This window comes from Ursus maritimus, unplaced genomic scaffold (genome assembly GCF_017311325.1).
Source record: "Ursus maritimus isolate PB19 unplaced genomic scaffold, ASM1731132v1 scaffold_33, whole genome shotgun sequence".
NCBI lineage: Eukaryota > Metazoa > Chordata > Mammalia > Carnivora > Ursidae > Ursus > Ursus maritimus.
In genome coordinates, this window is record NW_024425897.1 from 3,664,618 (window position 1) to 3,733,512 (window position 68,895).

At 55.3% G+C, this 68,895-nt stretch overlaps 2 protein-coding genes across 7 annotated transcripts; one reads left to right on the forward strand and one right to left on the reverse strand.

The window, feature by feature from the left end:
- Positions 1 to 26,134: 26,134 nt before the first annotated feature.
- Positions 26,135 to 48,631, forward strand: LOC103669266 (proline dehydrogenase 1, mitochondrial). 3 transcript variants are annotated; one of them, XM_040619606.1, is made up of 14 exons: positions 26,135 to 26,388; positions 30,822 to 31,030; positions 36,466 to 36,500; positions 36,997 to 37,146; positions 38,645 to 38,709; positions 38,914 to 39,030; positions 39,487 to 39,566; positions 40,328 to 40,409; positions 41,828 to 41,920; positions 42,010 to 42,156; positions 42,997 to 43,172; positions 44,297 to 44,395; positions 47,854 to 47,942; positions 48,017 to 48,631. In XM_040619606.1, the coding sequence occupies exons 2-14, from the start codon at positions 30,873 to 30,875 to the stop codon at positions 48,202 to 48,204; spliced, it is 1,479 nt and encodes a 492-aa protein (XP_040475540.1). In that variant the 5' UTR covers positions 26,135 to 26,388; positions 30,822 to 30,872; the 3' UTR covers positions 48,205 to 48,631. The 3 variants fall into 3 exon arrangements, with proteins under 3 accessions (XP_040475540.1, XP_040475541.1, XP_008695815.1); XM_040619607.1 differs by lacking the exons at positions 26,135 to 26,388; positions 48,017 to 48,631 and having other exon boundaries at positions 30,789 to 31,030; positions 44,933 to 47,997; XM_008697593.2 differs by lacking the exons at positions 26,135 to 26,388; positions 48,017 to 48,631 and having other exon boundaries at positions 30,789 to 31,030; positions 45,226 to 47,997.
- A 656-nt stretch (positions 48,632 to 49,287) lies between these two features.
- Positions 49,288 to 55,864, reverse strand: DGCR6L (DiGeorge syndrome critical region gene 6 like). 4 transcript variants are annotated; one of them, XM_008697596.2, is made up of 5 exons: positions 55,688 to 55,862; positions 55,449 to 55,609; positions 51,282 to 51,382; positions 50,335 to 50,475; positions 49,288 to 49,862 (listed from the first exon to the last, which is right to left on the reverse strand). In XM_008697596.2, the coding sequence occupies exons 1-5, from the start codon at positions 55,795 to 55,797 to the stop codon at positions 49,716 to 49,718; spliced, it is 660 nt and encodes a 219-aa protein (XP_008695818.1). In that variant the 5' UTR covers positions 55,798 to 55,862; the 3' UTR covers positions 49,288 to 49,715. The 4 variants fall into 4 exon arrangements, with proteins under 4 accessions (XP_008695818.1, XP_008695819.1, XP_040475542.1 ...); XM_008697597.2 differs by having other exon boundaries at positions 49,288 to 49,843; positions 55,688 to 55,860; XM_040619608.1 differs by having other exon boundaries at positions 55,449 to 55,864.
- Positions 55,865 to 68,895: the final 13,031 nt, after the last annotated feature.

Here is a 68,895-nt window from a genome sequence, read left to right on the forward strand (position 1 = left end):
CTGGAAGCCCCTTCCAGGTCCACCTTTGCCCAAAGCCACTGCTTCCCCCACAAGCCCCTCATCACCCCCAACCTCAGGGCTTCAGGAGGTATCTTGGTCTTCTGTTATCAGCCCTGCACCCCTGAGGAGTCCCTCTGCCCAACTTATGGTGCATTTTCCACCATAATTAATCTTCTTCATCTCTTTTTCATTAAAGTCACACACAGCAGCAATCGGAACCATTATAGGGAAGGGGCTAACAGCCTGACCCCTGGCAGCATCCCGAGGTATCCCACTGGTCTGCTGGCTTCCAAATACCTCCAACCTCTGCACTGAACAGGGGCCTCGTCCTACTGGACAGAGCACCAGATTCTGTCATGCTAAGTGTGCCCCTCAGGCCATGTGCACCTTCCACCTCCGAGAGGCTGCTGGTGGTCGTGGATGAAGCATGTACATTGCACAATGGTGGCTCTCACCACACCTACCTTGCCCTTCCCCCCAACCCCCTTGCTGCTGACCTGGAGCCCCTGTGGCCCGACTCCAGGATGGGAGCCTGAGCCTGGAGAGGGGAGGAGACTCAGGCAGAGTGGGGCATGCGTTGGTGGGACCTGGCCCCCAAGGCTAGATTTTCCCATTCTCCTGGCTTCCAAGGGGAGGCATGAGACCCCAGGGTTCCCTGGTGGTCACTGAAGGGTGAGCTCAGGGCCTTCTCCTAGCAGGTGCAGCAGGTTGGTGGTTTCTCGGCTAGGGATGAGCAGGAGACTTCTGGTTGATCCCTGAGGGCCCGAAGTCTGGTGGAAGGGCAGAGCTCTGGAAGGTGGGGTCCCCAGGCTGTGTTTGATTCATGCCCCTCCTCCACCCCTGCAGGGAATATGGATCCTTCCAGAGCCACCCACCCAGCAGTGACAGCTAAATTGGGATGCTCTGTTCACACTAGGAGCCCAGCAGACGGTCAAAACTGGGTTTGGGGGGGAGCACCTGGTGAGGGGACCTGGGAGCACCCAGTGAGCTGGGGAAGGCAGGACTAGGCATGGCACCAGCTTCCAGCTGGAATGGAAAGAAGTGGAGGGGAGGGCAGGCATCAGAGAACCATTCTGGGGCCACAGTGAGGGGCCTTCAGCTGGGCTCAGACTCAGTGCCCGGTCTTGCTCTACCTAGGGCTCCCTGGGCCCCTGAGCCCCTCCTCTGGGCTGCCATAATCCACAGGCATGCAGATGTGCTCCATTTCCCAGATGGAGAGTTTGAGGGCAAAGAAGGGCCAGCACCCCCCACCCTTAGAGTTCAGAGCTCCCACCCAGAGGGCCCTAAGGAGGACCCCTTCACCTTGTTCCCTTCAGTGCTCTCTTGCTCAGTGATTTAGTCACTCAACAGACACACTGGGAGGCCAATTCCAGATACCTTCCTAGCTCAGTTAGAGTCCCATTCCCTTCACCCTCACAGGATACAGGTAGGGAAACTGAGCCCCAGGGAGGACGCCTTTGTCCTGGATCACTCAACTTGTAAGCCCAAAACAAAGGGTGTGTCTATGCCACTTGGTCACCCACAGAGTCTGATGCATCGATGGAGCAGGCGATTGGGACAGAGTGCAATTGGGACAGAGGCAATTGGCACTCATGGCCCCCCACATTCTGCCAGGGTGACTCAGCTCTCTGGACTTTGGCCCCCATCAAGTGGCTCTGCACTCCAAGAGCCACAGGACAGAGAGCTGTGCAGGGTGAGGATGGCAGAATTTTCAACCCCTGCCCTAACTTATTCTTCACTGAGTTTTGCCCTGACCTCCACCCAGGGTCACAGGCAAGGAAAAGGGCAGGGGCCAGACGGGGCCTTGAGGCGAGACAAAGTTGTCTATGGCTGGTCTTGGAGACTGGGGCCTGGGCTGGGACTCACTGGGCACACGGCCCAAGTTTTCTTGTCTGTTCAATGGGCCCTGTTGCCAGGGTCTTGCACAGGGGTTGAAGGGCATGTTTTTGGTGCCTGGTGCAAGGAGGGGCTCTGAGGCAGTGGCAGCAGGTAGGTCTCTGAGACTGGGGTCTTTTTAGCCAGGATTCCTGCTGACAGTCAAGGCTGGCCAAGGTTTGTTGTCAGCCACAGAGGCGCTTCTCCCAGCCTGCATCAGAATATCTGGGGTCTGCCCACCCCAGGCTAGCTCCTGCTGAGTGCCCTTGCCTCACCAGCCCATCCAAATGGCTGGTTTCTCCCAGGTCAGCCACTGTGAAAACTGAGCCCGGGCCCCAGGGGTGCAGGTGAGGAACAGGCAAGGTAGATCTGGGCGTAGAACCATGGGCTACCCATGTCCTGGATGCAAGCTTCCTAGTCACCACTCTTGATCAGCCTGGGGGTCAGGTTCCTGGAAGGCTCCAATCAATGCCCAGGCTCCAGGCTCCAGGGTTTGGGCTGAGCATGCACAAGTTCAGCCTGAGGGTCTACTGGCTGCTGCCTCCCACCTGCCTGCAGGCCTTTTCTGGAATGAGTGTTCAGCAGAGTGACCATAACCACCTTCCAAGGGCCTGGATCCTTTTCCCTGACATCTATGCCCAGTGCTGCCCACCTGCTCTGGCCACGGGGCCAGGCTGGCTCGGCTCAGGTGCATGTGAAAGAACGATCCACATTTGGACCCAAAGAACCCCACGGCTACCTCCCTTTCCATAGGCAAGTGAGGACACCCAGATTGTAGGTCCTGGGCCTCCGCCACTCCCTTGAGATACTCTCCTTCCAAGGCCAGGGGCCGAACCACAGCCCAGCACCCTGGACAGCACTGCGCCTGCGCACTCCACCCACGGGGGGGGGCGCGGTCGGCCTGGAGAGCAGGGGCGGGGGCGGGGCGGCGCGCACAGGTCAACTAGAAGGACCCAACGCTGGGCCCTGGGTGCTGCGTTTTCTCTGGCCTTGCTGAAGTCCTAACTGCTTGTTCTTTGAATAAATCAAGAGGCCCTGCCAAAGCAATTCTGAAGTTCACATGAAAGAATATGTGAGCAAAGAAACCCAGGAAAAATTTTAAAAATAAGCTAACCGAGGTAGACCAGCCATGTGGGATCCTAAAATATGTTCTAGAACCACAATAATTAACACAGCCCATGGACAGTCAGATGACAGGAAAGAAAATCCAGCAAGAGACTCTGGTGCAAATACGAGAAGGGAGCAGGTGAAATCCAGGAGAAAAAAAATGGATTATTCAATAAATAATTCAAAATATATAATAAATATACAGTCTTGGGACAGCTAAACAGACATTTGGGGGAAATGTTTGGATACTTACCTCACTCCTTGACACTAAAATAAGTTCCAAATGGATCAAAGCTTTAAAAAGGAAAAACAAAACTGTAAAACTACTAGAAGGATAAAAAAAAAAGTCTGTAATTTTGTATCATTCTAAGAATTACACAAAACCTAGAAGCCATAAAATAAAAAATGAATATATTCACTCTCATGAAAATAAAAGGCAGATGCATGGCGGGGGGGGGCACAGAATAAAAAGATAAACGAGAAACCAGGAATAGAGGCAACTCATTTCACAAAGGGCCACTGTTTGCTATAACAATTTTTCACAAATCGGTAAGAAAACCAATGACCCAAGAAAAAAATGGACCAAGACCTGAAATGAACCCATAAAGACAGGCTCAACTTTACTTGAGATGAGAAAGATGCGAATTTAAATTACAGTGAGATGCAGTTCCCCTGCCCCCTGACAGGGCAGCAGAGTTCATCGAGGTGGGGTACTCGCTTTGGTGAGGGAGGGGGCACCTGCAGCTGCTGGTAGGAGCGGGGAGACAACTGTATGTATGGCTGGGGGGTGAGGGGAGGGGACATCCCTAGGTATGGGTCTGGGGAGTGAGGGTGGGGACACCTATATGTATGGCTGGAGGTAGTGAGGGAGAGGACATCTGCAGGTAGGGCCTTGGAAGTGATGAGGACACCCACTTGTATTGCTGGTGGGGGGAAGTGAGGGGACACCTGAAGGTAGGGCTGAGGATATCAGGTGACTGGAGATGAGGACGGAGGGAGATGCTCCTTTGTGCTCCTTTTATTCCATATTACAGGCCGGGGGATCCAAAATAGGAAAGAAAGCATTATTTTAAAATAAAACAAATGACACCATGTCCTCCTGCGACCACTACGGACAAGGCAGCAGGTGGAGGCTGTCTTGGCTGTTACCCCTGTGTGGAGTGGCTGAAGAGCACCTGTAAGCACCTGCTCCCCCTTTTTTGTCTTCGTGTGGTGCTGTGCTGGCAGAGGCCTGCTTTAGTCTCTTGTCTTGCTTCTGGGGAGCAGTGCCAGATTCAACTGGGGTTGCCCTGGTTGGCCTCCAGCCCTCGTTGCTCCTCCTCACCGGGTCTAGTCAGCTTTGCCCACATCCCATTATCAGCCCAGCTGTCCCCACGTGCCACAGGTGGCCAGCAAATCCCAGGCTTCCCACAGACTGGCCACATGTCCCTGAGCAGTCCCTGTCCCTCCCAGCCTCAGTTTCTCTGATGGCAAAATAGGGTGAGACCTACTTCGTAGGAGGGAGAATTTAAGGAACAGGAAGGACAAGAGGAGTGGAACGTGGAGGGAACAGCACTCCTGAGGGGGGCCCCAGAACAGGTCAAGTGTCCCTGAGTTTGCAGGGCCTAGCTAGGGATGTCCATCGGGGAGGTGCAGAGATACAGATCAGTTGGGAGAAGGGGACAGTGATCTAGGGAGGGCTGCCTGGAAGAGCCAGATTGCTAGTCCCTAAGTGCCGAGCCAGGTAGGGCTGAGTGTCCATTCTGTAGGGACCCATGTGCCCACCTCTGCCTGCCCACCCCTTATCTACTCATGTCCAAGGGGGTGGATACCTGACAAGCTGGAGCTCTGGACAGCCTTAGGGCTGAGCTTCAGGGACCAGAGTGATGGGAGAGTGGCTCTCACCGAAGCAGAGCATGTGGCTCCCCCCCCCCCAATAACTCACCAGCTTGTCTTGTCCTGGCAGAACTTTCTGGGGAAAAGGTCACCTTTTCAGCTGAGGCTGAGCTGGAAGTGGGAGGATGGCAGCACCAGTTGTGGGGGAGTGAGAACTGAGGGAGGCACCTCCAGGAGTGACTCCACCTGCCAGGTCAAGAAACACCTCCTGTGTGCCCCTCAAGGAGCAGGCTGTGCTCCCCCGTCCCCTAGGCCTCAGGACAGGGACACCCTATCTGGGGGACCCAGACTCCTGGGAGTGGGGAGTCTGGCCCCAAAAGCATCTGGTCCCAACTAAAATCAGGAGCAAGGCTCTGCTGCATGCCAGAGTAGGGTGTGGATGTGACAGCAGCCTGGGCCCATGTCACAGATGAAAAAACTGAGGCCCAGGAAGGTCTCCCTGGGAGTAAGGAGTGAGGAAGGGCAACACACCAGCTATGTGGTGAGTCCCTTTCTCTCCTTTGTCCAGGCCTGCCTCCTGGGGAAGCCGCTGAGATGCCTGGGGCCCTGGGGGTGGGAGTGGGGTGCTGGGGGAGGTAGCAGCTGGAGGCCCAGCCAGCCAACTGCACTTCAATGTTCCGTTGCTCTTGGGGAGTTTCAGTGACTAAGAATCAGGCAGATCCTGGAACAGAGAAAGGACATCAAGTAAAAGCTAGAGAAATAGGGATAAAGTATGGGCTTTGGCTGATAATCATGTATCAACATTGGTTCATCAATTACAAATACTAATGTAAGATATTAACAATAGATAAAACTGGGTGTGTGATATATGGGAACTCCCTGTACTATCTTCTCAATTTCTCTATAAATATAAAACTGTTCTAAAATAAAGTTTATATATATATATATATATATTAGCAAAAATCTGGGATATACAGAATTGAGCAGTGGGATCACACTCCCTCAAGTGGTGACCCAGACTGTGGCTCAGATGGCTTGTATGTGCCCATTTTTCACCCTATGGGGCTAGTCCCATAGCACCCTCCTCTGTCCCCCTCTCACCGACACCTGCCCTGCCTGGAACATCCTCTGGATTGTGCTTCCTGGCAGTGGGAGGCCCCATGGGTATAATCCATCCACCTGTCCATCCCACACTGTTGGACGTGGTAGTGAGTTCCTTGTTCATCTGGTTCTTACTCTGCAGAGGTACCCTGCTCAGGCCCCTTTCCTGGTGGGCTGAGGTCAGCCCCTCCTCCATGGGTGACCCCATGTGGAGATGGCAGAAGGAAGGGGTGGCCCCCTCTGAGCTCCCAGGAGGTGGGGGCAGTGGACTCAGACCCAGCTGGCTCTCTCCTGCAAGGCTGTGATGGTGTCTCCCAGACTCTCTGGCCTCCTTCCATTTCTTCTGTGGAAAGTGGAGTGTGCTGGGGGACCCCCAGGCCTGAGGGTCAGACAGGCTGGGTTCAAACCCCCACACTCTAGCCAGCTGAGTGATGTTGGTAGAACAGACACCATTTATCTCCCTTGAAGCAGTAGGGGAGGTGGCTGCTGGATGGTGGTGCTCAGCCAACTGTGCCTTCTCAAGGAGGGGCGGAGAGGGGTTCTGCTCATTGGGCTGGGGGGCCCAAATTTGCCCCGGTGATACCTGTGAGCTCATGTCTGAGAGTGGTGGAGCAAGAGGGGGTGGGGTTGGGGGAAGGCCTAGTTCTTTGAATGATCTGCTATGTTCCAGGCCCTAGGACGGACCACACCGGAGGCCCCTAGAGTCAGACCCAGCCTCCTGCCTTCCAGGTATATCCTGGGCCCGGGTCAGGCCCACTGGAGGCTCATGCAGTGGAGAACAGGCACTGAGTCTGTTTCGGTTTGTCCAGGCTCCTATAACAAAATACACTGGTTTAGGAACAGCATACATTTATTGATCACAGTTCTGGAGGCTGAAGTCTGAAATTTAGGAGTCAGCACTGTCGGGTGAGGGCCCTCTTCTGGGTCATAGGCTTCCTGTGTCCTCCTGTGGCAGAAGGGGCAAGGGACCTCTTTGGAGCTTCTTTCATAAGGTCACTAATCCCATCCATGAGGGCTCCACCGTCTTTGCCTAAGCACCTCCCAAAGGTGCCACCCTAGTACCATCATCTTTGGGGTTAAGAGTTCAACATATGAATTTGGGGGACATATATTTCGATTGCAGCAGAGCCTCATGGGCAGAGGCTCCAAGCAACAGAGCCCAGGACTCAGCCTCAGGTTGAGAAGTGCGGCAGCTGACATTCCCTCTTTCTCTTTACGAAGTCTGGAGGCTTCACCTGGGGCCCGCCTGGGAGCCTGGAGCCCTGACCCAGCCCTGAGACACCCGTGTCCACTTAAACACCCATTTTTGGAGCCAAGACACTAGTGGGCAGTGCCTGGAAGTGGCTGTGGTCTCCTGTCTGCTAGGATTGGGCCCAGTGGTGTCACTGGACACCCTGAGCTTGCGTTTTGGATACTGGTCATGAGGGAACTCTGTACCGCAAAGGGACGTCCCACCATCCCCAGTTCCTTCCAGAAGTGAGAGCCTGCTCCCAGGTTAAGGTAAAACATGGAGCGTCATCTAGCTGCTGAGCTGGGACAACCTCTAGAAAAGCTGCCCAGCTCCTGCTGTCCCCTGTCACACAGCCCTGGCCTGCACAATGAGGTTTGTTCATGTCCATACCCCTTGCCAAGGAAGGTGGGTGCAAAGCCCAGGCCTAGGGGAGCTAGCCCAGGGTACAGCCAGCTCTCCCACCTTTCTCTGGCTTCCTTCTCTCCATCTGTAAACTCCTGGGGAAGTGCCTGGTTGGGCCAGCCTGCCTGGGGTTGGGGGCAAGAGGAAGGTCTATGACTAGTCACCCTCACCAGAGTTCCAGGATTAGAGCAAAGGGCCAGAGTCTCCCCAAATAAATGGGGCATCCTGCTCCTGGGCCCACACATCTGTGGACATTTGTTAAAGGGTGGACGGCCACTTCCATATGCAGGAGAGGCTTGAATTCCTCCCAGATGTGCCTGAATGCTGCACTGAGTGGCAGTGAATCCCAAATGGCCGCCTCTCCCTCTGCCACGCCAGAGTGGGTGGGAGGGAGTGGCTGCAACCAGCAAATTCTGCTGTAGATTTTTCTAGTTGTAGGAGTCAGAGAAGATGATTAGAGGTGGATTGCGGGGAGATAAAAAGTATGAATGATGCACAGGACGTAGAGAAAGTGAGAGAGCCTCAAAGACCCCGCTATGCTCTCGATGGGGTGACTCAGAGACAGGCTTCACACAGGGAACTTGGAGGAGCGGAGGGACGGGCTTGGTCCCGGATCAGAGGCCCCCCCGAGCCCAGTCCCCTGACAGCCCCAGGTCGTCCAGTGCTGTGGGCATGGAGGAGGGGGCAGCATCTCCTCAGGCCTGTGTCCCAGAGCCTCGGGGACCCTTCGGGACCAGGCAGACAACAGCGCACCGTACAGATGGTAAATTGGGCTGGGGGATGGGGAGGGCACATCCAGAGTTACACAGTCACCATCATGTGGCAGGCTGCATCCTCCATGTGCCAAGCAGCAGGCCAAGCTGCAGATAGACCAAGGGGAGCAAGGTCTCACCAGGGCTCAGCATGTTTCAGGATCCCCATGAGAACCAACTTTGAAGAAGGTCCCTGTAAGAGCATGCCTGTTCCCGGGTGGGCCAGTCCGCCACCCACACTAGAGCAAGAGGTAGCAGGTGCCCTCCCCCTGTCAGCGCCGGGCCTCTAGCTGGACAGAGAGAGGGGACAGCGCCTGCAACCATTCCAGCTACCCCTGCCCCAGGCCGGCCCACCAGGAGAGGAGGGAAGCCTTGAAGTGCCAGGCCTTTGAATCGCTGTCTCCATGGCAACGTGTGGGCACAAAGGGCCGGGCCAACAAGCAGGCCGCGGCTGCGCAAAGCTAGAAGGAGGAAGGGAATCTTTTATTTATGGGGAGGGTGCGTCGGGGAGCTGGGCTGTGCCCACACCCATAGCGAGGCCAACGTCTCGAGGTTGTGCTTTCTGCCCCATAGCAGGCCCCTGACCTAGCACCCTCCAGCACCGCTGAGATACTCTGCCTGGTTAGGAGGATAGAATGTGGGCAAATGGAGGGCAAAGCCAGGGGCAAGAGTCCAGCATGCACCCAGCCCCAGAGGTCCCCCGGGGGCAAGGGAACCCTTTTCTCCACTGTACCCCAATCTCTATAGGGCACACGTGTTAGGGCAGGTGCATGCCAGGTGTTAGGGCAGGCACAGGCAGTGAGGAAATACAACCGAGTGGGATGCTGCAGAGACGGAGCTTGGGGGGTGGGGGGGCTGTTTTACTAGGCTTTCTCAGAAGAGACCAGAAAGAGGCAGCCAAGAGCAGAAGTAGTAGTGCAAGGGCCCTGCGTCAGGACAGAGCTGCCAGTGAGAGGGGGCAGGCCCACCCACTGCAGCTTTTCCTTCCCCCACACCTGGCCACGGGCTCCATGCCTCGGGCACCAGAGGCCTTGGGCACCAGGTGCCTTCGGTCCGGACGACTTCAGGTGCAGCTGTCACCCACTCTTGGGGTCTAGGGGCCAGCCCCACCTTCTCCTCAGTTTCTCTGAGCCCCCAAGTTGCAGGAAACTGCACACGGGGTGCTGTGAGAGGGAGTTCTGACCCCAGAGACCCGGGCCGCAGAGCAGAAACCACTATCATGCCGCAGAGATGTTCATTTAAAAAAATATGTGAGCCAGATTGAAGAGAGAAAGAGAAAGAAGGGGGGGGGGAGAGAAAGTGAGCAAGAGAGAGAGAGAGAGAGAGGAAGGGAGATGAGTGTCATAGCCCCATAGTTGCTCCTCCCAGACCCACCCACAACAGTCCCACTTCCTTTCCTTGTAAATGTCTCGACTGGGGCATTATCTTGTGAAATTGAAGGAACCACACTGGAAATTCAAAACCAATCATACCGTGAGCCACACACACATTTTCTGGTTTGAGCTGAGGGAGGGATGTGGGAGGGGGGCCACCCCCGTGGTCTTCAGAGTTTATTGGGAAGCCAAATCATGGAGCTTGAGAGAGGCTTGTGGGAAATGCTGTGTCCCCTCCACCTGAGACCTGGCTTCAGGATTCTGAGAAGTTGCAAGTCTTTGGGGAGCCTGGAGCCCGGAGTCCGAGAGCTGTGTGGCCGGCCTAAGTTTCTGGGACCTTCTACAGTGTTCCCCCAACTCCTGACTCCTCTGGAGACAACACTTGGCCACTCCCACCGCTGCCCTGTGCTAGGCTGCCTCCCTTCTTGGGGGTCAGTTTGGTCTCTCATGCGTTTGACTTTGGAGTCTGAACCATGCGGCGGGGGAGGGAGAGCTCCAGGGGACCAGGCAGGACCAAGGGGAAAGGGAGAGGAGAAGCTAGCAGACAGGCCAGGGGACACGGGCTCAGTGAGCACAGATCTGCACACAGTGGGAGGAAGGTGGCCAAGGTGGCGTGGGCAGCTAGCCCAGAGCCCATTCTACCCATGGGCACTGTGTCTGGAAGAGCCCCTGGCCCCTTCATTCCAAAGATGGTACCCTCCAGCCCAGGGAACCTAGAGGATGTTCCCCAAATCACACTTCCAGTGGCAACAAATGGTGTGTCCCGGCTGTAGCCACTGCCCACCACTGCAGGGCTCCAGCCCAGACAAGCCCAACTCCTCCTGATGCTCAGAAAAAAAGGCTTGTGGCTGCCAAGGCTCCCAAAAGGCTTGGGGCTTCCCCCCCTCCCAGTTCCCACCCACCCTTCTCCCATCCCCACTGGAGGCTTTCTCTTGCCAGACCACAGATATGGTGGGGGGACTGTCACTGTCAATGCCACCCAGGGCTCACCACACCCCTGTTGGCCTTTGGGTGGCCAGACTCTCCCTTGGACAGCCGCAGGCCCCCCACACCTCCTCTTGCAGAGGTGCTGCTGACGGGCTGCCAGGGTGGGCGGTCTTGCCTCCTCTCCACCCTCCCAGAAGCCACCCTGCCTGGAGATGCTCTCAGCTGCTGGGAGACTGTGGCCACTGCCCTGCACCAGCCAGAGTCCCCTGTTGCCAGGGGCGGTGGAGGACGACCCACTGCCCGGGACAGTGGAGATGAGGGGGGCCAGGAAACCCAGTGACAGGATAAGAGGCCCAAGGCTGGCACCAGGGGCAGAGGGGGACAACAGGGTTACCTTACCTCCTCCAGAGAGCAGAGCCAGGTAGGAGGCCTCTGTCTGCATGCAGAGCCTGTAGTGGGGACTCTATTCAATTTTTTGTATGTGAGAAGTTGTTTCTGTTACTCATCGAACCCTTTCATTACAAAATGCTCTTGTCCTTGAAAACACTGTGCTTTGGAAGGAGCAAGGTGAAGCTGGGTTAGATTCCTACTCCCTGTGGAGAAGGCTTGAGGTGACCACCCTGCCGAGCCCTCACTCTACGGGGCTGGCGTCACCAGGATCAGGGGCCTGGACTGGGCCCCAAGGTGCACCTCAAGGCTCATTTACCACCATGGGCTGTTACTTACTCTGCAAATGTTTGCCGAGGGGCCCCATGTGGGGTGGGGGTATCAATCCCAACACCCCAAGGAGGGGGGCAGGCTTCAGAATTTGTACCCATTCTTAGAGGGAGCTCATAGGTTTTTCAAATTCATCAGAGACCCAGCCAAGGCCATTGCTCCATTGACCTGCCCGGCCACCAAGTGCCGCACACAGGGCACACCAGGCCTGGCCTGTCTTCCTGGTGCTTCCCATGTGGGGTAGGGGGGCTGCAGACTCTTGGTGTGGGCCCAGGAGGGTAGACAAAGGGTGCTGTGGGGCTGTGGGCCCTTGAGGACAAGGGTGTGGACCCAGGTGGGGCAGTGGGAACGGCCAGGGGATGTGGAGGGGCGGCCTTCCCTGGGCAAGGGAGCAGGATGGGGGGGACAGTAAGGGTCCCTCCAGAGTCTGGACCCGAGGATCTGGATTGAGGGCATTCTCCTCTTCTATGCAGTGACTTCCAGATGGATATCCCTGTTGGTTGGCACTGGGCCCTTAGGGGCCAATGGGCACTTCTGGGGCTCGTTGTGGGCCAATGTGATTGTCTTGGGGTGGGCACCACCCAGCCCGTCCCTCGCCTGCTTCCTCCGGAGGCAGAGGACCTCACAAAGAGCTGCAGGGAGCCAATTATCTCCAAGGCAAGCTGGCTGCAGATAATTGGGAAGACAGGCTTTTAACGAGGCAGGCCCATGGAACCGAGCACTGGCGTGCGTCCTCCCAAACTGGGACTCGGGGATTCAGTGGCTCACTGTGCCCCACGGCTAATTGGGAGCCCTGGTGTACCACTGTCAGCCTAGGGAGGTGTCATTTTCTTGGCAACTGAGGTGTGGAGGAGCAGATTGCCCGGGGACCCTGGGAGTGAAGTCGGTACCCCCATACTCTCCTTTCTTCCCTCCAGAAGCCTCCACTCTGTTCTTTGTCAGAGAACTACAGTGATCCTTAAACCAGAGCTCACCATGGCCTAGAACAGCCCCTTTTCTGTGCAGGGGATGTTTGCATTTCACCCTGCAGACCATGGGGCCAGCCGCCACACTCCCTGCTAGGCCTCCTTACTCCTAATTGGGAAACAGAAAAGGAAAAACCAAAACACAAGTTTCCTATTCAAACAGATGGAACCCTCATCCCCTGCCCTAACATGATTCCCCTGAACTGTCACAACACCCCCATGCCCCCAAGAAGAGAGAAGACCAGCACGGTGAATCCCAGGATGGTTGGGGGAACAGTACATTGGGAACCTCTGACTGCAAAACCCGGGGCTCCAGGGTGGGGTGCAGTGCCCCAGCTCCCTCTACCTCTTGGGGGGCATGGCTCTCCCAGGGCAAATCCAGTCACCTCTGACTTGAGAGGGATGTGAGAGATAAATAATGAGTGACCAGCACTCAGCAAAGACCCTGGCCAGAGTGGGGGGAGAGTGGACATGGAGCCAGTTGGGTCTTTGGGCATACTCCAGACAGGGACAATAAGGGCAGGTATTGCAGTTGGAGCTCACTTGCCATGCTGCTGAGGGAAGAAGCTTTGGCCTGCGGTAGGGGTGAGGTGGGGGTGGATGGTGATGATACAACCACAGTGAGCCTTTGGCTCCAAGGAACAGAAAACTCACTGCAAACTGAGTGGGATGGTGAAAGAAACTTGTGGGCTTATGTAACTGGGAGGATTTGCAGAGGGTGGGCTTCAGGTGTTGCTTGATCAGGGCTTAGTTCTGCTCTTTGGGTTCCCCTCTGCTGTGTTGTCCAACTCATCCCAGTAGCCCACAGTCTAGCCATCCAGTAGCCACCTTGGGCTCCATTCTCATTGCACCAACCTGGACCATCACCGTACCCAGGGCAGGACACAGTGGCTTGGCTACCCTGATTTCTCCTGATCTGGACCAACTGCTGTGACCAGGACAAGTCTGTGCTGATGAGCTGAGCCAGCCAGGCCCTGGTCCTCATAACAGGAAAGGGTCAGGCCCAGCTATGTCACAACTGCTGTAGGAAGGGTAGTGGTGGTGCTGATGTGGCTGGGAAGGGGGCAGCTGGGGGCAGGTGGCCCTGGGAGGTTTATCAGGCATAGGTGGGGGCAGGAGGACAGTTAGAAGCTTCTGTCCAGAACAGAGGCCAACCAAGTGTGGAGGGGGGGAGGGAGGAGAAGAGGGGTTGATTGAAGGAGAATGGGGGGGGGCAATGTCTCTAGGGCCAGTAGTGCTGTTTAGTGGCTGGGGAGGACAGGGCCAGGGCTAGTTTTAGAAGAGTCAGGTGTGGGGCCAACTGAGCCCAGAGGTGGGTCTTTCAAGGAGCCAGACTAGAGACAGGACTGTGGACCTCACTAGTAATGGTGGTGGCTCCTAGTTAAGGCCAAGACACTGGATGTATTCACCACCGAAAGAAGGTGGACATTGAAGGGCAGGGCCTAGGACCGAGGCAGGGCCAGCAGTGGAAGCAGGGAGGAGAAGGAGAAGGACTTGAGGGTATTAACAGCAAATTCTGGAACACCATCCCTGAGGCTGAGGGATCTGACAGAGCAGATCCTGGGTTGATGGGAAGGAGCTATGGAAGGTCCTGGAACCAGGAGCCTCAAAAGGGTGAGCTCCCCATCACTGGAGGGTGAGAAGGGACCAATCATCAGCTGAGGCAGCTAAGTTCTGCCTCCCTCAAGATGTTGGGCAGGAGGGAGACTCACGTGGGCCCAGCCCGTGCTTACCTCTGTTGGGACGCCCCCTGGCAGAAGTTGGACCCGTGGAGGCTGTCTTGCTACGTAAAGTTGCACCCCTGCCTATGGAGGAGAACCTATGTCTCTCTACAAATACCACTGTTGGTGCCACCGGCTCACCTGCCAAGCAGAGGTCTCTGTGCTGTGGAAACTACGTGCTTTGGGACGTGTGGTGCAGCGGCAATGCAGATGTGCTGTATGGCCCCAGAGACGTGTCCGTCATGAGCACCACCTGAAACATGCTGGAGCCTTACCCCATCCTCTGGGACTTAGGAGTGCAGGAGGGAAATCCTGAGTGGGGCTCCAGGCTTGGCCAGGACAGGGTCCAGGAAGGTGATCCGCGAGCACGTGTGTGTGTGTGTGTGTGTGTGTGTGTGTGTGTGTGGTGTGATGGAGGAAAGAGGCAGAAGAGGAAAGATACCAAGAGCCTTGTGTGGGGGGCAGGCAGCAGAATGACCTAAAGGGGAGGTAGTCCCCAGCCTAGCAGCTTGCCTGGGAGCGGAAAGGGAAAGGTGAGGCTTGACATCCCCTCGGCAGCTCTGGGTCAGGGTCTAGGTGTCCTGGAGGAAGGACAAAGTCCCAGGGGGCAGAGGGGGCCTGTCAGGGTGGCTCCATAACCCTCTGCTGCCCTCTGCCGGCCGGCTCTGTCATTGTGGGCCTGGACTCTGCCCACTGTGGGCCTGGATCCTTGGAGCTGGAGCCCAGGCCATGCTAGGGGCCAGTTGGGGTTGAACTGCTGAGGTCTGAGGGGGTTGGGAACCTGTGCTAACTCTGTACCCAGCCTCACTCCCACCAGGAGCTCCTGATGGATTCTCTCTGGCAGACAACAGGGGCCGACCTGGCATGTGCAGCAGGAGGACCTCTTTGTGGCCAGAGCCCCGGGACAGGAAACATCACCTTGTGTGCCCTGCACTACGGCTTCTCATTCTTGGTCCTTGAGCGGGGGTCTAAGGGAGGCTGAGGTCATGGCCTCCTGCCTTCTGCCCTCTACTGCACCCTGAACTTGGGCCAAGATCCTCCAGCCTCTTCCCACCACAAGGCTCGCCACCCAGACCCACTGTGTGAAGGGCAGCATATTGAGGGGAATATGTTTGTGTGCCCAGAGCTCTACGCATGAAAAAATGAAATCCATCAATCTTAATGGTGCTTGGTTCATAATTTTAAAAGGCCCGTGGGCTGTTCCAGATGTCCGGTGACTTCGATGCTGACCCTGGTGCCCCGTTGTTGTGCACACTCAGTGGGTGGCAGCTGTGGTCCCAAGGTAGTTACTACTGGTCTCCATCTGTGTCTGTGAGGCTTGGAGGCTCTCGGCAGCCAGATGCTGAGCCAAGGCTGGGTCTCTACCTGTGGGCATGGCGGTGGGGTCTTGAAGGGCTCAGGGGAAAAGCACTGGAACTCAGACAGAACCCATTTGCTGAGATGCTCTTGGTGCCCCAGGACCTCCCTTGCTTTTCATATATTTATCAGCCCCAAGGCTCCTGCTCTTCTAGGACACTACCCAGCGTGTGCCCTGCTCTTTGAGGGGTGGCATGTCATAGGTCCCCCATTGTTACTGTTCCTGATCCCACCCACCCTTGCTGGGTGAAGGCCAGTCCGATGGCAGAGCACATCCCCAGAAGGCTGCTGGGTGGGAGGCAGTGCTGAAAGTGTCTCTCAGCTTTCCTGGGGCCTCTGCACCCACCGAGCTACTACGAGCTGGCACAGGGCTGTCTGGTCCCTTGAGAATTCATCCCAAAGCAGCCCCCCCATGGTGGCTTGTCCTGGGCAGCAGGCAGGCCCCTGTGAGGACAAGGATGCTGTGAAAGCAGCAGGAGCCCAGGAGCTGGGAGCTGGGAGCCGGGAGGCGTGGGAAGTTCCAGAAAGGACGGTGCGTGTGCACACACGAGCACATGCATGATGCGGGGTGAGTGTGCTGAGTGGGCGCGTGCAGGTGTGCGTGCATCTGTGCGTGCAGATGGACGATGTGTATGCACACATGTATGCCATGACTGCAAGGAAAGAGATTGGCGAGAGATACACCCGAATTTCAACTCTGGCTTCTCACCCTGGGTGCTGGGGGCTCAGAGGATGCTGTTGTGTCCGTTGCCTTTCCGTGTATTTATCAAGATGTCTACAAAAAGCTACCTGCTAGCTCTATAATCAGAAAGGAAATGAGCTTTTTCAAAACATCAGGTGGTGTTCAAAGCAAGCCAAGGCCTCTGAGAGGCTGACGGTGAGGCCTGGGTGATCCAGAGCCATGTTCCTGGAAACTGGGGTGGAGATTAAGGCAGAAGTGGGGTGACACTGAGGGTGGGGGGACCCTGCAGAGCTCTGTTTTAGAACCATGTGTTTGGGTATTACATTTCTCCACCAGCTACCCCTCAATCTCTGGGCTGTCAGTCTCTGCCAGGGCTCCTCCTGGATGACCTCCTCATGGCCTGGAGGTGGGACCTCCCCACCGTACCTCACAGCCCCACTCTGCCCTAAGGCACCCACCCCAGTCCTCCAGACCCACCCCTGGCCCCTGGGGCTTGCCTGGGCTGGGCACCGTCACTCCCCAGGCTCGGTCCCCCGAGAGGACATGGGACCACGGTTTCCTACTTCCCCTTTAGCCTCACCAGCTGGCAGCCTCTGGGCTGGCAGGGCACACAATTCTCCTCCCCCCTGCCTCCCCCTGACCCCCTGCTTTCCCCCCGCCCCATGTGTGTTTAAACATTAATCAGAGGAAGGGGAGGCCTAACTGCACTGCTTTTTATGATAACAGAGTCTGACCCAGACTGCCAGGGGGCTGGGTCGTTTATGCTTTCGTGCTGTTTGCAGCCCCTTCAGGAGAGTGGAAGTATGCACAGGTAGACGTCAGCCGTGTGCTGTGCCGGGGACAAGGAGGCCAAGGTCAGCATGGCTCAGACCTGGAGGTACAGTGTGTACCAAACATCAAAGCGTGGCTGGAGCGAGGAATGAAAATCAATGTTGGGCTGAGAGACTAACCGGGGCTCCAGAGGCACTCGTGCAGGGATAGGAGCAGGGATGGGGGTGCGGATGCTCAGGGGGTGCCAGACCAGCCAGGGCTGCACATGCCCTGAGGACCTTTCCACTTACTCTGGGCACCTGCACAAGGGGCAGCCAGTGAGCAACCCTGGGGGAGCCCATCCTCCTGCTGGGAGTGGCCGGCCCCTGGCCACACGGAGCAGGAGTGCTGACTGGGCACTGGGGCGCTTCCCAGAGAGCAGCCAGAGGCCTTGAACAGCATCCAGAGACATCCTGGACAGAGCCAGCCAATCAATCTTGGATGAGGTATGGAGAGCTTGGGTTGAAGGGCACTGGCTAGGGGTCTGCCTGGTGGCCCACATCTCCAACTGGCCCAAATGATCCCACATTAAAAACCAAGCTGTAGGGTTATTTTGTGGTGTCATTACTTTTGTAAAACAAGGGTCATCCCTAGTCTTGCCTTCCTTAGTTTGTGTGTTCTTGCCCCCTTCCCACCGCCCTTGTGGGCACACAACTTCACCTGCAAGGGTGCTCCCTCCCTGTGTATCAGTGGCACGTGCCCAGGTGGCTAACACCCAAACAGATGCTCACGTTATTATCATGAGGATGTCCCATGGTGTTCCCAGCTCTTCAACCCCAGTGGTGACATTTATTTTATTTGTTTAAAAGATTTTATTTATCCCTTTGAGGGAGAAAGAGAGAGAGAGAGCACAAGTGGGGGAGCAGAGGCAGAGGCCAAGGGAGAAGCAGACTCCCCACCGAGCAGGGAGCCCAACGCAGGGCTCTATCCCAGGACCCCGAGATCATGACCCAAGCTGAAGGCAGACACTTAACTGACTGAGCCACCCAGATACCTCCAGTGGTGACATTTAGCGATGTCCTGAACCATCTTTATCATGGGGTGCAGGGAGAGGCCCTGGTGCCCCCCCCCCCGCCAGGACCCAGTGGGCCAGGCCTGTTCTGCCCCTGCCTCTGAGTGACCTTCAGCAGGACGTGGGCTGAAATGCCCCCCATGCAGCCCGTGGAGCCGGCCCTACAGGAGGCCTGAAGCCCCTGGGAGGCACTGGGGCAGCAGGCGGGACCAGAGCCCTCAGCCATGCTGTGTGCAACTCCCTTCCATCCCTACTCTATCCAGGGGACCCATGTCAGGGACCGTGGTGAAAGCTCTGATGCACCTACTGGGGAGGCAGAGCAGGGAGCCACTTACCTGCCCCTATGCTCAGAGCACCATGAGAGGCTGTGGTTTGGCACCCTTAGTTTCGGAGCTGGGACCAATGGTGACTGCTGGGGGTGAGTTCATCCGTGCATGGCTGGAGGGAGATGAAGGGCATGGCAAAGGGTCAGAAATCAAAAGCAGAGACTGTGAGCCATCCCCCAGGGCACTCGACTGTCCAGAAGGGCAGCTCGGGTTGAGTTTGGCTGGTAGCGGAGAGGTACCAGTTTCTCCATCTTCAAGTTTTACTGTGACCCTCTGAGGCCCCAGCTCTCCCTCACCAAGAGAGTCCTCCTTGTCTCAACTCAGCTGTCGCCTCCTCTGGGAAGCCCTCCAGTCCCTGTACGGGTACCCAGGAAACACAGCCAGCACCGAGGCCCTGGCTACCAGCCAGTTTGGCCGACACAGCCAGACTGGGCCCTGGGGACCCTGGACAAGCTTATCCCTGTACACCAGGAGCCACCCACCTTGGGAGGACAGACTGCCACAGACAGGGAGCAGGACATTCTACCTATGAAGGCAGCTGGCTGGGCGAGAGCCATTTCCACCAGTGTCCGAAGCTATGAAAGGCTGGTCACGTGATCCAGACTCAGGCCAGCCCCTCATGAGTGGCTAGGACTTCAGCCAGAAGCCACAGCTTTGCCTTTTCTTTCTATGGCTGTTATTTAAGCACATTATATATATTTTATCACAGAAGTCATGCATGCCTATGGGGATAAAAAAGCTCAAAGCAGACAGAGGTACGTGAAGTAATAAGTGGCCGTTTCTGTCCCACCACACTTCCCAGGAGACCCTATTGGGTCTGCGGCCCATGCTGAGGCCCACCAGAGAAGCTCGTTGCAGGTGTCTTTTTGTGTCCTGCCCCATGGCTTTGGGGAGAGGCCACGCGGGTCCCCTGGGCTCTACTCCCGGGGGAAGTCTCCACCTGAGCTGGGGTCACCATCACCAGGCTGTAGCAGAGAGGGGGTGGCTGGCCCAGTATTACCAAGCATCCTGGCTCCTGGTCAACCCCACAGGACCCAGGTGGCAAGTCTGTGACATCCTGCCCAGATCTGAGGTCTCTCTCTGTGTGTGGGGCCCCTCAGAAAGGTCTGCAGGGAGGCCAAAGTCAAGCTTCTCAGGATGGCTTTGTCTCCAAGACTTGGCCCAGAACCTGTCAGCCCCTCCAAAGGTCCAGGTCCTTGGTGACCTGCCACCATCCCTCAGGCAAACAGCCACCACACAGGAAAGCTGTGGTGGGGTTCTGCCACATTCATGTCCTCAGGACTAGTGCCAGCAGTAAGTATCTTCTTCCATGTGGGGCCCCCGACCTGTAACCTGCTCATCTTCAAGCCCTGTGTTGACCTCTCCAAGGCAGCAGCCAGCTTTCCCCTGAAGCTCCGGCCAGCTTGTAGGGGACCCGGTCTCCTGAGGCTTCCCTGCACCTCTCAGGTGCCCCACACAGGTGGCAAGGGCACAGCTCTGGTTTCAGGTGCTTAGAGGGTGCCAGGCCTGTGCTAAACACCTGTGGGGCCCATTGAATCTTGGCAATGACCCCAAGGGTTGGGTACTGTTACTATTCTCATTTCCCCATAGAAGTCCCAGACTCTCTCTGGTCCTGGATGTCATCTGTGGCCCGGCTCTGCCATCCATGTGCTCCTGGTGCAGGGCTGTGCCCAGGACCTAATGGGAGCTGGGGTGGCCACTGCTGTAATCGTGTTATCCCGGTCTCCATGTGGCACATCCCTATCTGGTCCTGTTACAGGCATCATGAGCCCTGAGCCCGCCACCTTCCTCATGTGCAGAACTCGATTTCATTCACCACAAAGATGCACGTGTTTATCCAGCCTCAACCCTGTCATTTGTGCTTCCCTTCTGTTACCAGGGGCTGAGGGTCCCTCCAACTTGGCCCCCTTTCCAGGCCTGTGCCCATGCAGGGCTCCCACATTCCTGCTTCCCCAGTCACTGCTCGCCAGGGATCCAGTGGGAGGTGGCAGGCTCTGTGGACCTAGCACGCACCTGACAATTGGAAAAGGTGGAAGAAGGCTCTGGGGACAGCCACCTTGGCTTCAAAGCCTGCTGTGGGCCCTTGGGAAGGTGGTTCCTCCTCTCTGAGCCTCAGTCTCCCCTGCATAAAATGGGGCAGTAATTGTAGCTCCTATAGGGGCAGGTTGTGATTGCCACACTTGTCAGCATATGGAGTACACACTGGTTTTACAAGGAATCTCGTGGGGGAGAGATCTAAGTGCCTTTTCTCCCACGTGCATTGAAAGTGACCATACAAAGTGGCTGGTGTGGCAAAGTGTGACTGCATTCATATAAACATGGTACAAAGGATCTAGCAGGCAATCTTAACTTCAGGAAATACAATCATGTTTTACTAGCTCTGAAAACAATGCATAACATCCCTTAGCTAAATAAAGCTCGAGCAGAATCTGTGAATGCTGGCGTGGAGTGGATAAGGGGATAATGTGCCGATGAGGGAATTTACACAACAGGGGAGCAAATACTGGCCCGTGTTTGGTGTAGGCCGATAACGGGAAAACAAGCCCCAAATTAAACAAATGTGAATGAATTCCTCTGCGAGGAGACAGAGCAAATGTATCAGTAAAAATGGCTACAGAGCAAGTGGCATAATGTAATAAATCAGAATGAATTCTGACGCGGGGCCACGATTCGGGTAGACAGATATTTCAGGAAATATGGGTAAGAGGCACACGGCAAAATAATATCTTTGACAGAGTTCCAATGTCAAGTTCATGGCTGAAGTGAAAACAAATATTTCACCAAGTATCCATATGAGACAGGACACAGGAGGAATTCAGAGGGAGGGCTGTCTGGGAAGAGCGATGGCACATGACTACAGTAAAAGGGGGTCTGAGATGTCTGGGCAGGCTGCCTGTTAAGGTCTGTCCACTGGCTGCTTCCTCCCCGGGAACCCCTGGCCCTGCTGACTGACCCAGCCTTGGGGAGGGCGGTGACCAGCCTGTGACTGCCACATGACCAAATCCACTGAAGTCTGGCCCTCTTGGATCCACCACAGTCTTCCGAGCTGGAGGACAGGAGCCCAGCCCTCTTCCCCCACACAAACTCCCACCAGGATCTCTGGACCAGGGGCCATCCTTCTTTCAAAATGTGCCAGCAGCTATTTCCAGCAGAATCGGCATCTTAGCATTGACTGAGCACCTGTGCAAGACTCAGTTGTTTTATTTATGTTTGTACCTGGCTAGCATCTCGCAGGCCAGCCTTGTCTCTGCAGGCACAGCACAGGTGGATCATCCTCCCTGGGGACCTGGTGCACCTGATGTTCATCCACATCATGCCTCAGTCTGGAGGGGAGAGGACCATCTCAGTGAACACTGTGTGCCCTGCTTCTGTGTCCTCTCCCCAGGTCATAGGTTCCTTAAAGCAAATGCCCTAACTGTGAATCCTTGGCCTTTTATAACAATTCACATACTATACAACTCACCCATTTCAAGGGTACAACTGAATGGTTTTTTTTTTTTAAAGATTTTATTTATTTATTCGACAGAGATAGAGACAGCCAGCGAGAGAGGGAACACAAGCAGGGGGAGTGGGAGAGGAAGAAGCAGGCTCATAGCGGAGGAGCCTGATGTGGGGCTCGATCCCAGAACGCTGGGATCACGCCCTGAGCCGAAGGCAGACGCTTAACCGCTGTGCCACCAGTCGCCCCAACTGAATGGTTTTTAATAGAAATTGGCAAGGTTGAGCAAACATCACCACTATCTAGTTCTGGAACATTTCATACCCAAAGTCCATACCTGTTAGTAGCAACCACTAATTTGCTTGCTGTCTCTATAGATTTGCTTATTCTGGACACTTCATATATATAGAATCACACAACATGGCCAGGCCCTTGTGTCTGGCTCCTTCCACCTAGCATAGTGTTTTCTAAGTTCATCCACATTGAAACATGCATCAGCACTTCATTCCCTTTTTATGGCCGGATAACATCCCACCGTGTGAGTATGCCACACTTTGTTTCCCCACTCGCTCATCAGTGGACACTTGGGTTGCTTCCACATTTTGGTTATTGTGAATAGTGCTTCTGGGAGCTGGGATTACTTGTTACTGTCCCCAAGGCTGCTTGCCCCTGGGTGAAGGGTTGGTAGGTGCTGTGAAGAAGGTGAACATTGACTAAAATGGAGTGAAATTTACCAGCTCCTTCATCCAGCTGTCCCCTGGAAACTGCAAGTGGTTTACTAGGCTCCAGAGTCCCAAAATAGTTGCCTAAGACAGTTCAATTGTTCATTCAGTGGAGAGATGTCTTCCTGGAGCTTCCTACTCCACTGTTTCACTGCCACCATCTTCACATCCTTTGCTTTTGAGTCACAGGCTACAGAATGAATGTTTTACTGTAAGACATGAGGTGATAAACCCAATGGGAACTTCCACCTGCATGAGGCTGGACTGAGTAGCCTTAGAGACTGTCCCGGGTGGCTGGGGTCCTGGTGCCAGGACGGGCCCCATCAATGACCACGGCATGACAATGGCCACCTCATCTGTGAGTTTTGCCTGGACCTAACCTTGTCAGCTTTGTTTTGGCTTAGACTCCACTCTGGTATTTCTTGAGTTAGAGCAGGAATGGAGACGCCTGGCATGTCAGGGGAGAAATGCATGGGACCGTTAGACTGTGGGATGACCTGGCATTTCATGTGCTCAATCATTTTGCCAAAAGTATATGTGATATGGATAGTTATGAGCCTTCTCCATTATCAGGGCAGTGACAGGTGGCACGGCCGGTGGTGCCAAGGTGCTCCCTTCTCCCTGCCCCTAATACGAGTGTATCAGAGGGAGATCACTGGGCAGGAGCAGATAAAGTCAACAGCACTATCCCCAAAATGGGCTGAGCACAGTACTGGCTCCTTGGAGGGGGGGAGGGTTAGGTCCGCTCTTCTCACCTCCTCCAGCCCTGTGTTTGCTGGCAGCATGTCACCAGTGTTGACTGGTGTGTGCACCTGTCCACAAGGCAGGACTGTGCCTCCTGCTTAGTTGCACTGTTTCTCCTGATGTACAATGCCTGAGGGGGAGGCTGAGTGCTGAGAACCAATTGTGGTACCTGGATACAGATGTTCTTGGGGGAACACTGCAGCCTGGGCAGTTGGTGTGCACAACAGAGGAGAGAATGTGGCATCAAAAGAATGTCTGCATGGAAAGCAGGAGCCAGGATGCTGGGCAAGGTCTGGGGTTGGTCCAAGGTGATTCAGGGGTCAGGGCAGGGCCCAGAAGGCAAACCTCAAACCAACAGCCAGCATGGAGTCAGGAAGCCAGCAGGGGGAGCTCTCACGCTCAACAGGAAGAGCTGCTTGCTTCAAGCCCAGGCTACTCTAGCTACTTTAGTGCCCTAGCAGGAGAAAGGTTTTTCTCCTCCTCCAGCAACGGCCAGCTAATGAGACTGTCACAACTCAGCCAATGAACAGCCACTATACTCCAGACTCCCTGTTTACTCCAAAAGACTTTTTTGTTTACAACCATTCCTTCCAAGTTCCCCCCTCTGCTCTATAAAAGAGCATTCCATTCCTTTGTTGTCCAGACTTGCCTACGGTTTTGCCACGTCTTCCCTGTCCTGAATTGCAATTCTCTGCTATTCCCGAATAAACCCATTTTTGTTGGTAAAATAACAGAGCTTTATTTTTAAGGTTTAAAGCCAGCAACTAATGCAAGAAGAGGAAGTTGTAGCAAGGTCGATGCCCAGACAGGGACAGGCCTGCCAAATTGATCCTGAGGAGTAGAAGGAAGGAGTCTGGGGTTCAGGGGAAAGGACAGGTACCCGAGAGCAACATGCAAACTGTGGCCTGGAGCTCAGAGGGGGGGGCTGGCAAAATGACCAGCATGGGTGAGAGAGGCATGGTGGGTGTGGGCAGGGGCCTGCCTACTGATGGTGGATGAGCCAGACTGAGCCATGCAGCTTTGTCATGATGGCAGCAGGGAGCCCCTGAAGGGTTTTCAGGAGGAGGGAAGATCATCCATGAAAGGAAAAAGGGGGAGTCTGGTGGCCACGGCCAGCTGCCAAGGCTGACCTGCTCTTGGTGAGCTAAGTTTCTAAGCTGCTGAAGGGACCCCTGAGTTCCTGCCTCTAGGCCTTGACTCAGCTGTCTCTTTTGTCTCTCCTTTTTTTCTCTGCAACCCCAACAAAAGCAAGAGTGGGCAGAAAAACCACGACTGCATCGGGAAGCCTCCCTCGACCTAGAGCAGTGGTGATGGTGTCCCACAGGGAACATTAGTAAGGTCTGGGGGAAGGATGCTACAGGCATCGGGTGGGTAGAGGTCAAGGAGGCTGATAAATATCTTGCAATGCACAGATCCGCCCCACAACAAAGAATTATTCAGCCCCAAACGTCAACAGTGCCCAATGGGTACGTCCCGAACGGGACATCCAATGCACCAAAATGCATGAAGCACATAGTGAGCCAGGCAAACCAGGTGAGTGAGGCCGAGCGAGGCTGCCACCCACAGTCAGACCCAGCACCTGTTGGAGTGCCAGAACGTCCTGATGAGATGTAGGAGGGGCCGAGGGGTGAGTGATGGGGAAGAGGGTGCTATGGTTGGCAGTCAAGGCAGGTCCCTCCCAGGAGACGATATCTGGAGTTCCGTTGCCAGGTCACCCACGGTGCTGGAAGGAAGGGCGTCGGAGGCAGAGGGGGAGAGAGTGGGAAGGCTTTTAGGAGTGAAGGGAGGCCTGAGGGAGGTGGCAAAGCAACGGCTTTGCCGTCAGCTCCAAGGGCAGCAGCACCGAGGGCCTGAAGGGGAGGCTGGGGGTAGGAACCGTGGGGGTTGCAGGGGTTCCAAGGGGAACTTGGAAGTCCGTGCCTGTGCGTTGGGTGGGCGGTGGGACTGGGAAGACGGAGAGAACAGAACGGGGCAAGCCCCTAAGGAGCCTCCTTTCCAGGCTCGCGCCGTAGGCCTAGGAATGAGGAAGGGCGGCTTCCCAGGAGAAGCGGCACCGCCTTCCGGCCTTGCTGGCTTCTACACCCTCCCCGCCTCAGCGGAGGAGCCCGGGAATACAGGTGTGCGGTGGCGCTGACTCGCGGGCTCCGGACCCACAGGGCCCGCATAGAGACCTGGGAAACCCAGGGGGAAATCGCACGCCTGGTTGCGTATCCGGTCGCGGGAGGCGCGGGGTCTCCTAGGGGAGAGATGGAGCCGGGGATAAGCAGCCAGGGGGACAAGGTCTCTTTCGGGGATGCGGCCACAGGCTGAGAAGCAGGGTTTCAGGCGCGCTTAGCGCCGCTCGGTGGCCGAGGCTGCCGCAGAACACACTCCATTCAAGAACTCGCAGGGGTCTGGCCTCCTTGGGAGAGGGCGCGGCTTGAAGCGCGGGGCGGGGCCTCCTCCGCGGAGGTCCGCGGTCCTAAGGCGGGGCGGGGCGGTGCTCCTGAGGAGACGGAGCCGCTGGGGGCGCGGGGCGCGGTTTTCCTAGCAAGGGGTCTGGGGGCCTGGGGTAGGGCGGGGCCTCACTAGGAGTGGGAATGACTCGGAGCGTGGGGCGGGCTTTTCCTAGGGCTTGGCGGGGCCTCCCAAGGAGAGGTCGCGCGCGGCTCAGGGCCTCCCGACGTGAAGGTCTTGGCTCAAGGGCGCGGGGCGGGGTCTCCCAAGGAGAGGGCGCGGCTCAGGGTGCGGAGCGCGGTTTCTCGGACCGAAGGCGCGGGCCCGGGGACGAGGCGGGACTTCACTGGAAGACGCGGCGGGAGGCGCGGGGCGGGGCCTCCCTAGGAGAGGTCGCGGCTCGGGGCCTCCCGAAGTGAGGGTCTGGCTCAAGGCGAGGGGCGGGGGTCGGCCGGAGAGGGCGTGGCTCAAGATGGGGGCGCGCGCCCTAGGGCGGGGCGGGGTCTCCGGAGGAGAGGGCGCGGCTGAGCGCGGGGCGGAGCCGGTGGGGCGGGGCCGGAGGGGAGTACTTAAGCAGCCTCGAAGCGCGCGCACGCCCCGCCATGGCTCTGAGGCGCATCGTTTCTGTGTTGTGCACCGGCACTCCCCGCCTCGCCCGGCTGTCTACCGCGCCGGCGGCTCGCGAGCCGACTGCTGCAGGCCGGGAGACTGCGCCAGGATGCGGGGCGGCCGAGGCCGCGCGGCCACCGGTGCCCATCATAGACTTCGGCAACACTCAAGAGGCGTACCGCAGCCGGCGCAGCTGGGAGCTGGTGCGCAGCTTGCTGGTGCTGCGCCTGTGCGCTTCGCCCGTGCTGCTGGCGCACCACGAGCAGGTGCGCGGATGGGCAGGTGGGTGGGCGGGCAGGTGGGTAGGTGCGCATCGCGGCGCGCAAGCAGGGGCACGCGCTGGATCCTCTGTGTGTTTCCGGAACCTTCACGAAGTTTTACTGTAAATCGGGGTCCCTTGAGCATCGCTTGTAGCCGGGAAGTCCGGAAGGGAGGTGTTTCCTGCATTCCCTTTTGGGCCTCGTGAATTTTCCTATATGCCAGTTACTACTAACTAAAAACAAAGACCAGTTTCTGAATTTTTAAGCTATAAGCTGCTTGCAGTAATGCAAAGTTGCCACCTGAAAATTAAATTGAGTGTCTTCCATGTTGCCCAAAGGGAAGTCTTGGTCGTTTTGAAGGACTTATGGCCTGGGAACCCAGAGTTCTCAGAAGATGTGACTCTGGAGCTCACTAGACACAGCCATTCGGAACGTGTTGGGGAAAATGGGAAGCCACTTGAACTACAACTTTTATTACTTCAACATAGTAACTGTGAAAAGTGTGAGGGCTTCGGGGAAGTAAAAAGCAGAACACCGTCTTAGCCACTGTCAGTCTGGACTTGTGGAAAAGACAGTTATTTCAAGGTGATCCTGGGAACAGTTTGCAAGGGTGCAGTTGTTGGTGCTAAGGGTCTGGAAGGCTCTTCATGGGGGCGGTGTTGATTTCTCAAGTGAGGCGGTGCTGAGCGTATGGTACTGCCTCCCTTGGCCCCTGGAGGAGGCTGGGGAGGCGGAACCAAAGAAGAGCACCAAGCCACACTTTAGGCTTAGGTGAAGGTGAAAACACGGTGGCTGGGAGGTGAGGGTACAGGCCACAAAGTCAGAGTCAGGTGGGTCTGAGGGGACGGTGAGGCCAGTGGAGTGTTGGACTGGGTCTCTCCAGAAGTTTTACTCAGATGCAGCCTAGGACTGTTGGTGGCAGGAGTGGAAGGGGAATGCGGAGGAGGAAGGGGTGGAACTGGAGATGTGGAGGCTACTGGGAAGCTATCTGTGTTTGTGGTAGATGTGGATGCTCTGCGGCAAATTTGTGGCTGTGGAGCGCCCAGGCCAACTGGAGAGGAGGGTGGAATGGGACACTCAGGGGTCAAGGAACCTGGTGGGGGTTGAAGGTGATGAGAACCCTTTGGGGAGCACCAGAGTCTGGGGCACAGCCTGAAAGGAGCAGCAAGTTCTGGAGGTGCAGCAGTCAGGAGGGAGAAGGCAGCTGGGGGGCAGGAACGACTAGAGGGTAATGGCTGGCCATGAGGTCTCTGTGGAGGGCAAGGACAGGGACCTGGCTCCTGCAGTTGGGGCATCATGGGACTGCTGGGTGGAACTGGGATGTGTGGGGCAGGAGTGGTGCAGGAGCCCTGCCTGCTGCCATGTGGCCGGAAGGGAGGGAGTGAAGGCTTAGAGCCATCCAGGGCATATTTCTGCCATCTCAGCACTGAGCTTTCTTCCTTGGGATCAAAGCCAGAGGAGAAGCCAGCAGAGCTGAAGACCGTCGGGTACTGTGGGTGACCATTGTCCACATGCCAGAAAGTGCCGGAGTGCAGGGACCACTGAGGGTGCCTGGAGGCATGGGGAGGCTTCTCCCAGGCTTCCCTCCTGTCCCATCTGTGCCCCGAGGACACCTTCAGGGAGCCCACTAATGGTGCTCTGTGTGCCCCCTGTGGCATCTGTTCCATCACAACATTGCTAGTGGTCACACTGGTGTCAGTGGCCTTGGTGCGTGGCACTGGAGGAAATGGGGAAATGGGGCAGAGGCCAGGCTGCAGGGCTGTGGACTGCTCACCAGAACCAGTATATACTTAACTTGTCCTCTGGCCTGGGGTGGAAATTCCTTCTACTGAGCAGTGTGGATCTGCAGCACCTGTGGGGGCAGTTGGGGATCCTCAAATCTGTTCCCAGGGAGTGTCAGCCTGAAGGAGCCCCAGTTGAGCTGCTGCATTGGTTTGGGACCCAGTAGGGTTCCTCCCTTGCCAGAAGATAAGGGTTTAGAAAATTCAGGTCTTCCATGACAAAGCCAGTGCAGAAGGCGGTAACAGAAGAGGCAGGGTACAGGATAGATGGTGATGGTGGCCTTGGGGGACAGGGAGGAGAGAGAACTGGCTTTACCCCTCCTTGCTCTGCACACATCTGTTTGAGTCTTTTACAGTGAAAACAAGTATATGTGTTCCTGGGGCAGGTTGCTAAACCCACGAAGGATGCCCCCACTTGGAGAAGAGTAGGGGCTGCCTTCATGTCAGGCTGGGCCACCCAGGGATACACCTGATGCCAGGATGTTTTTCAAGGGGTGGCTTTGCTCTGGCGTTAGCTTTAGAATTGCCAGCCCTGCCCCATGTGCTCCATAGCCCTCTGTGACAGGCTGGCTTTTGCCAGAGTGAGAGGGTGAGTGACCGGCTCGGTGACCTGGGTGGCCTTCCCTGCCATTCCCTCTGAGCCCTGCCTCCCCTTGGGGAGCTGGTCAGCACAAAGTGCAGGGTGTATAGGAGGTTACCAGCCCAGGGCTCCCCTGGGCCAAATTCCAGCATCTGCCTTGCTCCTGCTTCTTTGATTAACATTGGCCGTGGCTGCTTTCGTGCTTGACTAGCAGGGTTAAGTAGTTACGACTGTGACTGTGTGGCCCACCCGGCCTACGTTATTTCCCATGTGGCACTGGACAGGAAAATTTGCTGGCCCGAGAGTGGATGGCTGGCCTCTTTCCACACGTGTTGGTTCCTGACAGTTCTTAGAGCTGACACGTACGATGTCAGGGTTTTCCAGAGCCAGAAGATGGTTTTCAGGTGTCCGATTCTGCCCCACCTACTACTGGGGAGATTTTTGATATAATCAAGACCCGGCTTTTCCTCTGGCAAGGCTGCTCTGGCCCATGGATTCCCTGACCGCTGGCCCGGGCTGTGTGGGGCCAAGGCAGCCTGGCCCATTCTCCCTAGTCGGTCTTTCATTTTCCGTTTCTTATCCTCTTTATAAAAACAATGAGATGCAACGAAAACCGGGTGCTACGGAGAGGCTATGGCAAGGCAGAGGGGATGGCCTGGAGAACCTTGTCCTCCGGACGCCCCGTGGCGCCCTCAGGTTTGTTCCTGAGGCGTCTCCACCAAGCACCAACCTACGATTCCAGGCATGTCTCCCTTCTGGCCAGTGTGGGGATGCTCAGGATTGGTTTGGGGATGAGGCTGTTTGATTTGCTCATATTTCTGCTTCGACTAGATTGTCCCCGAAACCCTGATCCCAAGAGATGTTCCTCACACAAGGGGTCCTGCTATCCACTGGGTTTGACACACCTCAGGCTTTCTCTGTCTTGGAGCTAAGCGTGGGGATAGTGGACACAGAGGAATTCCCAGACAAGTGGCAGATGTGCCCTCCCAGCAGCTTTCCTTTCCAGCCTCGGGGAGCCGCTCTCTTCATTCCTTCCTGCCCTGGCTGTCCCACTGCACGGGCTCCATGCCACCTCCATGTCTTGGCAAGCCCCCCTCTCTGGATCTAAGTCACCAAACATCTCCCATCCATCACTCCCTCACCCCTGTTCTGAATCACTCTGTGGAGGAACCTTGCTTCTTCGAGGTCCCTCCCCTGCTAGGATGTAAGCTCCTTATCTGTTTTGTTTAGCTTAGAATTGCACGAGGCACAAAGCAGTGGCTCTGGACTTGGAAGGAATGATGGCAGAAGTCGGGGATGTGGCAAAATGTGATTGTGAGTGGTTTATGGGCAGCTGTCTTCCTCAGGGGCACGTGCACTCGAGCTCTGGGTCTGCTGTGGCCCTGGATAACTGTACTGAGTCCCCAATGGTCCCACAATGGGCTCTCATCTCTCAGACTCTGTAGATGCTTACCTGGCTTATTGTTAGCCTAAGGCTTGCTCGAGCTGAAGTTAGACTCCTTCGGAATTTACCATGTGTTCATCTGCTCAGCAACCACTGGAGGACCGGCCCCTTGCCAGGCACTGTGTTAGGGACTTGGAATAAGCAGTGAACAAAACATTGCAAAATCTGGGTGCTCGCCTGCTAGGAAGTTGTACCAAATCGTCCTCCTACCCGGCATAACCCACTGAGGTGTGGATACAGAGAATGTTATGATGAACATGCCCGCTGCTCTTCCTAGAGAGACCTGCTATTCATTTCTTTATCCATCGAGTGATGGTCAGGCACTTGCTGTGTGCCACTGGGGTCATCCGTGAGTGTGCAGGGCAGGGAAGTGAGTGGCTGTTGTTGGGGGGGTTGGGGGGGGGCTCTGGGATCTCTGCCCTCCCTGAGGAGTGGATTGACAGTAGCTACAGGCTGAGAAGCAAGCTGCTGCCAGTGGTGTCCACTGTTAAACCAAGGCCAGGAGTCAAGTTTGGCCCTGGGAGAGTGTGTCAGGGCTTTATGGTTGGAGCAAAGGGGGCGGGGGAACAAGGGTGACCTGCTGGGGACAGGGGAGGCCGGGCAGCCAGGACAGCCCTTTCCTTTTGCCTTTCAGCTGCTGCATCTCACCAGGAGACTTCTGGGGCAAAGGCTGTTTGAAAAGCTGATGAAGATGACCTTCTACGGGCAGTTTGTGGCCGGCGAGGACCAGGAGTCCATCCGGCCCCTGATCCGGCACAACAGGGCATTTGGAGTGGGCTCCATCCTGGACTACGGGGTGGAGGAGGATCTGAGCCCCGAGGAGGCCAAGCGCAAGGAGATGGAGTAAGGCCCACCTGGGCATCTGGTCGTAACCCCAAAGCATCCTGGGGTCAGCTGGGGCTGGGTTGGGAGGAGGCCCCCCAAGGCTAGGAGAGCTTGGTCAGCCTGCTTACCAGCGGCCTTCCTGGGGTTCTTGCAGTTTTGTTCTGTGAGAATGACGACTTTCACAAAAGGCCTTGTATGCACAAGGCTGGAGGAGGGGCAGAGACTGGGGACAGCCGACCTGCCCGGTTTTGTGTGGTCTGCAAGCTGAGATTGGTTGTTACTTTTTAAAAAATGGTTGAGACAAAACAAGAATAGTATTTTGTGACATGTGAAAAGTGTATGAAATTCACATCACTTTTGCCCTAGAGGGGCAGAGTTGAGTAGCTGCGGCAGGTGCCATATGGCCCACAAAGCTGGAGATAGATGCTACCTGAGGGTTTATAAAAGATGTTTGCTGACCCTGGCGTAGGAGGTGCTCTGGCTTCCTGTTGTGCTAAAGCATCTCTTCAGAGGGATTGCCAACCTGCTGGACGGGGCCCCACTGCCTCACTCTTGCCTAGCTCCTGGGAGGGTTTTCTTTTCTATCTTTCTTTTTTTTTTTTAATTTTCTTTAATTTATTTTATTTCATTTTTTAAGATTTTATTTATTTATTTGACAGAGAGTGAGCACAAGCAGGGGTAGCAGCAGGCAGAGGAAGAGGGAGAAGAAGGCTCCCTGCTGAAAAGGGAGCTCGATGCGGGGATAGATCCCAGGACCCTGGGATCATGACCTGAGCTGAAGGCAGACGCTTAACCAACTGAGCCACCCAGGCGCTACACCCCCCCCTTTTAAAAGACTTTATTCATTTATTAGAGAGCGAGAGAGAGCATGAGCCGGGGTGGGGGTGCAGAGGGAGAGGGAGAAACAGACTCTCCGCTGATCCCAGGACCCTGGGATCATGACCTGAGCCGAAGGCAGGTGCTTAACCAAATGAGCCACCCAAGTTCCCCTCCTGGGAGGATTTCCTAATCAGCAGATAGGCTCTGCCTGGTGAGTGTGGAGCCTGCCAGGCCTGGCGCCCACCCAGAGGTCCCAGAAGGGAATGGCAGCCAGGAGCAATGTGGCAGGCTGGCCTAGGGTCTCTTCTTGCTGCAGGACCTGTTCTCCGCACAGTGAGAACAGACAGATGGGTACCTCCCTGACCCACTCTTTTGGGCCACAGAAGAAAATTAGAGAATGAGGCCGCCCTCTGCTTCCAGGAGAGGTGGCTGCCCAAGAGATCCAGGCAAGACCAGCCCTTTCTTTACAAAATGCCCAGTTCTTATGCTGGTACCTGCATCCCTCCATGTCAGGCCTTTGCTTGCATTTAGGACCCTTAGTTCTGACAGCAGCTGTGCCTGACCACGTGAGGCTTGGGACAAGCCTGCTGAGTAACCTGCCCTGTCTCAGGCTGGGGTGTTTGCTCTGGCTTGGGGACAAGAGAGGAGGGGAGGAAGAAGAAAGGCATCACATGAGGCTCCTGCCCTGGGAACAGAATGTCCAAGCCAAGCAGCAACAGCAGCAGCGGATTGGCCTGGGGAACCCAGCCCCTGCCTAGCCATTTGCTGTCTTAAAGGCGGGGTTCTCCAGCTTGGCACCCCTCTGTGTATTCCTTGTGGAGCTGCAGCCTTCAGTGGGGCTGCCTGTTGAATGACTAATGAGCCCTGTGTCCCTGCTGTGCCTGTGTTGAGGGCTGAGTGGTTTCACAATGGGATTTCCTCCCTCTGGTAGGAAGACTCTTTTCCCAGGGTGATCTGGCTGACTTCCTGCCTGTTCTGCAAGGAGAACATGGGGAGGTGGGCTGGCCTTGCCCTGTCATGGAGCCAGGGAGCCTGTGCCCCAGGGCCACCCTGATGTTTGTGCCTCTGATGCTGTAAAGAGCCCCGCTTGTGGGCTTTGGGATGTGAGTGTTGGTCCTTCCCATCCTAACATGGTGACCACCATCCGATGTCAGTGACAGGTGTCAAAGACTCATGCCTTGCTCTGCTGCCAGGTGGCCCAGTGCCTTTGGAGAGGCCTGGGCTGAGGGGGCAGAACCAGGCTTGCAGGTGCTGATTGAACATCTATACTGTCAAATAGCCTGCCTGGCTTACTGGGTGTTCTTGGTCAGGAGTGGCTCCAGCCATGCAGCCCCCATCCTTACAACCCCCATGCAGAGAACTGCTTCTGAGTCCTGGGGGGCGGGGATCAGAGGTCTGTCTCACTAGTCTTGTCATGAGGCCCATAGACCCTGCTCTGGGGAGTGATATAGAGGCCACTACCCCAAATTAAGGCCTCAGGAATTGGGGAAGGGAGGGTACAGGTGGTGCCGGGCCTGCCCTGGGCATAACCATGTGAGGCACAGAAAGGATGGAGGTGGCTGAATGCACAGGACACCCAGCAGGTCTCCCAAGGGTCTGAGTAGGGGGCCCAGGAAGGATTCCCTGGGGTAGGAAGCAGGAGGTGGGAGGCTATAGGTGCTGGAGGGAGAGAGTGGCCATCTAGGGCTGGGGTGGGATGGTGTTTCCCAGAACACCTGGCAGAAGGCAGAGGCCGGGGTCCTGGCTCTAGGAGAGGAACCCCATAGAATCTCCCCAGCAGGCTGGGAGCTGTGGGGATAAGGGGCTAGGGTATCTCCCAATGATTGGCTATGATAAGGACACCCAGGGACAGTTTGGATGGCAGGTGCCTCTGTCTTGGCTATGCAGACCCAGGGCTGGCTGGAGGTGGAGCCCCAGGGTGGTGGCAGCTCTACCAGGACTGGTGGTGCAGAGTGCACAGAGGACTTGGGTGCTGCCTGGAGTCAGGGCCTGGGGGGCTAGGGAGGTAGGTATACAGATGGGAATGGGCTCCATTGGACTTCTCGGTGCTTCACTCCTTCCTGCCACCTGCATTTTCCCAGGAGAGAGCCAGAGAGGGCTCCCCTCATTTTCTTCTTTTTCCTAAAAGGCATCCAGCCAACATATCTGCCAGTGCAGTGAGCTGAGCTTGGAGGCGGCCAAGAGGATGGTTGGGGCCTTCCTGCCACCTCTCCCCTGGGCCACTGATGTTCACCTTCCTCTGCCCTCTGCCCCTGGGCACACTCTCTTCCCTCTTCCACGTCCAAGTGTGTGTGTGTGTGTGTGTGTGTGTGTGTGCGTATGCACAGGATACTTCCTTTCCCCACTGGTGACATGACCCTCCTCCCCTCCACTGTACTTGGCAACTGCCATCTTCATCTTCTCATGACCCACCCACCAGGCCTGGTTGAGAGTGTGACCCTGCTCCTTCCTGGTGCCATCTGCTCAGAGACAGGCTGTTGTCCCCTGACCACATGGCAGTGTGGCCAAGCCGGCTCCTCTGCTCAGTCCATTGCTAAAGTGCTTGCTGTCTTGTCTGTGCCCAGGAAGCTTCCCGATGGAAACAGCTGCAGCCTCTGCCTTCCTGCTGCTGGGCCTGCTGGCAGTGAGGAAGGGAGTGGCCCGTGCTCCCCTGTGCCTTTGGAGCCTGGCTGGGGCTTGGAGGGTGGACAGACCAGCTGTGGAAGTGTTGAGCAGGAACCTTACGCGGTGCTGGGCCACTGGGGGACTTGTAGATAATGATTTCCCACGTGAATGGAATGCACCCTGCCTAGAAGGCAGGAACCTTGGAGACATGAATAGTCATGTTTCTCTGAGCCATGGGCTGTGTGGTTACAAAGCAGGCCCGAGTCCCCAGCAGCCACCATCCTTGCTGATGAGACCCATGCCTTAGTGTAGATGGTAGGGCCCAAATCGTGCTTTTTCCTGGTTGTACCTGGGCCACAGCCTGGGGCTGGTCTTACAGGTGTTCCTTGTTCCCAGTGGGGATGTTGTTGTATGGGGCCCACCCCTCCCTCATGTTACAGAGTCAAATATTGTCACACAGTGATACCTCACCCTTCTCTATGCATCAGGCACACATGTCTAGTTGGCACGAAGTGGCTCCTGTCCCCTGTCCCCAGGTTGGGGCCTTGTGGGCTGTGCGGCAGTATGCGGAGCCCCCAGCCCCTATGGACTGGCCTAGCTACGGGGACTCCTGGGTCCTGACCTGGGTATCCTGGCTCAGAGTCGCCAGTTATGGGCCCTGGGGTCACACAAGAGCCGGTGTCCAAAGGGAGGGCTCCCTGGAAGGTGACCAGCAGCCCCCCGACTTGCTGTAGGAGCAGGGAGGTCAAAAGCTGCCTTGGTTCTTTGACTTGGCTTGAGGCCACTGCAAGTGCAGTTCCCTCTCGGCAGCATGGCTGGCTTTACCTCTGTCTCAAGTGTGGGGTGGGGGTAGGGGAGTATCGCTATCCCTTTCCTGTGAAGTATGGGTGGAGCTTCAGAGGCCCCCAGGGGTCTGAGCATTTGGGAGGTTACTGGATAGCAGCAGGGCTTTGGCTGAGCTCTTTCTCTGGTAACCGATTTAAGAGGCTTTAAATACAGAGTCAGATGATGGATGAAGCCACTCGAATGCCACCCCCAGGCCTGGGGCAGAGTGATGGTGAGCAGCCCTTTCATCTGAGTAGGCTTAGCTGATATTTGCTGTCCCAGATGGCACAACCACTGAGAGGAGGATAGTGTCTACTGTGATTCTGGCAGGGGTCTAGGGTAGGGGTGACATAGGGTGGGGGCCGGCCAGACAGGGGTAGTGAGGGCACAGCCGAGGGACTGCAGAGAGGCCAGGGTGGCTGGGCCGAGCCTGAGTGCGGGGCAGAGGCAAACATGGTCTCAGGCTGGCCTCACTGTCCTGTCCTCATGAGGACTGGGGGTGTTTATCAGGTAGGATGGGAGGGCTTGCATTTTAAAAGAAAAATTCTGGTTGTTGCTTGGAAGACACACCTAAGGGGCAAGAATGAAGCAGGGGGCTGGCAGGCGGTGGCTGGGGGTGGAGCTGGGTGTCCGCCTGGGCGGGAGCCCGGAGCCCGGCCTCCTCGTGGAGGTGCCGCATGTAGGAGGCATAGAGCAGAGCAAGGAGCCTTGCTCCTCAACTCTGGGAATTTTGTGCACTGGTAGTTGCCCGGGTCCTTTCCTTATCAGCCCTGACTGACCCCAAGGCTCTGTCCTTTCTTCAGAAGGAATCCCCCCATAGTAGCCTTCTTCAAGCAACTATTCCATGCCTTGGGCTATCGGCTATCGGTTTTACTCACTCCTCACCTACCCAAAAGGAATCTGAGGCTTCTCCAGGGTGTAGAGCTTGTAGGCCAGGTTGGTCTGTGAGGCTGCTGCCCCACCCTGCTCAGGGGAGGTGACCCTGCAGGCCTGGGGTGGGTGGTGAGGAGGGAGGTGGGGCACGTGAGTCACTCTGACCTGCCTGGACTAAGCCAGCCCTTCCCCTACAGCCCTTCTTGTCAGGTCGGGTTCAGGGCTCATCCTCTGGCTTCCTCCCACCTCTGCCTGCTCTCAGGGAACCCATGCTTGTCACTTGCAGTCTGAGGTAGTGTGACCGACCCTCACCCTCTTCTTCCTTCCCACAGGTCCTGTACGTCAGCTGTAGAGAGGGAGGGCAGTGGTGAGTAAGAGGAGGCTGTTCAGGAACAAATATTCTCTCTACCTGTCCCCTCCCCCGCCCCCAACCCTTCCTTGGGAGACCTTGGTTCAAGGGCACAGGCAAGACTTGGGGCCAAGGCTCCTCCCTTTGCCCACATGGCTTCTCCCTGTATGCACCCAGGCCAGTGCTTCAAGTCTGCTGACATCCCAGGACGCTCCCAGGGGTGCTGGTCCCGTTGGCCCTCAACGGGTCTGGGCTCTGCCTTTTTGGCCGGGTTTGCCATGTGACTAGGGCTTAGCCAGGGAGAAGGAACAGTGAGTGTAGGAGCAGGGAGTGGTGGGCAACACAGTGTAGGGAGGCCATGGCCGCCGAGGAGCCAGTCCCGAGGGCACGGGGCTGTGGGCCATACGCAGGTCTTGCTGGATGCCGGGGGAGCCCTGTGTTTGCCCAGAGTTGGGCGGGAGGCAGAACACAGCACACAGCCTGTGTGTGCTCAGCCACGTGCCTGCCCTTCTAGGTACAAGTAAGAGGGAGAAGCAGTACCAGGCCCACCGGGCCTTTGGAGACCGCAGGGACGGTGTCATCAGTGCCCGCACCTACTTCTATGCCAATGAAGCCAAGTGTGACAGCCACATGGAGACATTCTTGCGCTGCATCGAGGCTGCAGGTGGGGCCCGCTCTTTGCTGGGTGTTCACCTGCCAGGGAGGGCTGACCCCTGTGTGTGGAGATGCTGATGGGTGAAAGCGCACCCTGGAGCACTTGCCTGGGGCTTCCTCTCTAGGTGGCCCAGACAGTCATGAGGATGACTATAGGTGACACTGGGGAAGCCATAGGCTGGGCTCAGGTCCTACTGGGGTCATGCCTGAGTCCAGCCCTGCCCAAGCAGCCTGCCGCCTCCTGCCTCTTCCCGGATACCGGTGCCCAGATGTGAACCTCAGGAAGGCTGTCAGCGGGCTGAGCAGCCTTCTGTCCGGGTCAGGGGCTCGAGCCTAGCCACACGTGGCACTTGGGTTTGCCAATGGCTGCGCTGTTCCAGGAGCTGGTGCCATGGAGGATTCCTCCCCACCTGGCCTCTGGGTGGAGTGCTCGCCAAAAGAGGCGAGTCAGGTGGGCCTCACCCAGCCACAGCAGAACTCCACCGTGTGGCCCCAGCAGCCCTTCCATTAGTGGGGGGTAGGAGTGAGTGGTGCTCAGAAGCATCATTCTGAGAGCAGTGCCGGAGAGATGCCAGGTGGTCAGGCAGAGACTCGGCCATTCGGGTCCAGAGCAAGGGGGCGCCTCCTCACCTCTGTGCCTGCTCTGCCTAAAGCAAAGGTCACAGAAGTGAAGACGGGTCATGGGTTCCTGGAGGGAGGAGAGAGGCAGGTGTGGTTGAGCACCGTCTGTGTTCCACCGTCTGTTCTGCTGGGTGTTTCTGTGTTCTGTGAACCCTACCCCTGCCCCCCCCGGCCATGGGCAGCCTGGGGTGCCGGTGGCATGGGCGAGGACGTGAAGCAGGGACAGAATGGGCCGGTCTTGTCGGCTCCTTTGCCCACCGGCTTACTGGATCCACGTGGCTAACAAACCCTGTCAAGTTGCCTGTTCCCGCCTCCGAGGTGGGGTGGGCATGTGTATTTATGGGCTCAGTAGGAACACTGTCCTTCTGCCCATAAGTGGTTAGCCAGCCAGCCCAGCATATGTGGCTCCTTGGTGGGCTCTCCCCTTCTGTTTGGGGGGGCGGGTTCCTGGCAGGGGCCCCTGGTGCCACTCACCGTAGCCTGAGATGGCCGAGCTGCCACTAGGGCTGTTCCAGGGATGGTCAGGCAGGCGTGCTGGGGAGCAGAAGGCCTTTGCAGGAAGTGTGGCTGCCGTGGACATGGCTGCAGCCCCTGGTAGGGCCGGGTGGGGAAAGGAGGAGAGATCTGCTGGCGCCACTGCACTGTCAGCAGTTTGGCACTGGGTCATTCGAGGCTCCATGGTGGTCTTGGGACCCATCTGTAGGGAGACCCAGTACCGTGTATGTTGTAGGTAATTGGTAGGAAGAGGGGCCGTGCCAGCCATTCGTTCCATCACCTGTCTGGTGAGATGAGTCCAACTCTTGAGTGGCACAGATTCTGGGCACAGGCTCCTGGTCCTCCTCGTCCCCCTCTGGAGCCCTAATGGTTCTTCCTGTGGCTTCTGACAGGCGGAGCCAGTGATGATGGCTTCTCAGCCATCAAGCTCACTGCACTGGGGAGACCTCAGTTTCTGGTAAGTGCCAGAACCTTCCAGTGCAGAGTTTGTAAGACCTTGGGGGTGCTGTGAGCATTAAGTGAAAGCTCCTGTGCTGGTACCTTGGTGCTGGGCGCCGGGCACACAGGCGGAGCCAGGAGGGGGCCCAGGGGCTCAGCGGGGGTCCTGGGGGCGGGAATCTGGGCCTGTGCCGTAGATGGTGGCTCAGGCCTGCACTTGCAGCTGCAGTTCTCAGATGTGCTGACCAAGTGGAGACGACTCTTTCACCAAATGGCTGCAGAGCACGGGAAGGCTGGTCTGGCTGCCATGGATACGAAATTGGAGGTGGCTGTGCTGCAGGTGGGACGGCCTTGCCCTGGTGGGTATGAGTGGGTGGGCACTGTGGGGCTCGGGGAGGAGCCCTGCCCAGGAAGAACTGGCTAGGTAGTCTTTGAGGTGGGTTCCCAGAGGCCTGTAGCACCCCCCTCTGCTCCCCACAGCAGCAGCTGGGGTCCACTGGGAAGGAATCTGAACAGGGGCCGAGTAATGCGGGGTGGGAGGGCTTGAGGAGGGGGGTTTGCTCTGCAGGTGGCAGAGTACTGCAGAGCTTTGGGTCCAGGAAGGGGAATCAGGGCCAGGTAGGAATAGACCTGTCTGTGAGGCAGAAACACAAACCAAGACTGTACCCTGTTCGCACTAATGGTGTCATAAAGTCAAAAGAGCACTGCAGATATGTGGGGGTGGGCTGGGGACAGGAGATGTTAGTGAACGGGGCTGGGGCAGGTTCATGGGACTGGCAACTTCTTACTTCTCAAGGAAAGTGTGGCAAAGATGGGCATCGCATCCAGGACGGAGATTGAGAACTGGTTCACTGCGGAGACCCTGGGTGTGTCTGGGTAAGAGTAGCCCCCAAGCTGGGAATTTGGGAGTGTCTGCCCTGATTCAGCTGTGGTTCCAGCAGAACCCCAATGGCTTCTCCCAGTCCTGGTTGCCCTTCTGGAGAGCATGGGCCAGGGAGGACAGTGCTGAAGGACCTTTTCCTTGAGACACACAGCAGGAGTTGAAAGGGAGCCTGGAGTCCACGGGGCTGGGGCTGCAGCTAGCCCAGGGCTAGTCCAGACTATAGCTTGGTAGGAGTGCCTCTGAACTGGCAGGGCTGCTCACAGAATTATTTGGGTCCTAGAGTAAGGTTGCCACACTCAGCCCTTCCTGGGACCCACATGGCAGGAGGTGGAGGGTCAGGGCCCCTGAGATCCTGGAGGGGCCCACACCTCATCCCGTGGGGTCTGGAAGCTAGGACTGAGATCACCAGGGCCCCTGGGCTGGTAGCAGCTGTCCCCTTACATGCAAGGTCTGCCTCCTTTCTGGCCTCCTGTGTTTGGCTCTTTCCCAAGCCTGACATGGCCCCTGGTGTTCTTGGTGTTCGCCCTGGTTTTTTAATAGCTGCTGTCGCTCCAATGCAAGAATGGCCTGGGTTTGGTTTCCACTTTGTAAACAGAGGACAATGTTAACATTTTATCTGTCTTTTAAAACTGAAAACTGAGGTGGGTTTTGTGGGGGTTGGGCTTGGGGTGCTCTTTTAAGGCATGGGCTGGTTTGGGGACTTGGCCCCCCAATAGATCCTAGTGCCCCTGTGCTGATGCAACTTCTCCCACAGCACCCTGGACCTGCTGGACTGGAGCAGCCTCATTGATAGCAGGACTGAGCTCTCCAAGCACCTGGTGGTCCCTAACATGCAGGTGACCACCCCTCACCCCTGAGCTCTATCTCACTGGGGTGCAAGGTTGAGAGGGGAAATGTTCCCTGTCCCTTACCCTGCGGCAGCAGCCGGGGACACAGCTGGCTGAGATCAGTGTCCTTCCTGGCCGCAGAACACCCCTGTGGTCCGGAGGAAGAAGACAAATCCCTGAGTGCCCCACAGAGGGGGACAGAGACCCACGTCATCTATCCTTGCATGCTGGGTCGTCCCAAACCTCTGTGGCCTGAAATGGCAGTAATCCTGTTATCCCCCATCGCAGTTCTGGACTGACCAGCTGGGTGGCTCTAGCTCAGGGTTTCCCTTGCAGTTCTCAGAGGGTGGCGGGAGCTGGGGTCATTGTGGGGGGGTCCTGCTCACACGGCCAGCAGTTGATGCTGGCTGTGCATGGGGCAGGGCTTCCTCACCATGTGGTGGCTGGGTTGCCAGGGTGAGTGTCCCCCGAGAGCCAGGCGGGAGCACTGTCACCTTGTCCAGCCTAACCTCAGATGTTCCATAGCATCACTTGTGCCCAGTTGTGTGTGTAGAAAACAAGTCACTAGGCTGGCCTGTGTTCTCATTCTCACCAGGGAATGAGAACCCCCTTCCCTGCCCATCCTGCCTGTGGGAAGTGCCAGGACTTTGCACTCTGTTTGAAACCACCCCTCAAGCTGGTTGTAAAGCAGCAGCAGCACCTCGGGAAAACATCCCACAAACAGTGCCTTCCACAAGCATCTGGCCCCGGCTGACTGAGGGCCAACAGAGGGCCATGCTCCAGGCCCCACCAGGAGTGCCCTGGGCGGTATTAGTGGGCATGTGGTGTTAGCAGAGGGCCCAGTGCCCTATGGGCCTCCAGGATAGGTGCCCCCTGCTGCTGAGCACCAGCCCTCTGCTGACCTGCTGGCTCCCCGAAGGCCACCATCTGGGGATGGTGCCTCTGTCCCCACTGCTGTGTTGTCAATCTCCTGCAAGCTGTCCCTGTCTGCCTGTAGCCACCGTTCTTCCTCCGAGCCCTCTCCTTGCTAGGGGCTGAACCCCTCTGGGTGATTGAATGGGTCAAGGGTTACTTCCTTACCGTTGTGTGGGAGCAGAAGGGGAATGCCCTTCCAGGGTCCTGGAGAGGCTGTGGGAGCAGATACTTTGGGTGCAGGCCTGACCTGGGGCAGCTAGCCCTGTGAGTCAGAGGGTGCTGGTTGGCAGCAAGGTTCTGGGGTACCAAGTAGCCAGATGGCCTCAAGACAGGGCACTGATCTTTACTAAAAGCAGGGAAGGGGTGGGGATGAAGTGGCCTTGTGGGTCCTGGGGACCATGCACTGAGTATTGGTAGGCCCTGCACAGAGGGTGCCCTTGGGCAGTGGGAGTGGTAGCTTTGAGAGGTGCGGGCTTAGAGGCCTGCTGTGGCCTGACTGCGTGCTGCTCCAGACAGGACAGCTGGAGCCTCTGCTGTCACGGTTCACGGAGGAGGAAGAGCTGCAGATGACGAGGATGATGCAGAGGATGGACATCCTGGCCAAGGTCGAGGACCCTGGGATGTGCCCAGAGAGGGGGGCACCTGTCTCACCTGACACCAGTTAAACCCTCTGTCCCACCCCTGCACCTCTTAGAAAGCCACCGAGATGGGCGTGCGGCTGATGGTGGACGCCGAGCAGACCTACTTCCAGCCGGCCATCAGCCGCCTGACCCTGGAAATGCAGCGCAAGTTCAATGTGGAGAAGCCACTCATCTTCAACACATACCAGTGCTACCTCAAGGTACGGCCCCCTCCTGCCGTGTCCTGCCGGCCCTCGGGTGAGGGGTGCCGCCCTCCGAGTCCCATGCTGGAGTTGGGAGAGGCCTCTAGCTGAGTGTGATGGACTCTGAGCAGGAAGAAGGGCCCGGGGCCCTGTCACCAACTGGGTACCGGCCCCTCCTCCGGGCATCAGATCCCAGACGGGGTGTAGAAGAGGTAGGAGGAAGGCGAAGGAGCCTTTTATCAGTTTGTTTCATGCACCTTAATCCCCACATTTTGAAGGCCTCATGAGTCACTTGTTTTTGCTGCCATTTTTTAGTTCGAGTCCCATCGGATCAGATGAAAGCTCTGGTCCCCTCCCTACAAAAAGACTTGCTCAGAATTTTGCACGTACCGCAGGGAGCCCAGAGTGCTTCAGGGTGGGATAGCTGAGCACAAACCTGGGCTGGGGTCCTCTGGAACCAGGCAAGTATTTGGAAGACATGGTGTAGGATGGGTATCCAGGCTTCAGGGGGTGGGGGGAAGTGGGTTGGTTGCGGGGGAGGTCCAGTCAGGTGCCCATAGCATTCAACATCCCTGCCCCTGAGTCAGCCCAGGGAGACTCTGGAGTGTACCATGGCTGCTGGCACTTAGTCTGTCCCCCAACAGGGTTGTCCCAGGCTACACAGAAGAATCCCCATATCTAAGGGGCCTTCCTCACTCCTGCTTGTCTCCCAGCTCCCCTAACCACCCACAGGTCAGGCAGCTGCTGCTGGCCCTGGTGTCCCAGGGTATAGTCACCCTGGGTCCCTGGGCCTCTGGGGACACAGGCTGCAGGGGGCCTCATCCTGGTCATCATCAACTTTTGGCCCTGGTTCTACAGGACGCCTATGACAACGTCACCCTGGACGTGGAGCTGGCTCGCCGCGAGGGCTGGTGCTTTGGGGCCAAGCTGGTGCGGGGTGCATATATGGCCCAGGAACGTACCCGTGCGGCACAGATCGGCTATGAGGACCCCATTAACCCTACGTACGAGGCCACCAATGCCATGTACCACAGGTGTGCCAGCCCTCCTTGGCCCCCAGGGCCTCATGGCTTCCTGGGAGGGGGAGTGAGGGAACAGGGCAGGGATGCTGGCACTGAGCCCACACGACGCCCATCTGAAGGGGCAGCAGCCCTGCGTATCAGAAGCCTCTGCAGGAGCAGGAGGGAGACTTATGCTTGAGGCCAGAACTAATTCCTCTGCTTTTAATTTACTGTTTATTTTTTGAATCCTCTGCTTTTGTTCTACCCTTTCCAAAAACTATTAAGGTGCCTTTTTAGTACAGAAAAGCCCCCAGCCAGCCCTTGGTGACCCTTAGGACAAGGGATATGCCCTGAGTGGCCCTCCTGACTTGTATATAGTCCGTTTGCTTTCCCTGTTACACACTGGGGTCATCAACTGTCTGCATCTGCTTTTGGTCCGTGTATCTTGCTGACTTGTCATGCAGCAGGGACAGGCGGAGCCTGTGATTTTTCTCTAGGAGGCTGTATGTGTGTTGCAAATTCAGACCCTGAGCATCTCCCTGGTTCCCGCTTCCTCCCCGGCAGAGCTTCCGAGTATGGCATGTGTGTACCCACATCAGCTTTGGCCTTATGCATTCAGCCCTGTGCCCTTGCTTTTCCGTGTAACACCCATCTGAACCGTCCCGTGTCCGCGTGCAGGCCCACGGTGTTAACCCACCAGTTAGCAGCGTGCCCATCCAGGTCATTACAGTAGTGACCCATAGCACACCTTGCCCCCATGTACTCACAGGCGAGGACACAGTTGTGGCACCTTCCTAGCAGTGGAGTTGGTGGGTCCGAGGACATGCACCATTGCTGCCAGATGGTAGCACCCTTACGCTGTGTGCAGAGGGAGGCCCCCCACCTCCAGGCCTTTAATTTCCTTGTGGACACCTTCCCGGAAGTGAAGGTGCATGTGTCACGGGTGCCTGGGGCACTGTGCCCCAGCTAGTGCCCTGTCGAATGTCTAGCCCTGGGTGCTGCTCCTGTTTTCTCTCTTACCCACGAGGTGCTGAGGAATGACAAGTGCAGCCTTGGTCCCACTGCTGTGGCCTCACTTGGGAGGAGTGGGCTGGCTGGCTGGCCCTGGGCCTGCCGGTGGCCTCTGCAGGTTGGGGCTCATGTGGCACTCCCCTCAGGTGCCTCAACTATGTCCTGGAGGAGCTGAAGCACAACACCAAGGCCAAAGTGATGGTGGCCTCCCACAATGAGGACACGATTCACTTCACGCTGCGCAGGTAGGCACCCCCAGTGGGGGAGGGGGAGGGGGGAGTGCTTTGGAAGCACGTGCACACTGACCGGCCAGCCGCGGTGGTGTTTGCGGGGTAACGTCTGTGTGGTGAGCTGGCGTGGCAGCTTTAGCGTCCTGCAGGCCCCCTGCCTCCCAGGCCCGGCTGGGCATTGGCACTGCAGTAGCAAAAAGGCTATTTGCAGTTACGTTGGTTTTTTAAAATTAATACCTGACTTATTAAAGTTGCAGACTCAAAAACTAAATTTCATTCGGTGATTTACGTAGCTTCCTGAAATGCACGGTGTGTAACGTCAGCACTCCTCAGGAGGCCTCTGGCGCGTCACCTGATTTATAAATAATTTCTCTTAAATGCTTTAAACTGCATTTGGAATTTAATGTAGTCTGTTTTCTCTTTAAATGCCTTTCCTGTGGAGCAAAACTTTGGTAGAATCCATACAAGTCAGATATAGGAATAAGGTGAAGTAAATTCTTAAATACTCGTGTCATTACCATGTTTTCGTGTTTTCTGTCTTAACCCAAGCAGCACCACACGGGGGGTTCTAGCCCCAGCTGCCACCTTCCTGGGCTTGAGGCCCCGCAGAAAGCACAGCGGCGGCAGCCTTGCTGGACCCAGCCTTTCCCAGGAGCAAAGCAGAGTACCCAAGGCTTGTGGCTGAGCAGGGCTCTGGGAAGGAGGGGTGAAGGCACAGCCAGGGCAGGGCACAGCCAGGCTGGGCACCTGCGGGGCACTGCCTGATGAGTGGACTCTGGTCCCTCCACACCCATTCAGTGACGAGGCATTTATTCTCTGCTTGTGATGGCACTGCTTTTTTACAGCCTGAAACTGCAGCTGAAAACCGTGATTTCTCATGCACAGCGGTCATGGCCATCAGGGTGGGGACAAGAGCACCGAGGCCACTAGTGCCACCTGGGCTGAGTGCAGACTGACGAGGCTCCCTCCCAACAGTCCCTGCCAGGGTCGTGTCTGACTGCTTCCGTGGGATGGGTGGGGGGCCGAGTGGAGTCCCAGCTGGACAGGACTGTTCCGCGTTCTTCTCTCCATCCCTAGGGACTTCCCAGGTGCTCATTTCCTGCCTTGGATGCCCCAACCTTGTCATTGGATGTCAGAGGGCCAGGGGCACCTTTTGTGCTCAGTGCAAAAAGAAAAAAAAAAAAAAATTAGGTCTAGCCCGACTTTTAAAACAAACACCTGATTAAATTGTAAATCTTAAAATCTGGTTTTCCCTTAGACTTAAAAATATTACTCTGTGATGGAAACTTGATCAAAGCTTGAACCCTCGAGGGCACCAGGGTCCTCCACTAGACGACGTACACCAAGAGCCTCCCTGCACCCCTCGCCCAGCACTTGGGGGCCTGCACCCCTGCACAGTGGCAGGCCCCCGTGTGGGTCAGTGGTATGGAAGGTGGCGCCCTCCTAGGTTTCAGTTACAGGCTCAGCAGGCTCTGGTTGGCCACTCACATTTAATGCAGGCATCACAGGTAGTCCATTCATTCACAGAGGACAGTGGAACTCTGAAAGGTGTAACCTGTCCTCAGAAGGGCTTTCTTCCTCCTGTCTTCTGAGTCTTCCCACCAGAACATGTCTGTTTTCACCATCTTAGCAGGGGCAGCCTCCTGCCGTGGACACGGCCCGCCCCCATCTGGAATGCCAGCCGAGCATGCTCTCCTCTCTCATAGCCTCCTGGGCCTGTGCCAGGCTCTACAAATACCACTGTCGTGGAGGAGGCTCATCCCCTCCAGTCCGTGGTTCTGTGCTTCTGCTCTGGGAAGCCCGCAGCAGTTTGGGCTTGCCTTCCCTGAGGAAGCGGTAGGGGTCTCTGGTGCCACATCAGGGATCTCAGTCTGACAGCCTGAGTCAGCTTTGGCAAAGTGGCAAACCAGCGCAAAACTCAGAGGCCTGGGGTCTGTCTTGCATCTGTGGTCAGCTGAGGCCTGACTGGACCTAAATGGCTTCATTCGTTGGCAGGGGCAGCACAGGGAACTGCATCACATGTCCAGTTTCCAATAGGCCAGCCCAGGCTTTGCCACATGGTGGCCTCATGCTTCCAGAAGCCCTGGAGAAGGCAGGACTCTGCCCACATCCCATTTGCTATTGTCTTGTTGGCCAAAGGAAGTCAGGAGGCCCAGCCTAGATGGCAAGTGGAGAGCCCCCATCTGCTGGGAGAAGCTGCAATCACGTGGCAGAGGGCGTGGAGAGGGGTCAGCAGCCATCATTGTGGGAGCCACCAGAGTGTCCCTACCATCAGTAGTCAGGCAGGCAGCAATATGGTGGCAGCCCTACTCTAACAGGGTTCATGTTCCAGTGGGGAACAAAGATACCTAAACTGGAGACCAGGGCAACGTGGTAGAGATTGTGGCCTGCTTCAGACTGGGTGGCCCCCACACTGGAGTCAGACTCTGAGGGAAGGAGGGGAAGGGCTTATGGGATGACCCTCATGCCAGGGTGAGGTGTCCTCAGTGCTCTGAGAGCCAGGGGCCTGAGACAGAAGAGGAGGACCCTGGAGACAGGGAAGCACACTCCTGGCCGACAGCCTGGGTGGGTGTGAGGGGGACCCAGGCTGAATATACCCTGAGGGAGGTGGAAGGATGAGGGCAGGTTCCAGAGTGCTGGTGCAGGTATGTTGAGTCTGGACATGTGGATACAGGAAGCTGGAGGTAAAAATGTGGGAATCCTCAGCAAGTAGACATTTCGAACCCTGGGAATTTTTGTAAGATCCTACCAGAGGAGGTGTGAGGACAGGAGAGGAGGCTGGACAGAGTTGGGGGCCACCCACCCCAACATCTGAGCAGTGCTAATAGAAACGTGAGCCTCGTCTACTCTAAATGTTCCATTAGCCACACAAAAAAGATAATTTTAATAATACCTTTCAGTTAGCCCAACATACCCAAAATATTACCTGTATTCAGCACTTCAGAAAAACAATGCATTCTTTTTTCCACAGTTTTCAAAATTCCATATGTTTGATACTTGCAGCCCATCTCAGTTTAGGCCAGCAGACTTCTAAAGGCTCCACGGTCACCAGTGGCTAGTACTGCTATATGGGACAGAGCAGCCAGCAAGGGGAGGACAAGAGACCGGGTCAGGTCGAGGGACTGAGGATGTGGCACTGAAGCAGAGGGGCTCAAAAAGGGGCAGGGGAGGGCCTCTGGGAGCCTCCCCAGGCCACACCTTGGGGCAGGCTTGCCTTGCTGGGTCAGGGTACCAGAACAGAGGTCAGGGCAGACAAGAGGGAAGGGAGAGAGAGCACAGTGGGAGGGGGAGGAGGGAACTTGGTAGCCATGGGCTGAGGTGGGAAGCAGAGGGCGAAGGCTTAGTTGGGCAGCACAGAGCCTACAGCCATGCCCATGCTGCAGGGGATGGAGGCTAACATGTATGCCTGCAGATCTGGGAGTGGCAGCCGGCCGGGGTGGCGGGGGCTCACCTGCCGCACTGTCTGTCTATAGGATGGAGGAACTGGGCTTGTACCCTGCCGATCGCCAGGTGTACTTTGGACAGCTACTGGGCATGTGCGACCAGATCAGCTTTCCACTAGGTGAGCTAGGCCTCCCTGGGGAGCAGGGGTGGGGGTGTCCAGGGCTGGGACTCACTGCTTCTGCCTGTGTACAGGTCAGGCAGGCTTTCCTGTGTACAAGTATGTGCCCTATGGCCCTGTGATGGAGGTGCTGCCCTACCTGTCGCGCCGTGCCCTGGAGAACAGTGGTGTTGTGCAGGGCGTGTGGCGGGAGCGACAGCTGCTGTGGCAGGAACTCAAGCGGAGGCTCCGCACAGGCAGCCTCTTTCACCGTCCAGCCTAGTGTTCAGGGGCCACCATCGTCACCCACCTTCAGACTCGGCCTCCAGCCTTCGCCTGGGAGGGGCTCTAGGTGGCTCCCGGGCCAGTGCCACAGCCATAGCCCAACCCCAACCTCATGTGGATTCACCTTTTTATGACCTTGACTGAGACCTGCTGGAAGTGGGGCCTCAGCACCCCTCTGGCCCCTGCTTAGGATGTGGGTGCTCAGGCTTTGTCTGATGCCTGCCAGAGCCACTGGGAACTGTCAGGAATGGCCTTTCAGCAAGTGGGCACGACTCCCATCTCTGCCTGCCCCCATGACCTTGGACCCGAAGGACCACTTTCTGTCAGGGTTTGTCTAACCTACACCCCCTGAGCCCCACAGGCGGGCAGTCACCAGGCTGGGGAAGCTGGCCTGGTCAATAAACCACTACTTTTGCAGCCCTTAACCTCACGCCTGCAATGCTCTTTCCCTTGCACCATCATACGGGGTCAGCATCAAAGATGGAGTGGCTCTGACGGCTCTGCCTCTCTGGCACCATGCGTCCCTGGGGGCCAGGCCCACTGTGGGTGGGGTGGACCCACCAGTCCCTCCCTTCAGGCTGTATCACAGATTCGGCTATGTGGGGTGCTGGACACTCCTACCCCTTAACTCCACAACCCATGACGACAGGAGGGTCCCTGGGCTCGGACCAATGCAGACAGGATGCTCCTAGGAGTAGGCTTGGTGCTTCTCTACCTGGGGGCTCTTTCCCCCAGACTTCCTGATGTTCTGTGCCCTTTGCCCCAGATGCCCCATTAGGCTCCTGCTGTTCTGACAGGAGCAGATGCATGGCTGCCTGCCCCCACCTCCAGCCTCCCAGAGCCGACTAGATGTGATGTGGTCCGAGTGAGTTGGGGCTTACCCCGGGGGAAAGGTGGTGTGGCTGAGCCTGCAGCTCCAGGAGGGAGCCCCAGAGGGGGTGCCCGTGGGAGGAGCCTCTGTGACAAAGCGGGGTGGGGGCAGATATCTGCTGGTTCCTCTGTAGGCCACGGAGCTACAAGGCGAGGGCTGTTGTTGGGCCCTGGTCGTGGCAGATACCACAGAGCTATCACACAAGCCACATGCAGGCCACACTGAAGTACCTTTATTTCTCTGGGCCTCACAGAGCTTGGGCCTTGCAGTGTCTTCCACTAACTTAGCGGGCTGCACCTGCCAAGGGAGGGGTGGAGACCAGAACATGGGGCATGGCAAAGGTCAGGATGTGCCCAGTGGAGTGGGAAGGTGCTAGGACCTCCAGCCCCACTCTCCCCTGACTATGGGGCAGCCAGCCAGCCAGAACAGACCCACTCTTCCCTTTATCACACCATCCTAGCTTTGGACAAAACAAAATCAGACAAAGGTGGGTGGCAGGTGCAGCCAGGGTCCACCTGGCCTCTCCTCAGAGGGTCAACCCCTCCTGCAGGCAAATGGGTAGGTGGTGGCCAGGTGTTGGGAAGATAAGTTCCACTCAGCTTTCTGCTGCTTGTGGTGACAGGAACAGGGCTGTCTTCTCAGCCATGATGGGCAGCAGGTAACTGGCAGAGACCCCACCTGGTCACAAGGCTGTCTTCCCCACCTGGCAGCCCCTCTGCTGTAGCTTCCTGATGAGTTCCAACAGGTTCATCTGCAGTGTCAGCTCCTGGGATGCAGAAGGGCTGCTGTGAGACCAGAATGACACCTGGTGTCTCCTGTCCTGGCAAAAGCCCCCTTTTCCCAAGGGCCCAGAGGCAGATATTGGGGTCTACAGAGTGCCAGGCAATGAACCCATAGGACTGACTTCCAGTGAATCCTGGCCACGGCTTGCCAGAATGGGACAGAAGCAGGGACGCTGCCCCACAACAGGGCCTGCCGTTGCCCTGGCTCAGTGCAGAGGTGTATGTAGGGGAGGAGCAAATGAGGGCCCTGTGAGCAGCAGGCCTGGGGAAGGTAGACAACACTCCCACAGCCAGCTGGCTTGCCCTCCTATGGGCAGAGGCAGTGGGACTTGCCTTACTAATTCTTCCCTCCTCCCCTCCCCCCACACACTCTGGGCCTGGCTCCCCAGGGACCAGTGATAAAACCCCAGAGGGAACTGGGCCTCTGGGAACCAGCATCCCCTGCGATGTGCTAGGGCAGGCCTGAGGCACTGACCTGTGGGTTGGTGGTCACATAGAAGCCAGCAACCCCAGCCTTCTCCAGTGTGCTCTGCTGGTCTGCCACCTTCCGGTCCAGCTCTAGGACGATCTTCTGGTCCATTGCCCGCTGCTCTTCACGGATCCGGTACTCCACTGCCTGCAGGGTGAGGGTGGCTCAGGGGCTCAGCCCCCTGACCATCACACACTGCCTCAAACACACACTGGTCGCCGGCCACTTCCTCCAACCCGTTCCCCATTCCCAGTGGCTCCAAGACCACCCATGGTGCCCTTACCGCACCCAGGTTACTCCTTTCTCGGCCACACTGAACCCTGCAGAAGGGCTCAGCTGCCCTACCTGGAATGCTCTCCCTTACAGAACCCCCAGCCAGGTGTCCTCCCTTTGCTGTGCCAGGCCTTGCCCAGCACGACTGCTCGAGACCACCATGAGCTGGCCAGATGCCAGGTCCACTTCTGCTTACTAACAAGTTGCCAACCATCTCTGGGCCTTTGTTTACGTTCCTCCCCACTGGGGCTGCCTGCTGATTCCAGCTTGGCACCTCTTCCCTGTACACCCAGGCTCCGGGCTGCCTGGGGCCCTGCATAAGCCCTTCCATGCACCCCCACCACCCATGGCTTCTTGGTTACATATAAGTCTGGTTGTCCTGAGCAACCTGGGAGCAGACTGGGCCTCTGCTGGCTGGCCCCACCATCCCACCACTGCCCTGAACAGGCCCAGCCCTTGAAGAGCTATGGTCTTGGGAAGCAGGGGGATCAGTCTCTACCTGGTCCTGCTACACCCAAACCTCCATAGTGAAGAGCCACATTTGGGGACTCATCAGGCCTCCAACGGCCCACCCAAGTTGAGGCCCAGAGCAGCCAGCAGCTCCCAAACCACCCTGAGCCCTCTTCACCACAGCCCAGTCAGCAGAACCCAGGTGATACCCACCTGGCTCACAACCCTACCTCCAGCTCACGCTGCTGAGCTGCCTGGAGCACGGGCAAGTTGTGGGGTCGGCAGGCCTGCTGGGCTTCCTGGTGCTTCTGTCGCAGCGCCTGCCTGAGCACTAGGAGATGGGGGGGGGGGGGAGATGGAGGGGGACAGGGAACACTTCTTGCCTTGGCACCTACCCTGGCTGGCCCACCATGGGGCAGCCAGGCCAAGGTGCAGAGGTGAAGCCCTTGCCTGATGACCCAGCCTGCCTGAAGCCCTGTACTAGAAGCTGGGTGGAGTTCTGGGGGACACCTAGTTCCCTACCCCACTCAGTCTTGCCCTCACCCAGGGCAGGGCCTCTCTCCAGCAGTGAGGATCCAGGGGACTCTGGAGGGTGCAAGGCAACTGAGACCAAGAGAAGTGGGAGACTGTAGTCCAGAGGCTTCTGGGCTCAGATGGCCAGAGGCCAGCAGTCCTAGGTGTGAGCTGCCCATCACCCATGGGACGTTCATTGAGATGTCCAAGAGACCACCCAGGCAAAGTCTGGAAAAGGAGGGCGAGGAGAGGAGTCGTTGTGCCCAAGTATGGCACAGCCTCTGCCCATGGAGGCGTGGTGGTATCATTCCCTCAGTGCTGCCCTTTAGGGTGGGCAGAGCTGCCCCATCCCATCCATAGCTCCCAGAGGGAGTAAGGTGGGTACGAACCCTGGGAGGCCCAAGGATGGGATGAGCCATCATTAGAGGCTCTGTGCTGGGGAGTCTGTGTTGCTTGGAGTGGGGCTCACCATGGCCACTGAGAATAAGCTCCCACAGCTGCCATTAAATGACACCATAAATATAAGCAAAACTGTCCACTCTCCTAGGACTGGACAGAGGAGAAAGGTACCATGGAATGGAAAGAAACCAATTATAAAACAATACTCAAAACCACACAGCCCAGGGCCACCTGGGTGGCTCAGTCCGTTAAGTGTCCAACTCTTGATTTTGGCTCAGGTCATGATCTCAGAGTCATCAGATTGAGCCCCACATCAGGCTCCACACTAAGTGTGGAGCCTGCTTAAGATTCTCTCTCTCCGGGGCGCCTGGGTGGCCCAGTCGTTAAGCGTCTGCCTTCAGCTCAGGGCGTGATCCCGGCGTTCTGGGATCGAGCCCCACATCAGGCTCCCCACTAAGTGTAGAGCCTGCTTAAGATTCTCTCTCTCCCCTCTCCCTCTGCCCTTCTCTCCCACCCACCGCTCTCTCTCTCTCAAAAAACAAACAAACAAACAAACAAACAAACAACAACAAAAAACCCACTCAAACTACACAGCCCAAATCCTAGACCATTTTCAAGTGGCCAGATCTCCCCTATAAGGAGTGGTCTCTGGCCATAAGGAAACACAAACCCAACACTATGTCTTAAGCAGACACCTCTTAGTAGTTTGGCACCTCCTATGCCCAGAACCCTCCCAATCTTCTGTTTCTTGGCATTCTGTGCCCACCTCAACAATGGCATTTATTACATTAAATGAGTTTGAAACCAAGAGCCACACTTAAGACACAGGAAGACAGGAAGATGCTCCCTGGTTAATGCTTACACCCCGTGGAGGCAGGACAGGAGGAAATAGATAAATGCAGGGATACGTCATCTCCTTTACTCCATTTATGAAATATTGCTGCAAATCCCAGAGACAACTCCCAAATTCCACTGGGTAAGCAACCATAGGTGAGAAGAGAGCTGTGGCCATTGCCCAGGCGGAAGGGGCCTGGCTTTAGCAATGACCAAGGAAAGCAATGGCAGCCAATCACCACCACCTGCTGAGTTGGAAGGAAAGGGCAGAAAGTCACAGGGAGCTCACTCGCTGCTGGTGGCATTAAAATGTGCCCGAAACTTCCAAAGGACAAGTAGCAAAGTGTCTAAAGGGTTATCAAAAACTCCTCAATTAAAAGGAACCAGGATTCTATGAAGAAATTGCTGTCCACCTCCCACTTTTATTATTCTGAGTGCTTTACTGGCTCACTGAACTAGTAACCTCTTGTGGAGATAAACACAGATCACCCACAGGAGAACAAGAACTACTTACTGACAAAAAGAGACTAAGTGACCATCACTGCCTGCATTTGGCAGAGACTCAAGCACAGGCAGGAGAAGTGGGAAAGCTTTATGGTGGCCAAAGGGGAAGGTGCATCCTGACGGGAGGCTGCTGGAGAAGCTGGAGGGGGGCCGAAGCAGGGAAAGAACTGGAAAAGATGAGCTTAAACACCTTCCTGCACCAGAATGCAAGGAAGTGCTTCAAGAATGATGGGGACACATCAAAAGGACAGAGGAGCCAGCCCAAGAGCTCTCCCACTGACCAAATGTGGCACAGTTTGAGCACTACAAAGAGTAATGAGCTATGTACTTTGGATTTGTGACTGTATGCATCCTACCCCTCAATAGAAATGTTTACAAAGACAACCACTCCAACGGCAGGGAAAAGGTAATACCAATTCTATAAAAACTCTTCTAGAAAACAGAAGAGAACTCTTCCTCAACTCACACTCTCTGAAGCCAGCCTTACCCTAACACCCCATCCAGACAAAGACATTACAAGGAACTACAGATCAACGTCCATTATAAACACGGAGGCGATATTCTTAACGCGATTTTAGCAAATCAAATCCAACATAAACAAAGGGTAATACATCCTGACCAAATGGGATTTATCCCAGGAATTAAAAAATGACTAATTCACCCAAGTTAACCAAAAAGCCATGTGATCATCTCCATAGATGCAGAAAAAGGGGTTCAACAAAACCCCACGTCCACTCCTGAAAGAAACAATCATTTTTGCCACAAACGTTTAAGCTGTCTATCATCGTGCCTGGACCTGCTGTCCAGTGTGCAGGAAACACAGAGGGTGGAGAAACGGTTAAATGACAGCATGAGGAAGTAATCTGACAGATCCAGAATGGGGGCATTCTACAGGTAGAACGCCCCAGACTCTTCGGAAAGAAAAGTCAGTACCACAGTGAATGGGGCTATTCCAGAAGCAGAGAGACCAAAGTAACCAACAGCAATGCATAAAGCTACACTAGCCTCACAAAGTGAGTTTACGGCAAGCTGGATAACGTAACTGTGGACTGAAGGTCAGAAGACACCCTGGAATGATTGTTTTCAGGATGCTGTCCACCGTGCTCGTACCAGAGAGTGTTCTTGATCTGAGCACTGGTTCTCAATCCTGGGCCAAGGTTGATCCCCAAGGATGTCTGAAGACATTTCTGATTGTCACGGGGGGAATGTACCACTGTCATTTAGTGGGTCGAAGCCAGGGATGCTGGCTAAACAGCTTGCAATGCACAAGACATTGTCTTACCATTAAGACTTGTTCACAAATAACAATGCTGCAGTTGAAAACCCCAGTCTAGAGGAATGCTGCAGACTCATGGTGAAGCCCTGTGGTGTTGCATATATTTAGGGGTATTAAAGCTTTGGCAAAATGTTAATTATTGAATCTAGCTGGAAAGGATATGGGTTTACATTACACTATTCTTTCAACTTTACTGTATGTTTTAACTTTTTTTTTTTAAAATAAATTAGTTGGGTGAGAAAATAACAAAGGTGGGAAACTGATGGGGCAGGGAGAGCTGCCCAGCATACCTTGCAGTTAGGGGCTCCGGGAGACCCTTGAGTAGGGATGCCTGGGTGGGGCCAAGGCTCACGAGGTTTTGGCTGAGGGTGTGGCTCAAGCGAGGAAGTTTTCGGGTCCCAAGGGTGCCACAGGGCATAGTGCAGGGGAACTCAAAGTGCGGGTGGTGGTGTGGCCCTCTGCTCTGTCGGAGGGGGAACTGACCCTAAAGGGCACAGCAGAGCTGTCAACACTTCGGGGCATCACTGGGGGTGGTCAACCGCTACCGCTGACCACCACCACCGGGATCCGTCGGTGGACTGACCAGGCAGGGAGGCCTTGGGCCATCCTGCTTGTAGGAGGGTGGAGACATGGGCAAGTCCGGGCAGAGAGTCTGGATATTATGCTAACAAGGGGCCGTGCAACTGAAAAAATTAAACTGCCTTGACCCCTTTGTCACCGAAAAAACCCCGCTAGCAGTCTCCGAGCCCTTGGCCTGGTCAATTTTAGGGACATCATCTGAGCGACACCCAAGGAAGGGCTCGGTCTGCACAGAGACTGAGAGCTAAACTCCCGGAGGAGAAGCGTGCGTCGTCCCGCCGCCCCCGCGCACCTCGGTGCTCATTCTGCAGCCGCAGGCGCTGGTTGTACAGGCTCTTCTCGGTGAGGTGCTGGATCTCCAGCAGCCCCTGCACGATCTCGAACACGGTGCCGTCGAGAAGCGCCAGGGCCAGGTCGCTGAGCATGGTGTAGGACAGGCGCTGCTGGAAGGAGCTGCGGGCAGAGGGGCGCGGTGAGCGCGGGCAGGACCAGGGCCACTTCAGCCGCCCGTTCCGCCCCGCGGCCGCGCACCTGGGCAGCTCTTTCACTAGGCTCTGCAGCGCGGACAGCAGCTGGTAATGCCGCTCCTGCTGCCGGGCCCCATCTACCGCCTCCTCGAAGGCGCCGGTGTAGCGCTCCATGGCGCCCGAGCCCGGCCAGCCACCGGCCTAAGCAACGCCTACGTCAGTTCCTAGTGCGGCGCGTCCCGCCCATTTTACGTCCGTCTCCAACGCGGTGCGTCCCGCCCCCTTTTACGACAGTTAGCCCCGCTCGGCCCACTCTGCACCGTCCAGAAAGAGGCTTTCTCCACCCCTCCGCGGACGTTCGTAAAGAGGGTCCCTCATTGTCCCCGCCTCTTACCATGCCATTTTGCCCACGCGACTTCAGAGGCGTAAAACCACAGCCTCGAAATCGCGAGATTTCGAGGAAGCTCGCCCTGCCTGCGCAAGGTGGGCGCGAAACGAGACCCCCCCCCACTGGTCTGGGCTGCATCCTGGGGGAAAAGGTGGGGGGGGGGGTTCTCGTCTAGCGCCTGCGCCTGTTGCGCCTTGCGGGCCCCGGGTGGTCGCTGCTGTCACAACCTGTTTGCTCCTGTTTGCTCTCCGAAAAAGCGCTTGAGTCACTGATCCCCTCAGTACAAGCGGCGTGACCTTGAGCCGTTTTCGTCACCTTCAGGCCTCAGTCTCCTTGTCCTCCATTCATAGGACGTTTGTCCGGGTTACCTGTCAAGAGAGCCCCCACCCAAACATACACACCTGTGCAGGCTCTGGGAGCTCCAGCAGCGGCGGTGCAGTCAGGTCCTGCAGGAGGCGTCTGACTTCGGCTGGCCCAGGGTGGTCCCACAGCACTTTTGGGGAGGAGTCCCATTCCCCACCTCGCTTCCGCTTCCACCAGGGTAGTCAGCATGTCGAAGAAAACCTAGCCCAATGTCTCAGTCCAGCCTTGAGAAAAAAATTTCCTGGAATCCACAATTACGGTTTTCATAAGCCACAAAAATCTACAAAACAGAGTTTGGATTGCTGAATATCCTGCTGGGCTCATGGGGTCGGGGGATTCCCGCCATGGAGAACCAGCATTGTGTCTTCCTCATCTTAGTGGGAGGGTATTCAGTCCTGCGAAAAATTGGGAGGGGGCTGCTGTATAGCAAAATGCAAAAGTAGGTAGGCTTCTGAAGAAGACAACCAGAAAGAAGGCTCGTGTGGCCAATTTGAGCAGATGAATCCAACTGGCCATGGATTAGAATGCCTAGAGCTCTGGAGAAGAGGGCATTCTGACCCCCGGGGAGCTCTGTAGGGTTCAGGCCAAGGAGAGGATTTAGCCTAACTTAGGGCATTGCCCAGGATGATGTCTTGACAAAAGACTCCTTGACCAAACTTTGGGCAGGCTCCTCTGAGCACTCTTCTGACTAGGCCTCATGCTTGGTGATGTGGGAAACAAAGGCAGAAGGAAAAATTATTAAATTTCCTCACTACTTACAGCCCATTGACAAGTCCTTGAAACAGGCAGAGTGACATTCCTTTAGCGACTCAACTGCCTCAATGTTAATACTTTGCTAAGGGCAAAAAACAATCCTAGCCCCCCCCCCACCCCCCGATCCTGTAGGTCTACTTTAACGTATAAAAATTGCTTTAGAAATTTCCTTTATCTCTACCCCCCCTCCCGGATACGTGTTGGCAATCACCCCTGCCCCAAGCATATGGCCGGATGATATATATCTGAAGGGTCTCATGACTAAGGTTTTATTAGACGGTAATATATGACCTTTTCCCAATAATAGCTAGCCCCCTCAAGGTCCTGGAAGCCTTGTTTCTAAGTTCCTTAGAGACTTTCACTATCCCTAACCTTCTCCCAACTTGAAAGTACATAATGGGCATGCCTCATGACCCCAGTGCAGCTCTTTCTGCCTATGGGTCCTGTCCCCGTGCTTTAATAAAACCACCTTTATGCACCAAGATTTCTCAAGAATTCTTTCTTGGCCGTAGGCTTTGAACCCTAGCATTTTTTCCTATATCACTTGGGCCCTGTCTTCAGCCTGCCTGGTCCACTTGTAGCAAGAATCCTGTTAAGTCAGTTTAGAGAGAAGCCCCTAGCCTTGATATCTGATTGACCTTGAAACTGATCAAATTCCTTGTCCCCTACTCACGTGGATCCATGTGGTTGGGCAGCCAAAGGGAGAGTGTACTGGGGTACGTGTTACAGAGGCTCCTGAGGGCTTGTTCTAAGAGCAGTAGAGAGATCTGAAGGTTTAGGGGCACAGACGATCAGATTTGCCTTTCACCAATTACATGGTACCCACCGTGGTGGGATTTGAGATGACAGGGCTTCAAGGGGGGGAGGGTGGAGGGAGGGCAACACAGGGAGGTGGGAGGGTTCTAGAGCCATCTGGGGTTGTACTGAAGTCCCCACATGGTCCTCACAGTTTTTTCTAGGGTGTTTCCTCAGTCCGGTCAGGGTTGGCTCTCCCTTCCCCACATGTTCTTGTGATCCCTCTGGACCTGGAGCCAGGAATGAACAGAATGAATGAATGACATGTGGGCACAAGCCACAGTGGAGAGCACCCTAGCACCCTGCACCATACTCCTGGCTGTTGACAGAAGCTGGAGCTGCCATACGGAAGCTGAGCAGCTGCGAGTGGCTGCAGGAATGGTCTGGGTCTAGTCCTGGGTACTGTCACTTCCCTGGAGATCATAGGCAGTAGGTGATCACAGCATCTGGGTGAGGGTGACCACCCGAGTCCTGGAGGAGACCTAGATGGCGGGAGGTGCTGGGGTTTCAGTCTGGGCTCACCTCTCAGTTCCCCATCTGTGAAGGGCACCCGCATGAAGCCTAGGTCTGAGATAGAGATTCATGCTCTGGCCAGGTGGGTGACCACAAGGCCCCTCTGCCCAGGCAAGCTCCGTGTACCTGGTTGCTCCAAGTCCTGGGAAGTCTGGTTGGGCAAAGTCAGGCAGGCCTGGGTTTGGAAGCTGCTCCACAACCTTGCTCTGCAGCTGGAGCAGGAAGGCCCCCTCTGGCAACCCTGGTCTGACCTGCATTAGCAGCATTCCTTTGTAGTGTGGACGTAGGTAGTGGGTCACTCAGGGCTGCGGACTCCTGGGCCTCCTCTGGGTCACTAATGAGGGCCTAGTCTGGAGGGAGGGGTTCTGACCCCCTAGATCCCTAAGGCTGGTAGTGGTGGCACCCTGGGAGGTATGTCTGCAGAAACAGGGGGCTGGCATGTAGATGGGACACGCAGTGGGGATACATGTCCCCTGTGTGTGTGGACTCAGTGGAGCCACACAACCCTCACGTGCTGGGTAACGTGTACCATGGACCTTCACTCTACAGCCACTGTCTGTTTCCTCTACTTGGCCTCCCAAGCCTGAGAAGCTGGCTGATACCACTTCGGTGACTGGAGCACACTGGACTGGCTCTTCGATGTCAGGTGGGTACGGCTGATTGTTTTGTGTGTTGGGGAACTGCAGTCCCTGTCTCTGACTGCACGACTGGACAGGCACCGCTGAGTCTGTGGCATGAAGGGGTGTGCATTTATGTGTGGGGCTAAGGGCTTCACTATGGTTTTTCTAGGGGTTGGTCCTTGAGTGTTGTGTGTGCCTCTGTTTTCTTTGAGTATTTTTATGTGAGTGTCTTGCTGTGTGTATAGAGACATGGTTCTGCTCTGGTGTCCTGGTGCCCTGCACACATCCACATAGGCCATGCAGACAAAGGCATGAACCACAGCTGCTATAAGTCTTGGCAGAATATCTGTGATCCTTCTAGAGCACTGGGGGAGGCCTGTGGAGGCCTCTTTCTAGGCCACTTTGCACTCACCCCCTGATTCCCCTAGGGGCTCTTCTGAGGTGGGTGCTCCCTGCCCAGTCCGTCAGAACAGAGTTGCAGATGACAAAACCCTCCACTGCCATGGGGGAATGGGCTTCTCAGTGATGGAGTGTCCCACAACCCATGCTGCACTTCTGGCCCTTTTGTTTCCTTGTCTTCCTTTTTGGTGTGTGGGGCAAGGACAAACATGTGATTGGTTTGTCAGTATGTGCTGTAGATTTTCATGAAGTGAGTATGTGGAGAGCTGATGGTGTAATTTGGTGTGAGTCTGAAGGTCTGAGAATGGAGGAGCCAATGGTGTAAAGCCCAGTCTGAGGGCAGGAGATGTAATGAGTTGTTCTAGCTCAAACAACAAGTCAAGGAAAAAAGGGTTGAATTCCTCCTTCCTCCGCTTTTTGCTCTTTCTATTCAGGCCCTCAGTGGGTTGGATGAGGCCCACACATGGGGGGGGGGCAATATGTTTTGGAATCGGTTGATTCAATGGAAATGCTGCACTGACCTGGAAATGCCCTCAGACATTTCCAGAAATATTGTTTAATCTGGACTCCCCATGGCCAGTCAGGTTGACACATAAAATTAACCATGATAAGTCTACCCCTTGTCAACTTGGCACCCATACACATCTCTTTAAGCCATAAGTAATTACTTATGGCCAAGTAAAGAGGTCATGCTTCTGTCTAACATGATACAACCTTTGTACGACAGAAAAGGCACTAACTCCTTCCCTAGAAAAGGAGGTAGGTCCTTGAGTGATGTTTACTTCTCCCCTTGATATCATGTACCTTAAACACTATAATGTGAAATTGGCTATGCTTAAATCCTATGATAAAAATTGGTACATCTTATGTTATATGATAAGAACATAAGAGGGAAAAAAAAGATACACACAAATGTATTCATAGTAAAATAAGGAGGAAATACTCGTGACGATTATGGCCCTTGTTTCTCTTTCTGTACCTGATCATGTGGCCGCAGCTGGGATTTACAGTTACCTTCTTTCACTACCCCTTCTGTTTTCCCTTTGCCTTCAGTAAGCGCTTCAGCTGGTTTTGTTCTTTACCTGGTGGGTTGACCTAACCCTTCATTCCTGCCTATTACTTGGGTCATTGTAGTTTTACATTAACCTTGATCACAGGGCATGGTTAAACTGAGAGGGGCCCTAAGGGATCTCCTGTGCTCCAGACATATTGTACCTTACTTCTGTTGTGGACTAGTTGTCCAATTTTCCCTTGGTAGTCAGGATCAGTCACCCCAGGCAACACCACAATTCCCTTCCTTTGCTTATTGATTCAGAGGCACAAAGAGACCAAAGTGGCTGAGTGGCAGCCTTAACCCCCAGTTCTCCTGGTGGGAGCCTTTCTCTCTGTGTTTTAAGACCTTCAGGCCAGCAGAACATGAGGCTGTGGGACTAGGAATCAGAAACTTTGCTAGTGGGTGCCATTCCTATTTACATCCCGTGCTTCCTCGATCTATGACCTCTGGCTGTTGGAGAAACAGCACCATATGTTGGTCGCTAATTCAAAGCATATACAACCTTCTGGAGAAACTTGCCTTAGCCCCACAAGCTATTGCCACCTAGACTGTAACTGAGTCTTCAAAAGACCACTCTATCATTCTGTCAAGCCAGCTGGTTCAGGATGGTGGGGAACATGGTAAGATCAGTGAATTCCATGAGCATGAGCTCATTGCTGCACTTCTTTGGCTATGAAATGAGTTTCCTGATTGGAAGCAATGCTGTGTGGAATACATGATAGTGGCGAAGACATTCTGTAAGTCCACGGATGGTAATTTTGGCAGAAGCATCGTGTAGGGAAGGCAATCTGTATCCAGAGTAACTATCTATTCCAGTAAGGACAGAATGCTACCCCTTCCATGGTGGAAGGAGTCCAGTGGAATGAACCTGTCACCAGGAAGCTGGCTGATTACCGCTGGATAGTGACACGATATTGGGGCTCAGTGTTGGTCTCTGCTGCTGGCAGATTGGGCACTCAGTGGTGACTATATCCAAGTCAGCCTTGGTGAGTAGAAGTCCATTGTGCTGAATCTATGTATAACCTTCATCCCTGCCACCATGGCCACTTTGTTCACAAGCCCATTAGGCAATGACAGGGCTGGCTGGTGTCCAGAGAAGAGATCATCCTGTCCACTCGATGACTGAAATCCTCCTCTGCTGAGGTCACTCTTTGGTGAGCATTCACATTGGACAAATGTATCTTCATTTTTTTTTTTTTGCCCATTCAGAAAGGTGTATCCACACACCTCTTTCCCCAAGTTTGTCACTAGTTTTCCAGTCATGTTGCTTCCAAGTCCCTGACTATCCAGCCAAGCCATTGGCCACAGCCCATGAATTGGTAATGGTACATCTGGCCGTTTCTCCTTCCAAGCAAAGTGCACAACCAAGTGCACTGCTGGAAGGGAGGATTTCCCTTCTCCACTGTCCTTTGAGGATGCCCCAGAGAGGGGCTGTAGTGCTGTTGCTATCCATTTCAGGTGGTGCTTGCCAATCGTGCAGAGCCACCTATAAACCAGGCCCACATCATCAGAATAGGACACTCCCCATGTAGGCCTTAGGTGCAGGCTGAGAGGGAAGGCAGTATAGCAGGAGTGGGGACCGTGGGCATTTGGGCCACTTCTTCATGTAACTTATTGTGCCTTTAGGGCCTGATCAGGCCCAATGACACCTGCACCCTTACTTCCACGTGATGTTGAAGTGCTGGTGTGCATGCCCATTGTTATGGCTTGGTGGATCAGATAGCACCCAGTTCATGATGGGCAGCTCAGGTGGCATGGTGAGTTGGTGGCCATAGTCAAGTGTTCAGTCTCTACTAAGACCCAGTAGCAGGCCAAGAACTGTTTCTCAAAAGGAGTGTAATTATCTGCAGATGATGGCAGCCCTTACTCTGAAATCCTGAAGGCCTGCACTGCGGTTCACCAATAGGGGCCTACCAGAGGCCGCAAATAGCATCTGTCTCTGCCATTGATGCTTCAAGCACCCTTTGGTCTGCATGGGTACTGGCAGGAATCAGAGGTGAACACACCTTAGGTGATAGTCACTGTACCTCCTGAAGCTCTTTGGGTGACTGCCAGCCTCAAGGCATAGCCTTCTTGCTCTGGCCAGCCTGTGCATGGCCACCCTCCTGTGGGGGGGCCACCCTCCTGTGGGAGGGGCCGCCCTCTTCCCCAGAGCCTCTCTGGGTCCTTCTCCTTTAAGAGCACTCCTTTTGGATACTCTTGTGAAAGCCCACCCAGGAGGTCCTAGGCCAGCTGGATGGGTGCTGTAGAGCTTTCTGAATCAGGGTAACTGGGCTGGATTGGTGTCCTCTGGGCATGCTGGTGGCTCCAGGAGTGTGGAGCAGGTTAGGTCTGGGGAGGCGGGCAGTACTTAATGCCACTGTGATGTAAGCTGAAAAATGGTTACAAAACTAATAGTAAATAATGTATATATATATATTTGTGGTAGCATGTCGGGGAAAATGTCTTAATGGCTTAGAGTGTAAAATTATTAGGTCAAACAAAGGAATGAATCACTGATATATAATAAAGCATGGATAAGTCTCAAAGATACGATGCTGAGTGTAAGAAGTCAGACATAAAGGCTATATATTGTACGGCTTCATTTTCATGAAATATCCAGGCAAATGCATAGATACAGAAAGAGAGCAGATTGGTGGCTGCCAGGGCCTGGGAAGAGGGTGGAATGGAAAGTAACTATTTAATGGGAGGGAGTTTCTGTTTGGGGAGATGAAATGTTCTGGAATTAGGTAGTGGTGACAGTTGCACAGCTTTGTGACTAGACTATAAATCACTGAATTGGTCAGATATAAGAAGGTGAATCTTATGGTATATGAATTATAATCTCAATTTTTTAAAAAAATATTTTATTTATTTATTTATTTATTTATTTGATGGAGAGAGAGACAGCCAGCGACAGAGGGAACACAAGCAGGGGGAGTGGGAGAGGAAGAAGCAGGCTCCCAGTGGAGCAGGGAGCCTGATGCAGGGCTCAATCCCAGGGACCTGAGGTCACGCCCTGAGCTGAAGTCAGACGCTTAACGACTGAGCCACGCAGGTGCCCCTATATCTCAATTTTTAAAATTGTGTATTAAATAAATAAATGTGTACGTACATTTTTAAAAAGAGTTAACATGGGGAACAGGTATGACTCTCTGTTTGGTTCCCCCACTAGTGAGATCAAGGAAGACCTCCCAAGTGAGAACAAGCACCATTTATTCAGCGCCAGCTCTGCCTGGCACAGGGGTCAGCCACCAGCACTTGCAGAGACTCCAAGGCAGGCAGAGGAGTGGGAAAGCTTTCTGGTGGGAAAAAAAGGAAGGCATGTCCTGATGGGAGGGTCAGGCTGAGTTGAAGAGGGGTATGATTTGTGAGGGGGAGCAAATTTGGCTTTCTCTCATTTGCTGTGTTGAAGACAGGGCAAAACTGAGGGAGACTGTCAGCTCTTGATCAAGTCCTGACTGCTTGGGGCCAGTTGTTGCAGAGACTGTGGTCTGACCTTCCAGGCTGGGTGCTGCAGCTTGTGGGTCAGGGCCTTGCTAGTTGGAGCAAGCAGGCTTCTGGGCTGCTGAGTGGAATTAGAAAATTCTGTAGACCAAATAGAATGTTACTCAGCTATAAAAAAGAATGAAATTTTGCCTTTGCTGTTGCAAGGTCCATGGATGGACCTTGAGGGCATTATGCTAAGTGAAATGTCAGGCAGAAGCAGATAAATACTGTATGACCTCACTATATGTGGAATCTAGAAAAACAAAACAAAACAAAAACAAACTCATGGATATAGAGAACAGTTTGCTGGTTGCCGGAGGAGGGAATGGGGGGACCCCCAGGGGGACCAAATGGGTGAAGGGACTCAGAAGGTACAAGTTTCCAGTTATAAAAATGAATGACATGGGAATGTATTGTACACCACAGTGAGTATAGTTAATAATACCATATTGCATATTTGAAAGTATCTAGGAGAGTGGACCTTGAAAGTTCTCATCACAAGAAAAAAATTCCGATAACTGTGTATGGTGACAGATTTTAACTGGATGGTGGTGATCTGTTTGCAAAATATACAAACATCAAATCATTACGTTGTACACCTGAAACTAATATACGATGTTATGTCAATTATATTTCAATTTTTAAAAAATTTCATGGACCGGAACCCATGCTTCATCATTTTAAGTCAATCCATCTTCTTGGATAGAGAAACTTCAATGTTTTTACAACTACAATTAACCAGAAAAAAACAGTAACAATTATGATAATGATGAATAATAGTAACCTCAACAGGAACAATCATCATTCCTATAAATCTCAGGATTTCCAGTCTCTATTCCAGTAAACTCCTTCAGTCACCTATCTAATTTTCATAACGTATTTTTCCTCCAGGTTGGCTATGGGTGCTTGGCCTCCTCCCAGCCCAGCTCAGTATTTCTCAGCAAGGAGTGTCCTCCCCAGCCACCCCCGTGGCAGGGGCTGATCCGTGTCCCTGGAGTGAGACTTGGAAAAGTTCCCCAGAAGTTGTGTCCGAAGAATGGGCCCCAAAAAGGACAGCGGCCATGCTCTGGGTTCCCTTCCCAGTACTCAAGGTGGCCCTGTGAATGGGGTCTTGGAAAATTTTCTGAGCAGCACCTCCAACGACTGGAGCCCAGGTGGTACGCAGCCCGGCCTGTGGACCACCTGCAGTGAAGGACACCTTGCACTGGTTGATCCTTAAAGCGCCAAGCCAGCCAGCCTCCTGGGAGGGTGGTGGGAACCGGCGCTGCCCGCCCAGAGCTGCAGGTCCGATCTCCGGGCTCGTTCCCAGTCGGCTCCGGGAGGCCACTTGAGCGATCCCGCCCTCGCTGATGGCATCTGGGGGCTTTGCTTCGACCATCGTGCAGAGTCAGATCCCTTGACCATTGCAACCCCAGCTCCGGGAGTAAACTATATAAAAGGGGCCACCAGGTGGCGCAGTACCACAGAGGTGGACCACACCGGGATGGATCTGGGTCCCCAGAGCCATGAGGGAGCACTGCCAGCCTTGTGGGCCTGGCCTCATCGTGGTCCCTAATGATGAGATGACGGGAAGCAAGACGTGGAGGCCCAGTAAAGCCTTCCGCAGGCCTCCTCGCATAGGTCATCCTGGCCAGGCCACAGTTCAGGAGAAGGGACTTGGAATATTTGGGGACGTTCCGAAGACCGGGTCCCACACAGACCCGCACAATGGATGGGGCGTCCTACCTAGACTCACCCATAGGGCTCAAGCTGTTCTCCACCTCCAGAGCAGGACTCGGAAAAGTTGATGGGAAAGTCTGGCGACGGGGACCCACGCAGGCCTGCCTTCAGACCCGGATACATCATCCCAGACCATCTGTGTGGGTAGGGCCGATCCGTGTCTCTGAAGGGGAACTTGGGAAAGCTTGGAGGCACCTCTGACCGCCGGACCTCGCGAAGGACTGCGGCCCAGCCAGGGCCCCGTTCTGTCGCTCTAAGATGCCTCCTGCCGGTGTACCACTAAGATGGGGAACTTAGAAAATAATTTCAGCAGGTGCTTCTGACAGCTGGGATTCATGCGGGCTTGCGGCTGAGCCTATGATGTGCAATCTGGTCCTCTCCTAACGGCCAGGTCCCACCTCCCAGCGGGAGAGGAAAAAAAAAAGGACAGCGTGAAGACCGGAAGGCCGCGTCACACGCTTTCCCGTTATCCTGCAGCAACTATGGTTGGTTCTCGAGGGCGAAGAGGCACCAGCAGGTTCTGGTCCATACACGCACCTGGGAGGACAGCGACAGTCACTCTTCCCAAACCCTGTCTGTCCATTCTCCAGCGAATGGATGATGCGCCAACGCACTGACTCCCAGTAGGACTGGGAAGATTCTGCTAGCACCACCGGCCTTCTGGAGTTCAGCCTCGCGCGCCTTGGCCAAACCCCATCCTGGCAGATTTCTCTGGAAATCTGGAAAAGCAGCCACCAGAAGACAACCGTTGTTAATGTCAGAGGGAGGGCGCCAGATCGCTGGCCAGCAAGGGTGCACCGCCGCCACCCAAAGGCGCGATCTCCTCAGGGCACACCCTGGATCTCATCTCTCTGCCAGGGGTGGGGGCGGGTGGTGGGCGTACAACGCATCCAGGGGCGTCTTTCTGGGTGTTCCTAGCCCGCAGGGCGCGACCCGGGAGCACAAGAGGAACTTGGAACATTTCCTGGAGAGGCTAGCAGGTGGGGGCACGCTTTCTAGGCTCTCCAGAGCAGCTTAGGCAGTTCCCGGGCTCCTGGGAGACTTGGTCAGTTCTGCAGGGGGCTCAGCGGGGCAAGGACTGAGAAACTGAAATGTTGAAAGTACTCCTAGAGAACATGGATGAATCATTGTTATTTATAATTATGGAGTGGGGAAGGTCTTTCTAAAGCATACCGGAGAGCCCAGAAGCCATAAAGCAAATGATTGATAAACTTGACCTCACAAAGTTTAAACAAAACAGGTCTTTGCACATAGCACAAGCAAAGTCAAATGACAACGGGCTGGGAACATTTGTGCAAATACATGTAGAATACGGTATTGGTTGCGGCATTACTTATTATAACAAAACTGGGGAAGAAATACTAGCCCTTAAGAGGGACCAGGTTAGATAAATTCCAGTACATTAATACCATGAATTTGTGTTTTACTTTATTTTTATCTTTACTTTTTAGAAGAGGCAGATCTATAGGTATTGACATGGGAAGATGTTGATGATGACCTGCTAAATGAAAACAGCAAGTGGTAGAACTTCTCTTGAAAAAGAAATGCCCTTAAAAAAATACTTGGGTGGGGGCACCTGGGTGGCTCAGTTGGCTAAGCAGCTGGCTCTTGGATTTAGCACAGGTCATGATCTCATGGGTGGTGGGACTGAGCCCTGCCTGGGGCTCCATGCTGAGCCGGGAATCTGCTTCAGATTCTTTCTCCTTCTCCCCCCCTCCTCTGCTCCTCCCAGCTCTTGTGCACTCTTTCTCTCTCTCAAATAAGTGGATAAACTCTTATAAAAAGATACCTACATGGACAGGCAAAGGAATTAGAATAGCTAAAGTGGAAGTTAGGGGAAAGATGGCGAAGGAGTAGGGGACCCTATTTCAACCGGTCCCCTGAATCAAACTGGATATCTATCAGACCATTCTGAATACCCACGAAATCAGCCTGAGATGTAAGAAGATATATCTGGATCTCTACAAACAGAATTTCTGCGGTGGTTGGCCTTGAGGTATGAAGTGGGGAGCCAAGAATCTGCAGGCAGATATCAGAAGATAAATGGAAGGGGGAGGGAGCCTCCAGGAACTTGTGCCAGAAAGGCAAAAGCCTCCCGTGCTGGGAACGGGGCACAAACTTGCAGACCGGTAGCAGCGGGGAAAGGTCTTTAGGATACCACCCCCCAGACTGAAACCTCGGGAGCACACATGTGAACTGGGGGCGGCTGGCGGTTTTAGAAGCACAAAGGGCAGAGACGTGCCCGGCCTTGGGAGCGAGGACTGGGAGAGCAGCTGTGGGGCACACAATCCAGGACGCTGCAGGTTTTTAGCAGTGCTGACAGAAATGGAGTCAGTGTGGCCTTGAGAGCTCAGTGAAGAGCAGACTGCAATCTCTCTGTTCTGAGACAGAGGTTTGGATACGGTCACTTCTGCTCTGACTCTCAGAAGAGACACAAAGCCACCAGGGAAAGCCGCCAGAGAACAAAAGCCCCCAAAACTGGTTCTCACTGAGCCCATCCCCCCCCCAATAGGAGGCAGGGCAACTCTGCCCAAATAGGGTTGCCTGAGTATCAGTGAAGTAGGCTGGAAGAACAAGAAGCCCATATCCCAGGGGCGCCTGGGTGGCACAATGGTTAAGCGTCTGCCTTCAGCTCAGGGCGTGNNCTCGGCATTCTGGGATTGAGCCCCACATCAGGCTCCTCCTCTGTGAGCCTGCTTCTTCCTCTCCCACTCCCCCTGCTTGTGTTCCCTCTCTTGCTGGCTCTCTCTATCTCTGTCGAATAAATAAATAAAATCTTAAAAAAAAAAAAGAAGCCCATATCCCTAAGGTACCTATAAAACAGGTGCAACTTACTTGGGTCCTGGTCAATAATTTGGACCCTGTACATTCCCACAACCACACCTCATCAGAATGACAAAGAGGGGGAACCCCCAACAATGGAAAGAAAGAGACACTGTGGCCTCTGCCACAGAACTAATGGATATGGATATAACCAAGATGTCAGAAATGGATTTCAGAGTAACAATTATCAAGATGATGTATAGGCTTGAGAAAAATAATGAAAATACAGAATCTCTAAGGGCTGAAATGAGAACTATCTGGTGGAACTTAAAAATGCTATGAATGAAATGCAGTCTAAACTGGATGCTCTAACTGCCAGGGTAAATAAGGCAGAAGAATGAATTAGTGAGTTAGAGGATGAGATGACAGAAAAGAAG

Bases quoted from the DNA above. Each gene is read 5' to 3' on its own strand.
- LOC103669266 (XM_040619606.1), top strand. From the start codon at position 30,873: ATGAAGATGACCTTCTACGGGCAGTTTGTGGCCGGCGAGGACCAGGAG. The intron at 41,921-42,009 runs GTCGAGGACCCT...TGCACCTCTTAG, and splicing joins GGATGGACATCCTGGCCAAG to AAAGCCACCGAGATGGGCGT. The intron at 43,173-44,296 runs GTGTGCCAGCCC...CACTCCCCTCAG, and splicing joins ACCAATGCCATGTACCACAG to GTGCCTCAACTATGTCCTGG.
- DGCR6L (XM_040619608.1), bottom strand. From the start codon at position 55,797: ATGGAGCGCTACACCGGCGCCTTCGAGGAGGCGGTAGATGGGGCCCGG. The intron at 50,476-51,281 runs GTAGGGTTGTGA...CTCACCCTGCAG, and splicing joins CTCAGCAGCGTGAGCTGGAG to GCAGTGGAGTACCGGATCCG. The intron at 49,863-50,334 runs GTCAGTGCCTCA...CTGGTCTCACAG, and splicing joins ATGTGACCACCAACCCACAG to CAGCCCTTCTGCATCCCAGG.